Source organism: Haliotis cracherodii, unplaced genomic scaffold, assembly GCF_022045235.1.
Source record: "Haliotis cracherodii isolate W230 unplaced genomic scaffold, xgHalCrac1.p SCAF_21, whole genome shotgun sequence".
NCBI classification, from domain to species: Eukaryota; Metazoa; Mollusca; class Gastropoda; order Lepetellida; family Haliotidae; genus Haliotis; species Haliotis cracherodii.
In genome coordinates this window covers 5,754,474-5,826,562 of record NW_027266277.1, presented here as the reverse complement: position 1 = coordinate 5,826,562, position 72,089 = coordinate 5,754,474, and the positions used below count along the sequence as shown (strand labels likewise).

The window sequence follows — 72,089 nt, the reverse complement described above, 5'->3', positions numbered from 1 at the left end:
GATGTTTCTAGAAATATTTATGACCTTTCTAATTTACTCCGATATGGGCATGTTGAGATGAAGTGACCGCTTGTGTACATGTTATAATTGTATATGCCTTGCATGGTCGTGCAGGCTTGCTGGATGAAACGTCTCAATGACTGACAGCAGGAGCTGTGTATGAGATATATATGGCCAGTGTATGTATCACGACACCTTGACTACCTCAAAATGTACTTGAAAGAACAATTCCAAATGTAAAAGATAAATAATATATTCAGTTTGTTGCTGCAGTGTAAGTCTTGGTTGATTCATGTCATCGTATCCCAGTTGCGTGGATCGATGCCCATGATAACATTCACTTGATTGACTGGTTGATTATTGACAGACTGCCGTCATATAGCTGGAATATTGCTGAGTGCGGGGTTTTCCATATATCACAAAGTAGATACAACTTATGGATAACAACTTCTTTAAATACTGTAAAGGCTGTAAGTTGTTATCCATAAATTGTGTCCATTTTGTCATCCGCCAACTTCTAAGTAACTGCAGTTAAACAATTCAAGTTTTCCATATATGGTATTATGAACCGCATATATTATCTATATTTTGCATGTATAAACCGGATATTGTATCTATATGTTGTGTTTATGCATATATTATGTCTATATTGTATGTATGAACCGCATATATTATCCATATATGTTTTTGTGAACCGCATATATTATGTCTATATTGTATGATTGAACCGCATATATTATCCATATACGGTATTGTGAACCGCTTATATTATCCAGATAGGGTATTATGAATCGCATTTATTATCTATATATTGTATGTATGAACCGCATATATTATCTATATATGGTATGTATGAACCGCATATATTATCTATATATTGTATGTATGAACCGCATATATTATCTATATATGGTATGTATGAACCGCATTTATTATCTATATATGGTATGTATGAACAGCATATATTATCTATATATTGTATGTATGAACCGCATATATTTTATTTATAAATGGTTTTACGAACCGCATATATTATCTATATATGGTATGTATGAACCGCATATATTATCTATATATGGTATGTATGAACCGCATATATTATATATATGGTTTGTATGAACCGTGTCTACTACTTGTAAAGTGGGCGTCGGATGTTTGCATGTTCCGCCAAGCGGTAGTGTGGCACACCGCACGTACAGAAGGTTCCCGTAAGTTCCAGTGCTGGTATTGTTACACGGAACGTGTGCTGATGCGTATTTGCCGTATGTTCCTACGTTATGACAGTAAGAAGACATTTATATTATATCTACTCTTTCGTTAGACACACCAATAATAGGCTGATATTCCCCATTGAGCATGATTCCCGTTACCCGTCGTTTTGAGGACTTCCATGATAAGATGATGGACTTTGAAACGTGCACTAAAACGCCTTCTTTATTTTTACCTGTAGCTAATAATACTAGCACGGCCTCTTCAATCACCAGCGACGTGTTGGTATATTACAGATACACAATAGGCAGTGTTCTACTACTTTACCTGTCCCTCCTCTCACAGGGTTCCAGACAATCAAAGTCCATCTCCGGACACTGGTCAATCATGGATTTATCACGGACTAAAGTGCTACCGGTCAATGTTTTACCCCTAGTGGAGTTTTATGATACTATTTTCAACTTGACAATATCTGATTCTGATGAAGAAATGGGTCTTTTGTAGTTATTTACATCCAAATTCCTTGTTAAACGATCTACTTAACATCTTTCTGCCTGCCGCCAACTTGCTAATTGTCGTGGACATCTTGAAATAGACAACAGGTAAAAGCGGCGAGATCAAAGGTCGCGATAGCACAGGTGAGCAAAGTAAAATTTATGGCCGCTACCAGTCTCCTAAATTAAGATTGAACTGTTTTATTTAGACGCACCGTAGCACATGCGTCGAAGCAGGATTAATGCCGTTTAAGCTAATCTCACTTTCTGTAAGCCTCCCGGGATCGATATCTTCCACGCTTGGCCTCCAGGTGACCACACATCAACCTGGGTGCTTTTGCTTGATTTACGTTAAACACATTCCTTTAGAAGAGTCCGTTATTTCCTTTAGCTATGTCAGTAGGCCAGGGATAACACCAGATATTGGTTTGATCCACAGGCTCTGTCTAATGTGTAGCCTCTACGTCACGTGAATATATTCCGTTCCAGGATGGATCAAGCCACCATCTTTGAGAAAATGCATCTTTCACAGTTATGATGCAATTACCCCGAGGAGTCTATGAGATATTTTATTATACAATACATTTCTCTCCTCTTTACACAAATAATTTTCCTAAAGCTGATTTCATGTGGAATAGAGCTTGCTAGAACTGGCTAGACTTGCTTTTATATATATATATCTAGACATAGACTGTTGTGTCCTCGAGTAACCGTGTAGGTAGTATGTGTAGACTCTTGTGTCGGTCAGATCGATTATCCTCGATCTGTAATCGTTTCTTTAGTAGGATTCTGGGATTGTCTACACACAGTCTCATAAGTAATTCACGTGAACGTCAATAGAATGACAATGTAAACCTCTGGTAATTATTCGATAAGTTTACTGTGGGGAAAGATGTGAAATCTCCATTGTCAATAACCTACCCGTGAATTCTCGCGCTTGAGGTCACCCTTTCCGCTCCTTTGTAAGTAACATTAACACATGAACTAGTACTGCAGGTCTGGTCAAATTTAGAATACTAGTAGTTTTAAACATCTTAACGGCTCAATTTCATGCTTTGTTTCCATTTGTAAATATAACACAGAAACACAGTGAGGCGATGAATACCGCACGGAGATAACCGCTTCACCACTTGTCTCTCCTTAAAGCACTTTCCCACCCCATGTCCTGGCACAAAGGATATGTCACCTAGGTCAGATGTCCTCCCAAGGTGAACGTGACTTTGGTCAGTGTCACGTTGACCGCTACTATAAATGTTAATGTCACTGCACTGTCAGTTGCGCTCCCCCCCCACCCCCCCACCCCCCCACCCCCCCACCCCCATACACACACACACACACTACTGTTCACTGGTTCACGATACTACTGTTCACCTACTCCCCATCCTCCACAATAGGCCGAGTTGACTGGTACACGATGCTACTGTTCACCTACTCTCCATCCTCCACATTAGGCCGAGTTGACTGGTTCACGATACTACTGTTCACCTACTCCCCATCCTCCACAATAGGCCGAGTTGACTGGTTCACGATGCTACTGTTCACCTACTCCCCATACTCCACATTAGGCCGAATTGACTGGTTCACGATACTACTGTTCACCTACTCCCCATCCTCCACATTAGGCCGAGTTGACTGGTTCACGATGCTACTGTTCACCTACTCCCCATCCTCCACAATAGGCCGAGTTGACTGGTTCACGATGCTACTGTTCACCTACTCCCCATCCTCCACATTAGGCCGAGTTGACTGGTTCACGATACTACTGTTCACCTACTCTCCATCCTCCACATTAGGCCGAGTTGACTGGTTCACGATACTACTGTTCACCTACTCTCCATCCTCCACATTAGGCCGAGTTGACTGGTTCACGATACTACTGTTCACCTACTCTCCATCCTCCACATTAGGCCGAGTTGACTGGTTCACGATGCTACTGTTCACCTACTCCCCATCCTCCACATTAGGCCGAATTGACTGGTTCACGATGCTACTGTTCACCTACTCCCCATCCTCCACATTAGGCCAAGTTGACTGGTTCACGATGCTACTGTTCACCTACTCTCCATCCTCCACAATAGGCCGAGTTGACTGGTTCACGATACTACTGTTCACCTACTCTCCATCCTCCCCATTAGGCCGAGATGACTGGTTCACGATACTACTGTTCACCTACTCTCCATCCTCCACATTAGGCCGAGTTGACTGGTTCACGATGCTACTGTTCACCTACTCTCCATCCTCCACATTAGGCCGAGTTGACTGGTTCACGATGCTACTGTTCACCTACTCTCCATCCTCCACATTAGGCCGAGTTGACTGGTTCACGATGCTACTGTTCACCTACTCTCCATCCTCCACATTAGGCCGAGTTGACTGGTTCACGATGCTACTGTTCACCTACTCTCCATCCTCCACATTAGGCCGAGTTGACTGGTTCACGATGCTACTGTTCACCTACTCTCCATCCTCCACATTAGGCCGAGTTGACTGGTTCACGATGCTACTGTTCACCTACTCTCCATCCTCCACATTAGGCCGAGTTGACTGGTTCACGATGCTACTGTTCACCTACTCTCCATCCTCCACATTAGGCCGAGTTGACTGGTTCCTGCTATGACTACCGCCCCGTCAACCAGCCATTGTGTCACTCTGTGTGTGGAGAGTCTGTGAAAGTATAAAATCTTTAATCATTATTCCATGAATTGTACGCTGAAGCGGAGGATATTAGCATAGATGTGTCAACTGTTTGTAGAGGGAGTGTCAGCAAGGCCGGCGTTTGACAGCGGTGTCAGGTTAAACCTGAACAGACACGAGCGTGAAGAATATCTCTGTTCATTGTACGTTACAGTAGATAGTTGTGGTTGTAGTTGTATAGACAATCAACAAGTACAGAGGAGTCCAGGCTGTGGTGGGGTAACACACATAGTTACATATAGAACTATTAATATGCACACTGATACAATAAAACAATTGTAAAGTTGACGTACATAACGATATAATTCGTATTTTGCGCATAGCATGGCATTCACGAGGCTTTCGTGTTTACCACATCAGATCAACAGAGAGGTTCCTCCATCATAGGAGCAGCTTACTGCACTCCGTCTCCCAGACCTTAGAGAACAAAACTTAACCAGTCCAACTGACTTGGCAAGACTGGATTGCCTCGAAATTAATTAATGTTCTGGGTTCCATTTGGCTTTTTATATTTTGTAGATATATATTTGTAAATATAACTTTATTTGTGGCACGAAATGTCAGTCTCAGCTTACTGCTGCAGTAGTTGGAGGGGGGGGGGGGGGGGAGACACGGTGACACGGGCCAACTTGCAGAGTTACCAGGATATAGTTTACCTATGAAGGAACCACAAGCAAACAGTAAACACTGTCACTATGAGTTGTGGGATATACACATTACACTATGAAATCCTGGAAATTTATTGTGCATGGCTCAAAATAGAGCAAGATTATTGTCTCAGTTTGTTCCCGTTTGCTATTTTCTTTGATAGAACACTACTACACATACCTCACAACAACGTATACTAGTACAACCATTAGGAGAAGTGAGGATGCTTTCGGGGATCATGCAAGTATTAACATGAACATACCACGGTGACGATCATTTAGCGTCATTCACTACGATGGTGGTGAGCATTCAGCGTCATTCACTACGATGGTGGTGAGCATTTAGCGTCATTCACCACGATGGTGGTGAGCATTCAGCGTCATTCACTACGATGGTGGTGAGCATTTAGCGTCATTCACTACGATGATGGTGAGCATTTAGCGTCATTCACTACGATGGTGGTGAGCATTTAGCGTCATTCACCACGATGGCGGTGAGCATTCAGCGTCATTCACTACGATGGTGGTGAGCATTCAGCGTCATTCACTACGATGGTGGTGAGCATTCAGCGTCATTCACTACGATGGTGGTGAGCATTCAGCGTCATTCACTACGATGGTGGTGAGCATTCAGCGTCATTCACTACGATGATGGTGAGCATTCAGCGTCATTCACTACGATGATGGTGAGCATTCAGCGTCATTCACTACGATGATGGTGAGCATTCAGCGTCATTCACTACGATGGTGGTGAGCATTCAGCGTCATTCACCACGATGATGGTGAGCATTCAGCGTCATTTACTACGATGATGGTGAGCATTCAGCGTCATTCACTACGATGGTGGTGAGCATTCAGCGTCATTCACTACGATGATGGTGAGCATTCAGCGTCATTCACTACCATGATGGTGAGCATTCAGCGTCATTCACTACGATGATGGTGAGCATTCAGCGTCATTCACTACGATGATGGCGCGCATTCGGTGGCAACTCACAACTCACAACAACTACAAATATAAACTGACTAGATCACAAGTGATGTGTGCCTCGTCGACTCTCGTATTAATCCTTACTCTATGACGTTTAGATAAATAAATCTAATATGTCCTCATTCACTATCACTAGATTCTATTTTATCTGTCTGTTAGTATATATCTAGCTGATCCGTTCACTGGCCACAAGGCGTTGCAGTGTCCGAATCGGCTACATACTATAGGTGATGGCCATCACGAACTACAACCAGAGAAGCAGTCAGTCCTCTTCAATCACCTGTAAAACATCAGCAATCGCATGCCGCACAACGTAAGATTTTACACTACGCTATACGTCACACAGTTTACACACCTGCTGCATGCCTCGAGTTAAACTCATTATACATATACAAATATGTGTGAGATTTTGGCATGGTAATACAATTGTTATATAATTCAAGAACAATTTACGTTTAGTTTGCGTGTTGTTTTTGTAAACAATATATCACAAAATGAGTTACATCAATAAACCTGATAACCACCTTATAACACATTTGAGCCACCTATAAACAGGAACATCTGACGAGGCATGTTCTTGTCTGAAGGCTAGCTGCAAGACCGGAGATATAACCACACAAATCCAATGCTCATTTGTTGGTGTAACTGTCATTATCGTTGACCTTGTTTCCTGACCTTTCCGTATCAACAACCTGTTGCTGCGTGTCCCGCGTGCTGGCTACGGTAATATCTCACATCAATGTGCTATTTCCGACATGAGACAGAATGTCTCACAATGGCGGGGGGAGAAGGACCACGGGGATACTGACCAGTGCCCACACTGCTTTCACTACATATTGTTACAGCGGTCAGATCAAACACTGACCCCTGAACACACAAATCACCTGCAACAAGACCTTTTTTAAACTGACCTGTCGCTTAATTAAGTATTAACAGTAGGCAACGGCTCTCAATAGAGCGGCTAGAATATCGGTAATAATCACCCACGACAAGTATTGCATAAGCCAAAAGGCTGAAGCCTTTTCACGAGCGGTACCCGACTGGGGTCTTTTTGAAGGCCAACTTTCTCTTGTTCGCAGTGCATGGGTCTTGCCTGCCGATATTGTCAGTTGAGTCAACGAAGGCCGCGTGCAAGTCACCCGCGTCACATTATCAATCTCCTTCAATCAAACCTCAATCAGCTAATCTTAGAGAGGACATTGGGTGAACACTTGCCTAATTCCGAGACTTTACAGGTGGGTGGTGGAAGTAATAGCTCGCTGGTATATGACGTAACATTGGAAATGTTGTAAGCTCGACAAGCACAATGCTGTGTTTACTGGGAATCAGGCACCAGACTGACGCATCGTTGTCTGACTATATTGTCGTTTGTTTCATCATGGAAATGACAAATCTTGTTGTATATAGATATGTTTCGAGGCTGTTCTACCCCGAACAGGAAAACTATGCATTGATCTCGGTTAACCCACATACATACTGTCAGCACAAATACATAAATACATACCGTCATCACAAATACATTCTGTCAGTACACAAACATTTTAACAGCACACCTACACTCTGTCAGCACATCTACATTCTGTCAGCACAAATACATTCTGTCAGCACAAATACATTCTGTCAGCACAAACACATTCTGTCAGTACACAAACATTTTATTAGCACACCTACATTCTGTCAACACACATACATTCTGTCAGCACAAATACATTCTGTCAGCACAAACACATTCTGTCAGTACACAAACATTTTATTAGCAGACATACATTCTGTCAGCACACACACATTCTGTCAGCACAAATACATTCTGTCAGCACACATACATTCTGTCAGCACACATACATTCTGTCAGCACACATACATTCTGTCAGTACACAAACATTTTATTAGCACACATACATTCTGTCAGCACACACACATTCTGTCAACACAAACACAGTGTGTCGGGGGGCATGGGTGGCCCAGTCGTCTAAGGCGCCGCGATTCGCCTTGCAGAGTTGCGTCCCTTGGGCACGCCAGAAACCTATGATTGTGGGTTCGAATCCCGGTTCGCCCCGATTATGTATCTAGGTTTGTCAGCACCATACCCGTACTCGTGGGTTTCACCGAAGTGGTAAACGTCTGGGACCTGCATCACTTCGGGCTTTCCTCCCACATTAAGCTGACATGCCGTGATATAACTGGAATACTGTTAAAAGCGGCGTTAAACCCAACTCACTCACTCACTCACAGTCTGTCAGTACACAAACATTTTATTAGCACACATACATTCTGTCAGCACATATACATTCTGTCAACACACATACATTCTGTCAGCACACATACATTCTGTCAACACACATACATTCTGTCAGCACATATACATTCTGTCAAAACACATACATTCTGTCAACACTCATACATTATGTCAGCCAACAAACATTCTGTCAGCACACACACATTCTGTCATCACACATACATTCTGTCAGCACACATACATTCTGTCTGCACACATACATTCTGTCAGCACACATACATACTGTCAGCACACATACATTCTGTCAGCACACACACATTCTGTCAGCACACACACATTCTGTCAGCACACACACATTCTGTCAGCACACATACATACTGCCAGCACACATACATTCCGTCAGCACACATACATTCTGTCAGCACACATACATACTGTCAGCACACATACATTCTGTCAGCACACATACATTCTATCAGCACACACACATTCTGTCAGCACACATACATTCTGTCAGCACACATACATTCTGTCAGCACACATACATTCTGTCAGCACACATAAATTCTGTCAGTATACATACATACTGTCAGCACACATACATGCTGTCAGCACACATACATTCTGTCAGTATACATACATACTGTCAGCACACATAAAATCTGTCAGCCCACATTCATTCTGTCAGCACACACACATTCTGTCAGTATACATACATTCTGTCAGCACACACATATTCTGTCAGCACACATACATACTGTCAGCACACATACATTCTGTCAGCACACACACATTCTGTCAGCACACATACATTCTGTCAGCACACATACATTCTGTCAGCACACATACATTCTGTCAGCACACATACATTCTGTCAGCACACGCACATTCTGTCAGCACACATACATACCGTCAGCACACATACATTCTGTCAGCACACATGCATTCTGTCAGCACACATACATTCTGTCAGCCCACATACATTCTGTCAGCACACACACATTCTGTCAGCACACATACATTCTGTCAGTATACATACATTCTGTCAGCACACATGCATTCTGTCAGCACACATACATTCTGTCAGCACACATACATTCTGTCAGCACACATACATTCTGTCAGCACACATACATTCTGTCAGCACACACACATTCTGTCAGCACACATACATTCTGTCAGCCCACATACATTCTGTCAGCACACATACATTCTGTCAGCACACATACATTCTGTCAGCACACATACATTCTGTCAGCACACATACATGCGGTCAGCACACATACATTCTGTCAGCACACATGCATTCTGTCAGCACACATACATTCTGTCAGCCCACATACATTCTGTCAGCACACACACATTCTGTCAGCACACATACATACTGTCAGCACACATACATTCTGTCAGCACACACACATTCTGTCAGCACAAATACATTCTGTCAGCCCACATACATTCTGTCAGCACACATACATTCTGTCAGCACACATGCATTCTGTCAGCACACATACATTCTGTCAGCACACATACATTCTGTCAGCACACATACATTCTGTCAGCACACATGCATTCTGTCAGCACACATACATTCTGTCAGTATACATACATTCTGTCAGCACACATGCATTCTGTCAGCACACATACATTCTGTCAGCACACATACATTCTGTCAGCACACATACATTCTGTCAGCACACATGCATTCTGTCAGCACACATACATTCTGTCAGCACACATACATTCTGTCAGCCCACATTCATTCTGTCAGCACACATACATTCTGTCAGCACACATACATGCTGTCAGCCCACATTCATTCTGTCAGCACACATACATTCTGTCAGCACACATACATTCTGTCAACACACATACATTCTGTCAACACACATACATTCTGTCAGCACACATACATTCTGTCAGCACACACACATTCTGTCAGCACACATACATTCTGTCAGCACACACACATTCTCTCAGCACACATACATTCTGTCAGCCCACATTCATTCTGTCAGCACACACACATTCTGTCAACACACATACATTCTGTCAGCACACATATATTTTGTCAGCACACACACATTCTGTCAGCACACATACATTCTGTCAGCACACACACATTCTCTCAGCACACATACATTCTGTCAACACACATACATTCTGTCAGCACACATACATTCTGTCAGCACACACACATTCTGTCAGCACACATACATTCTGTCAGCACACATACTTTACGTGAGGACACATACATTCTGTCTGCACACATACATTCTGTCAGCACACATATATTCTGTCAGAACACATATATTCTGTCAGCACACATACATTCTGTCAGCACACACACATTCTGTCAGCACACATACATTCTGTCAGCACACATACATTCTGTCAGCGCACATAAATTCTGTCAGCACACACACATTCTCTCAGCACACATACATTCTGTCAACACACATACATTCTGTCAGCACACATACATTCTGTCAACACACATACATTCTGTCAGCACACACACATTCTGTCAACACACATACATTCTGTCAGCACACATACTTTACGTGAGGACACATACATTCTGTCTGCACACATACATTCTGTCAGCACACATATATTCTGTCAGCACACATATATTCTGTCAGCACACATACTTTACGCGAGGACACAAACATTCTGTCTGCACACATACATACTGTCAGCACACATACATTCTGTCAGCACACATGCATTCTGTCAGCACACATACATTCTGTCAGCCCACATACATTCTGTCAGCACACATACATTCTGTCAACACACATACATTCTGTCAGCACACACACATTCTGTCAACACACATACATTCTGTCAGCACACATACTTTACGTGAGGACACATACATTCTGTCTGCACACATACATTCTGTCAGCACACATATATTCTGTCAGCACACATACATTCTGTCAGCACACATACTTTACGCGAGGACACAAACATTCTGTCTGCACACATACATACTGTCAGCACACATACATTCTGTCAGCACACATGCATTCTGTCAGCACACATACATTCTGTCAGCCCACATACATTCTGTCAGCACACATACATTCTGTCAGCACTTACACATTCTGTCAGTATACCTCACATTCTGTCAGCACACATACATTCTGTCAGCACACATACATTCTGTCAGCACACATGCATTCTGTCAGCACACATACATTCTGTCAGCCCACATACATTCTGTCAGCACACATACATTCTGTCAGCACTTACACATTCTGTCAGTATACTTACATTCTGTCAGCACACATACATTCTGTCAGCACACATACATTCTGTCAGTACACATACATTCTGTCAGCACACATACATTCTGTCAGCACACATACATTCTGTCAGCACACATACATACTGTCAGCACACATACATTCTGTCAACACATATACATTCTGTCAGCACACATACATTCTGTCAGCACACATACATTCTGTCAGCACACATACATTCTGTCAGCACACATACATTCTGTCAGCACACATACATTCTGTCAGCACACATACATTCTGTCAACACATATACATTCTGTCAGCACACATACATTCTGTCAGCACACATACATTCTGTCAGCACACACACATTCTCTCAGCACACATACATTCTGTCAGCACACATACATTCTGTCAACACACATACATTCTGTCAACACACACACATTCTCTCAGCACACATACATTCTGTCAACACATATACATTCTGTCAGCACACACACATTCTGTCAACACACATACATAGTCAGCACACATACTTTACGTCAGGACACATACATTCTGTCTGCACACATACATTATGTCAGCACACATATATTCTGTCAGCACACATACATTCTGTCAGCACACATACATACTGTCAGCACACATACTTTACGTGAGGACACATACATTCTGTCTGCACACATACTTTCTGTCAGCACACATACATTCTGTAGGCACACATACATTCTGTCAACACACATATATACTGCCAGCACACACACATTCTGTCAGCACACATACATACTGTCAGCACACATACATTCTGTCAGCACACATGCATTCTGTCAGTATACATACATACTGTCAGCACACATACATTCTGTCAACACACATACATTCTGTCAACACACACACATTCTCTCAGCACACATACATTCTGTCAGCACATATACATTCTGTCAGCACACATACTTTACGTTAGGACACATACATTCTGTCTGCACACATACATTCTGTCAGCACACATATATTCTGTCAGCACACATATATTCTGTCAGCACACATACTTTACGCGAGGACACAAACATTCTGTCTGCACACATACATACTGTCAGCACACATACATTCTGTCAGCACACATGCATTCTGTCAGCACACATACATTCTGTCAGCCCACATACATTCTGTCAGCACACATACATTCTGTCAGCACTTACACATTCTGTCAGTATACCTCACATTCTGTCAGCACACATACCTTCTGTCAGCACACATACATTCTGTCAGCACACATGCATTCTGTCAGCACACATACATTCTGTCAGCCCACATACATTCTGTCAGCACACATACATTTTGTCAGCACTTACACATTCTGTCAGTATACTTACATTCTGTCAGCACACATACATTCTGTCAGCACACATACATTCTGTCAGCACACATACATTCTGTCAGCACACATACATTCTGTCAGCACACATACATTCTGTCAGCACACATACATACTGTCAGCACACATACATTCTGTCAACACATATACATTCTGTCAGCACACATACATTCTGTCAGCACACATACATTCTGTCAGCACACATACATTCTGTCAGCACACATACATTCTGTCAGCACACATACATTCTGTCAGCACACATACATTCTGTCAGCACACATACATTCTGTCAACACATATACATTCTGTCAGCACACATACATTCTGTCAGCACACATACATTCTGTCAGCACACACACATTCTCTCAGCACACATACATTCTGTCAGCACACATACATTCTGTCAACACACATACATTCTGTCAACACACACACATTCTCTCAGCACACATACATTCTGTCAACACATATACATTCTGTCAGCACACACACATTCTGTCAACACACATACATAGTCAGCACACATACTTTACGTCAGGACACATACATTCTGTCTGCACACATACATTATGTCAGCACACATATATTCTGTCAGCACACATACATTCTGTCAGCACACATACATACTGTCAGCACACATACTTTACGTGAGGACACATACATTCTGTCTGCACACATACTTTCTGTCAGCACACATACATTCTGTAGGCACACATACATTCTGTCAACACACATATATACTGCCAGCACACACACATTCTGTCAGCACACATACATACTGTCAGCACACATACATTCTGTCAGCACACATGCATTCTGTCAGTATACATACATACTGTCAGCACACATATATTCTGTCAGCCCACATTCATTCTGTCAGCACACACACATTCTGTCAGTATACATACATTCTGTCAGCACACACACATTCTGTCAGCACACATACATTCTGTCAGCACACATACATTCGTTGACATTTAAAACCATTCTGTTTAGGTACATCTGTAGATGCCTTTCAATGCTGTGCATAATTGTGCCACGACACGACATTTTAAAGTCATCCAAGTCATACAATATCCTGATTGTAATGATCAGACAGGGTTACACCTACTCATTTGGGTCTGTATGTGACTCTTTATGATAAAACATGAGGCAAGTGGCCTCTCAAACCACACTCTTGTATTGCTTCAGGTATCACCATACGTTTCTTCATGATTGAAAAAGATTGAGACATACACGTTGTTTATTTACAATAAAAATGTTACCAAAGGATTCTAGTTGTACTAAATGATCGACATCACGTCGATTTTTGCGGACGCCACATTGAATGTAGGTTTGCAAAAACCAAACTAAGCTAATATTTCGCACCATGTTTTTGCATTAGGTTTATAGATATAGGTCGATAATTAGAAGGATGAATGATCTCGTCCAGGTTGTGGTTTAGGGACAACAATGGTATATGTCACGAAGAAAGGAAATTAAATAAAGTACATATTTGATAGAATATATACATTTTTTATTATATAAATGTGTCTTGAGTGTGTTCGGGTCCATAAGGACACCCTTACATCTACTATTGTCCATTCCGCACTATTATTTATACGATCCCTTATTTACGTCTATTTATCAACTCATGAACATTCATACACTAAGGTGTCCTTCCATTGTGTCAATAAGGTAACCTGGACAGGGTATGCAACAGAAGTCTAGGGACAACAACAGCGCCCCATGTGTGTCAGATATATTGCTGTTTAGGTAACTTCATGTTAATACAGGCCGCCTCCGTGGCCGAGTGGATAGGGCGTATGTCCGTAGACCGGAAAATCAGTCGTTCGATCCCTGGCCACGTCATACCAAAGACGTCAGTGATGGTCATTGTTTTTACCCTACCTGGCGCTCGGTGTTATAATAATAAAAAAAGGACTGGTCGGCTCGGAGTGGATATTCTGTATTGAAGTTAAAACTGCGGCATGGTATCTAGGAGGAATTAGGCAGATAGACAGACAGACAGACATATATGCAGGCACAGGCGCACGTCGCTATATGAGTGCTTAAGTCTTGAAGACGGCGTTGAACCCCATTTCACAGCACCTTTAAATACATTATATGATGCGCGTGAATTCCCGGATCGAAAAATCATTATCCCATCTAGATTGTACATTTAACATTGTCTGTAACAGAATCACCAGAAGGTGTAGTTCTTATCTTAGCTTCTGTAAAATCTTTGTATTCATCTATCACTATCACGTCTATCAAGGTAACATAATCAATTATGGGCGTTCTCCCACGAGTAGTGTAACATTTCCGTGTTGAAGTGATCTACACACCAACCCACGTTGCTCGGGAAGGGAGGGGGACTATAGAAACTATATGACGACAGTTGTGTTTCTGATTTCGTCTTTACTACTTGATCCATCGTCCGTTCATCCGCTGGTTGATGCAGAAGACAGTTTGGTGGATTGTTTGTTTTTGGCGATGCAGTCACCATTAGTCCACCACTATTACGGCGGAATATAAAAACGAGTTGAACAAGCACTAATTGATGTTATGAGCATCTCCCCTGGATACGATGACCAACAATCAACCACGTCACTGACCCTGAAATACCCATCTATTTAGTCGGCTCTTACGACAAGCATAGATAGTCCTATAGTCTATCCAGAAATCCACCCTAAGATCATCTATATTACTATAACACAAAACCTGTCATACAGATCTTGAAACAAATATATCCAATATAGCTCATGCAAGTCTATAATGTGGGCAAGTCTAGATCACTGCATTTGAAAATGAAGAGAGTATTTGGGCTCCTTCTTATTATGTTTTATTAGGATAATTTAACAGTGTTTTTTCTGTAAAATATGTTAATTTCTGACACTATGGATATTGACCTAAATTACAAATTATGCATTATATATTATGCGAACCTGTGGTAAGTGGCAATGTAAGCTTAATTTTCTTGCAACACATGACTAGATAAAGCACACCAATATGTCTGGGCATATATGCAAGTTGCCTGACTAAGCGCTTTATTAGAACAACCATTGGTGTTGCTGTTTCGACGGATACTTCTGATGCTTTTAGTATCAGTAGGGCAGACACACACGGGTGTCACATGAAGTTGACCGTGTTCACCTGACCGTGACACGCCCCACAGAGCTGCAGGGTGCAGGCAGAGGTGGCCTGGGCAACGGAAATCCCCAATCCGATCATCCGATCTGGTGTTATTACCACATTTGTCAAATGGATGATGATTCTGTGAAGACTGAACTCTCTGGTTAGCAGAATGTGTAAACAAAAATGGAGCCTGCTCTGGAAAACGTTTATCAAACAGCAGATTTTCTTAAAGAGGCGTCTATTTCGCGCAAGTTAAAAAATACGTTGTTTTCTCCAAATTTGTGTTTCAGAAAAAAATGCGATGAATATCTAGAAATATATTCATACGCAGTGAAAAATTCAAAAGATTTCAAAGTTCAAATGCCATTAAACAACGTGTTTCAACCAATCAGATTTCAGCACACATCATTCAGGACTGGACATGTAGAGTGTAGGGGATGTGCAGCATCTTGTGTTAGTTGAGACGCGACACGTCACCTCCGACTTGTGAAGAATACAATAGCCATTATGCCTACACATAGCTAGCGTGTGCCTTTATGGTAGAACTCGGATATTATTCATATTATGTCGAGTGTGAGTGAATTAAAAGTTTAAGTCATATTGTGTACTATGACTACAGGTTCTGTAACCAGCTATACATACAGTGGTTCCTTGCACCCCGTGCCCGGCGTGAGATTGCACCCACCCGGGGAAGATACTGTCCCGGGACGATGACTGGATACGGGGGCGACTGTGTGACACATCGGTGGTAGTTTAACTGAACACGCGGTTATGAGACCCTTGGATTACCAGCTTGTCACGAAGTGTCTCCGCCTGACTTTACAGCGCGAGATCGGGCGTCATCAGAACCCCATAACTTCCTCTTGTAATCCGTCATAATAATTGGGGTAGCAGTTAGATGCTGATTTAATCTGCTATTCGAAATGAGGATCGTCATCAAGCATCAACAATTTCTTTTCGCAGAACACCCACGTTGGACAGAGTACAATGTCTACCTACAAGAAAGTGTGAACAAAGTTGCCTAGTACACATGTATTCACATAGATTTGTATATGACACATTCATATGTGTAGATGGAGAGCTATTAAACATAATGATGATGATATGTAAGTAACAAAACAAATTCCCATATTTTCTTAAATTATGTTCATGACAGTCAAACCAAAGTGTTACCAATTCATCCTGACTCCATGATGAATGACAAATTGGTGTCGATGATGCAACGGCGTGCCTCACCAACATTTTCCTCGATGCTGGTCAAGGAACAATCAAACTTGTGCAAGTAAGAAACCGAAGCCAAAGTAGAAAACATAAATGGTTCAAAACAAACTGCAAGGAGTTATACGAGGGCTGGCTGAACAGTTCTAAGCCTAAGTTGGATATCTCAATCCGATTGAATCAAACTTTTGCCACCAACAAGTACAATCATTTAATGAATCATAGACATAAGAACTGCAACTGTAGTGTTATTATTGTCTCTGTACCAGACCATCGGGTGAACCTACCCATTGAAATCACCAGAAGTGGACAAAACTGACTATAGGGCAGTCATCAAGTACCTGCAACTGAAAGTACCTCCAACACAGATACATGTTGACATGGTCTCCACTTTAGGGTATGATACCCCTTCCTTTGCCACTGTAAAGAAGTGGGCTGTGGAATTCAAGCGTCCAGGAAGGCCTTCAACAGCAACCATTCCGGAAAACATTACCCGGGTGCATGACATGGTGATGGCTGATTGACGATTGACCACTCGACATATTGCCAGTGTTGTGGGCATCTCTCATGAGATGGTTGAGCTCATTATCACCAACAAGTTGGGAATGACAAAGGTCTTGATGGGTGCCAAAACTCTTGACAGCGAATCAGAAACGTGTCAGATTCATGACGTCCTGTGACAATTTATGCCGTTTTGAAGCAGATCCCGAAGATCTTTTGGCCCGATTTGTGACCATGGATGAGACCTGAATTCATCACTTTCAACCAGAAACCAAAATTCAGTCTAAACAATGGAAGCATCCGGAAGCATCCCCCCAAAAAGCCAAGTCGGTTCCTTCTGCTGGAAAGGTGATGGCTTCGGTCTTTTGGGATTCCAAGGGTATTCTGCTGATTGACTATCTTGAAAAAGGCCAGACTATCAATGGAAGATATTATGCTGACCTACTGAGACAGTTGCGTGAAGCTATCAAAGCTAAGCGACGGGGAATGCTCACTAAAGGAGTCTTGTTCCACAAAGACAATGCTCCTGTTCACAAATCGGTGTCGCCATTTTCCCAGTAATGATGACGTCATTTCCTCTGTGAAGGACTTTTTTAGGGCGGCTGAAGAAAATTTCTTCTTGACCGGCATCCAGGCATTGCAGCATCGCTGGCAAAAGTGTGTGAAACTGGAAGGGGACTATGTGGAGAAATAAATGAAAACCATCGACTTGGTACGAGTCTTTCACAGTTAGGCTTAGAACGTTTCAGCCAGCCCTCGTATTATTCCATACACAGAGTATTCTTGAACGTCGCCAGGATTCACTAGGAAAAATATCATACAAAATGTCTACCAGGCCCATAGAAGCCACGAACGTAGAAAATTGGCGGAAAGACATTACACTGAAGAGTTGCAAATTAAAAGATTTTCCATCAAGGAATACTGGGAATACTGGGAACTTGTGATGGAACGAGATCTTGAGGTCATGGTATAACGTCAAATGTTCCCTTAAATCAACACCACAACTCCCACTGAAGCCACATTACGTTTATTCAACGTTCAATGTGTTCCCATTACAACGTGTAGAGGGGCTTTATTATTTTGTAGTATTCTCCTGAAGTATTCCAGAACTAGTTCAAATTTCTGTGAAACAAAATTTCAGATACAATTGCTAAACATAGGATTGACTTAAAGAACTATACATATTGGATGCCTAAGCGATTAGGCTTATACCCGTTATCTATATCAGCATATGTGGTCATGCACAAATACTCCAGGCGTTTAAAGGATATGGACTGCGACAGACTGGTATAAACTATGTACATCTCACGAAGATTGGTTGGTTGGTTGGTTTGTTGTTTAACGCCGCACTCAGCAATATTCCAGCTATATGATGGGGGTCTGTAAATAATCGAGTCTGGACCAGACAATCCAGTGATTAATATCATCAGCATCGATCCACACAATTGGGATCGATGACATGCATCAACCAAGTCAGCGAGCCTGACCACCCGATCCCGTTAGTCGCCTTTTACGACAAGTATAGTCACCTTTTACGGCAAACATGGGATGCTGAAGACCTATTCTACCCCGGAATCTTCACGGGTCTCTCACGAAGATGCCCATATTGGTTACATATCCCTAAAATTGTTTTAGGCATTATTGTCGTTCTTCCAGAGCTCGATTATAAGATTATACGAGCAATATATTTTGTACGGAGGGAGGTGGAAGATATAGAAGTGTTACTGATTGGTAAGTTAAGGTGGGAGGGTGGGGGGTATAGAAGTGTTACTGATTGGTAAGCTAAGGTGGGAGGGTGGAGGGTATAGACGTGTTACTGATTGGTAAGCTAAGGTGGGAGGGTGGAGGGTATAGACGTGTTACTGATTGGTAAGCTGAGGTGGGAGGGTGGAGGGTATAGACGTGTTACTGATTGGTAAGTTAAGGCGGGAGGGTGGAGGGTATAGACGTGTTGCTGATTGGAAAGTTAAGGTGGGAGGGTGGAGGGTATAGACGTGTTACTGATTGGTAAGTTAACGTGGGAGTGTGGAGGGTATAGAAGTGTTACTGATTGGTAAGTTAAGGCGGGAGGGTGGAGGGTATAGAAGTGTTACTGATTGGTAAGCTAAGGTGGGAGGGTGGAGTGTATAGACGTGTTACTGATTGGTAAGCTAAGGTGGGAGGGTGGGGGGTATAGACGTGTTACTGATTGGTAAGCTAAGGTGGGAGGGTGGGGGGTATAGACGTGTTACTGATTGGTAAGTTAAGGTGGGAGGGTGGAGGGTATAGAAGTGTTACTGATTGGTAAGCTAAGGTGGGAGGGTGGAGGGTATAGACGTGTTACTGATTGGTAAGCTAAGGTGGGAGGGTGGGGGGTATAGAAGTGTTACTGATTGGTAAGCTAAGGTGGGAGGGTGGAGGGTATAGACGTGTTACTGATTGGTAAGTTAAGGCGGGAGGGTGGAGGGTATAGACGTGTTACTGATTGGAAAGTTAAGGTGGGAGGGTGGAGGGTATAGACGTGTTACTGATTGGTAAGTTAAGGCGGGAGGGTGGAGGGTATAGACGTGTTACTGATTGGTAAGTTAAGGTGGGAGGGTGGAGGGTATAGACGTGTTACTGATTGGTAAGCTAAGGTGGGAGGGTGGAAGGTATAGACGTGTTACTGATTGGTAAGTTAAGGTGGGAGGGTGGAGGGTATAGAAGTGTTACTGATTGGTAAGTTAAGGTGGGAGGGTGGAGGGTATAGACGTGTTACTGATTGGTAAGTTAAGGTGGGAGGGTGGAGGGTATAGACGTGTTACTGATTGGTAAGCTAAGGCGGGAGGGTGGAGGGTATAGACGTGTTACTGATTGGTAAGTTAAGGTGGGAGGGTGGAGGGTATAGACGTGTTAGTGATTGGTAAGTTAAGGCGGGAGGGTGGAGGGTATAGAAGTGTTACTGATTGGTAAGTTAAGGTGGGAGGGTGGAGGGTATAGACGTGTTACTGATTGGTAAGCTAAGGTGGGAGGGTGGAGGGTATAGAAGTGTTAGTGATTGGTAAGCTAAGGTGGGAGGGTGAAAACATAGAAGTGTTAGTGAAGTGTTAGAGTTAGAATGTGTTAGAGATGGCTGTGTACGTTAAGGTGGGAGGGCGGAAGATAAAGAAGTGATAGTGATGGCCAAGTTAGAATGTGTTAGAGATGGTTGTGTAAGTAAAGGTGGGAGGGTGAAAACACAGAAGTGTTAGTGATGGGCAAGTTAGAATGTGTTAGAGGTGGATGTGTAAGTTAAGGTGGGAGGGTAGAAGATATAGAAGTGTTAGTGATGGGCAAGTTAGAATGTGTTAGAGGTGGATGTGTAAGTTAAGGTGGGAGGGTAGAAGATATAGAAGTGTTAGTGATGGGCAAGTTAGAATGTGTTAGAGATGGTTGTGTAAGTAAAGGTGGAAGGGTAGAAGATATAGAAGTGTTAGTGATAGGCACGTTAGAATGTGTCAGAGATGGATCGGTAAGTTAAGGTGGGAGGGTAGAAGATATAGAAGTGTTAATTGTGGGCAAGTTAAGGTGGGAGGATGAAAGATGTAGAGTTGTTAGTGTGGGTAAGTTAAGGTGGGAGGATGAAAGATGTAGAGTTGTTAGTGCGGGTAAGTTAAGGTGGGAGGATGGAAGATGTAGAAGTGTTAATTGTGGGCAAGTTAAGGTGGGAGGGTGGAAGATGTAGAGTTGTTAGTGCGGGTAAGTTAAGGTGGGAGGGTTGATGATGTAGAGTTGTTAGTGTGGGTCCAGTTAAGGTGGGAGGATTGAAGATGTAGAGTTGTTAGTGTGGGTAAGTTAAGGTGGGAGGATGGAAGATGTAGAGTTGTTAGTGTGGGTAAGTTAAGGTGGGAGGATGGAAGATGTAGAGTTGTTAGTGCGGGTAAGTTAAGGTGGGAGGATGGCAGATGTAGAGTTGTTAGTGCGGGTAAGTTAAGGTGGGAGGATGGAAGATGTAGAGTTGTTAGTGTGGGTACAGTTAAGGTGGGAGGATGGAAGATGTAGAGTTGTTAGTGCGGGTAAGTTAAGGTGGGAGGATGGCAGATGTAGAGTTGTTAGTGTGGGTAAGTTAAGGTGGGAGGTTGGAAGATATAGAAGTGTTAATTGTGGGCAAGTAAAGGTGGGAGGTTGGCAGATATAGAGTTGTTAGTGCGGGTAAGTTAAGGTGGGAGGATGGAAGATGTAGAGTTGTTAGTGTGGATACAGTTAAGGTGGGAGGATGGAAGATGTAGAGTTGTTAGTGTGGGTAAGTTAAGGTGGGAGGATGGAAGATGTAGAGTTGTTAGTGTGGGTACAGTTAAGGTGGGAGGATGGAAGATGTAGAGTTGTTAGTGTGGGTAAGTTAAGGTGGGAGGTTGGCAGATGTAGAGTTGTTAGTGTGGATAAGTTAATACTAGATCTGGTTAATACCAGATCATCAACAAGTTTGATCGTAAACTAGAATACTGATATCAGTAATTTCCCGTTATCCAACACCAGTCAGCAGAGGTAGACTAATTGCTCTAAAAGTCGGTTTGTTGCATTAATCATTTTGAACCTTCCATACATACAAATTGATCAGTAACGGTATGATGGAAGATCCTTTAACGTAACAACCACTAGGCTACCCCACCACCCCATATTCGGCATTTACTTCAATTTAGTCATGATCAACTTGTAAACTAGCTTTGAATGTCACAGCATGTGTTACATCGCACCAGACCGACATAAGACACAGTCTCCATACATGTTAACAGTTTCATCTCCTGTATCTTGGCGACCACCAGAGTACCAACATAGTACAGGAAGTCACTGAACTATGCACACGTTTCAGAAACATCTCATTGCCTGTCAAAACCTTCTCTCGTCACTGACAAGCTCTCTGTGGTCGCCTGCGTCACACAGGCTGTACATGGTATATTTTAGAAGCGCTTCATACAATTACACGCTGTATTCACGAACACTCTATCCTCCGCGTCGGAGCTCTCATCTCACTCATACCAGTGAGCACCAGCTATCTCACAGCGATATGTATTATTTTGGTAAAGGTCGACAAATTGGTAATTATATTTACATATCGATATTCATATTGGTTTATAATCGTGTATCGTGATAAATAATAGCGACAAAACCATTTCCATAATAATAAGAAATCCGCTTAAAGAAGTGTCCATTGTACGAATCCGACTACAGCACATGCGTGTGTTTATGAATCAACTACCGAATACTGATGATACCCGGTGTTCGCGAAAAGGTTAGCGTATCCTGCTCCAAGGGTGGCACCCGTCACAAACACATACAAAGGCAAGGCACTTGTTCAGTTGAAAAACCCGGGAAGCTCGTGAATATAGGGAATTGCATCGGGTATTATTTGTGATATTTTGGAGTCAAATTTGGAAAGTGTCTTCCACATATCTACCAGAAAACGTTTGAAAGCTGAACTATGGTCCTGCATCTGAATCTTCACCACACAACGTTTTCAGACCAAGCGTCGTTAGACTGTCTTTAAAATATTCATGGAACGAGTATGCTCGAATGTATCTCAACAGCTGTTCAAAATTTGAAACCAAACGCTGGACTTGTTGGACAAATGCTTCTGGAATTGTGAAGTCATACCTCATGTCGTACAGTCTTGTGGATTCTGTTTTGTCACACTTGTGTATTTCTAGCCTAGGTGGGTAAATCAATGTAAGGGAATGGGCTGTTTGCCGTTATTGAACGTTGTCAGATCATCACTATACCTGAAGCTACATCTTGGCAAAATTCCCTTGTTTTGACTTTGCCAATTCCGACTCGTATGCAGGAGGGGATGCCTACTTCTTGTCTGTAAATGTCATGTCACAAAGATTTGTATCTATGAGGAAGTCCAACATCTCACACATTGTTTTCTCATTTAACTTCAAGATGCCTACATTTTCAACAGATTGTTCTGAACCCTTCGACAAGAGAGATGTAACACCAACTCTTACCGTTGGTGACCTCGTTTAGAGAAAATAATTCATTGATCAAGGAACAACGTTTTCCCTTTAGTTTGTGGGGTGGGATAGCGGTGTATAAAGTTGAAAAATAAAATGTTTTTACATTCTTGAACTCTCAAAAGGGCAAGCATATCCTCTTTGTGTTTGAGAATCCGCATGGTATCTTAAATTCCACTTGTCTCAAATACTTTCCGCGAATACAGGAAAGGTTCTTCTGCTTGTATTAAGGATGATGGTTAATCGTGGAGAAAGGGATTTGGTCTTCATGGCACCCGAGTAACACCTTGTTATATATTTTCTTGCAGTCACTCCGTGATTGTAGCGTCTTCATGGCACCGGAGTAACACCTTGATATATATTTTCTTGCAGTCACTCCGTGGTTGTAGCGACTTCATGGCACCCGAGTAACACCTTGTTATATATTTTCTTGCAGTCACTCCGTGGTTGTAGCGACTTCATGGCACCCGAGTAACACCTTGTTATATTTATTCTTGCAGTCACTCCGTGGTTGTAGCGACTTCATGGCACCGGAGTAACACCTTGTTATATATATTCTTGCAGTCACTCCGTGATTGTAGTGTCTTCATGGCAAGCGCGTATCGCTTGAAACAATTGTTTTCTTCAACCGGTAGACAGGATTATGACATGATCAATGGCATTTGAGATATGATAGAAGCTGTATACTAATGATATAGACAAAGAGTGTAAACCTCACGCTCTCTGGATCAGTACATATGTCAGATGGTCGCACTGACACAGTAAGATGTATCCGGATGAAATATATGAAGGCAAAATTGATCGTTGACTGTAGTAAGGGAGGTAACTCTGATGACCTTGTCCAGCGCCATGCACCGTGGATCGCCTTCTCCACAGCTGCTGCTGGTATAAGCAGTCATCACGGCACACAGCAGTGGAGGTGTGCCTGAAACTGGGCGGGAACCATACTACTATAATTTGACTTTGACTAATATGTTGAAGTTATGTAAAATGCGGAATCTCGGAAATATTGAAGAGCCTATAACATAATAAACACGTCGTGTCATACGATAAGTCATCATACAAGTCAGCTTGTTCAGGTGTAAGTAGTAGAGAGGGTCTTATCGTGTGGCAGTTTCTCTACTATAAAAAAAATCAATATTTGCTTCCAGATATTTAGGAAAATTGTATGACGTCTAGTATAATTAATTGTATTAATTGTACATTTAAAAACAATTACAGGCCAGTCATTCAATCAAGTGTGTGATCATGTCTCCGTCCACAATGCAGAGATAAGGTGTTAGGCTCTGACTGTTTCCCATTCTGCGTGATAACACCGTCACGAAGACGTACCTCTTCCCACGTGACCTACCTACCTACCCATGCACTACCCATGCACGAGCAGACTACCTGTACTGAACCAAACTCCCTCTTCCGAGCTGACATTCATGGCGTCCCCGACACACCAGCTCACCCAGCCTCTGGTAATTTAACGTAAATCTCAATGCTATAACAGAATTTACAAAGTGTAAAATAATTCCTGAATGTACCTTGATGTAGAGAATATCTCCATCCACGAACATGTATACAGCTAACCTCTGACCAATTCAACTGTAATAAAGCAAAATAAATATAACGTATTATGTTATGACAAAAGTCTCGCGTGTAAGCCTTTACAATTGTGTCTGTGAATTTAGAATAACTCTTGGCAAAAGCAGTTTAAACATACTGCTTAATGATATCGCACAAAGTAGGTTTTGAGATTTGGAAGAAATCTGACACTAAATCTCGCCGTTTTGTCAATAGTGTTTTAATACGCGCTGTGCCAATGACGTACTGTTCTTTATTCATGAACGTGACGTCACATGCATATAGTCAACATCACATTCCGTTTTATAATCAAGTTGTATATCCATAAAACTATGTCCCTTGTTCATTACATTCCAGGTTTCACAAACAGATACAAACTGTATGATGTATGTATTAAACATAGCGATGCTTACTCTTACATAACCAATTTAACGTCTAATATTTTTCTTTCGAAATTTCTTTTTCTCTTGTCAATATTATATTTAGTGCATGTAGCAATTTTGTTTATTGGGATTCCATTAGAACTTGAAATAGGCAGATTAAATTAAAAGGGTGACATCTCTCAACGCAGGACAAACTAAGAAGACATGGAATTCGTGATTGATAACATCATAACCACATTTATGCCAATACTCTCTGTGAAAGTATTCAATGTTTCTCTCCCTCTCGACATTCTGTTCTAAAAGATCTATTTAGATCCATTTAGATAGTTTTGTTCCAGCTCGAATTTATTTGTTTTCATGTGAGTTCATGTTCATGCTCTACAACGTTGAAAAACATATGACTGGAATTATATAAGTTTTATGCCCCTAGTTTTACATCACTGGTGAAATAGGTCGATAAATGTATTGTCAATTAGTACCAAATCCTGTATGAAATTGGCGATGTCTAACAAAAGAAGCCCATATCCTACACTCAGACGTTAACACCAATAGTTGACACCGGTACATACCAGCGAACTACATGGTACTTCCTCCCACACTTTTCCAACACGCGAGAAGTAGATGTAAATGTATTTACTCATAGAAATATTTTAAAATAATGTGCTTGTTCTGTTTGTCCTGTTTTAAATCTCTGAATACTGTAATGCTGGGAGCATCGAAGAGTCGGGTATCCGCATAGCGGTTATGAAAAGACAAATTTGAATATATAAGAAAAACAGGTTGGGAAACATCGCATTTCTTGCCTGTATAACGATGTTTATACAAACCAAATCATTCCCGATGACAAGTGTAAAGGTGCAATATATAACCTTGAAATTGTCCCCGAATCAGAAAGATGATTAGAGATACAATGTTCGTATGATATTCCTAGACGGACCCTGTTGACAGCCCCAATGTCACAGCAGGTGTGGACTCTCACGGGACTAATACTCTAACAGTATTCATCTTGGAATGTCATACTTGCCAAGGTTCATGTCAATTATACGAGCAAACATCCTGTTTTAGATAAACCAAAGCATTGGCTTTAAAATGCCAAATAGGTAAATATGTGAATGTATTTATTTATGTTCACTGTTGATGAAGTACATGTTTTTATGAAGTAGCAGACACAAACTGTTCTGTTCATATAACTGAAATAGGAATTTGAGTACAGCAATATGGATGGGCGTGGTCCATGTTCATGCAAACTAAAATGTCGGAACACCGCCAAAATGTTTTATAACCTCTTTTTGTTTCACCTGGAGTACGAGAAGCAGCCAAAACAATGAGTTGTTCCACATCCCCTGGCGGCATAGATAACCACGTGACTACATGAGTACTGTGTAGTCTGTATGTCTGTCTATCGACATGTGCCATTTGAGTGTCAGCACAAAATGGTCTGAGACCAGAGGGGAGGGGCTTCCTGCGACTGCCACCCAGGGATTGTCTTCAGGGTTGTGCTCGTGAACATCATTGTCAAGATACAGGAGTATCGGACACTTTGTAAACTGTGGTAGCCAAAGTCGCTGTTCTTGTCTACTCCATTATCTTTAACCTCAAGCCCACCCGAACTGACCCTCGACCAACAAAGTGATAACTCACATCGCCTCTATCACCAAGCTTTGCGTGCTGTCGTCCACGCTCTATGACAGTTGCGACGTCACGTGATATCGTAGCCCGGCGCGTGCGCCGCAATGGTTTCTATCGAACGGACCACCCATTTCGGCCGTGATCACTCGAGCTTAGGTCTGCTTTCTTCGATGAAAGATTCTTGTTTGAGTTCAAGTCGGTAGTTCTTAGATTCGGTGATTAGCAGCCTATACTGTTGTACATAGTCGACTGCAGTTCGGATTGCGGGTTACGTCAAGGGTGACCGCTGTCCGTGGCCGCCATTATGTCTCACGAGATTGAACACGAGATTACGAAACACGTTGTTAACACTAAAGGTAACCTGAGATCCACTGACTTACCCGCGCGTCTTCTCAAGTTTCCTGGACGTGAAGTGTACAATGAAATCTACCTATTGTATGAAGATCTGCCCTTCAAAGTAAACTTATGCAAGATTAAAAGCTACTTTTAGAATACACCCATAAGCCTTATTTAATTGGCTGTTGATTAAACGTTGAGTTTCTCTATCGTATACAGATCTGTATTGATTTCTACTACAGGGCACCGCCTATTATTCGCTTACCTAATCGGTTCTAACGCGTGCTTAAACTAAGATGCTATACTCCTGAAGACAATGCTGAAGTCGGAGGCGCGAGCAAAGGCGATATCCTCTTGAACAAAGTCCTATTTGTTGAAACAGATTCCTGCAGCACCTTAAGACTTCTTCATAAATACTCGAGGGAATTTGGTCATCATGAGGGTTTTAAGCGCACCATGTCAAACTCATTAGCAGTAAGGTAAATACTAGAGTGTCACTTTCGTCCCCCCAGGTCTGCACGCAAGAGGGCTTGTTAGAGTAGATTAGGTCATCGCTGTTGACAAATTAGGTTATGTAAATTATAGGATAACACAGAGTTGGCGAGACAACTCAGGAAACGTCTACACATATTGACACTGAGTCGAGCATATAGTCAGTCTGATGTTTTAATGATGGTTCTATCTGAAACATGGTGTTAAGTACGGATTTCCCCCTTGTACCACGGAGAGGCCTAATGCGGAATGTTCCGTCATATAGTGCAATAGCCAAAGGAAACTTGGATTTCTTAATCATAGAAAACGCGTAGAATCAAATTATTTACTTTTGTCGATCTAAATATTGCAAAACTTAGACCAGTAAATTTCCAAGCAGATACATACTGTTAGATATTTCACTAAAGCAGTCATCTTTCTGAACTAGTATATTGATAACGTTGTACAACTACTAATATGTGCATCCATGTATCATTTGTGTTGCTTAGAGTATCTCAGTCTGCGGTTGTATGGAATTTATATTTAAAAAACAATAACAGGCAGAGAGTGTTTTTGGTTAATATCCAACTTGAACGAATGCCACTATTTTGAGGCTGAACGGATATTGACTGTAGGGGTAACGTAAGTGAACGAGTCAATCGACGGGATAGGTCTGAAGGATAGCTACTTCCTTACCGTTTGTAACGACGATTCAGTGCCACATTTTGTCCCTTCTTCAGATGAATACCGTGTTTACACAAAACAGGATTAATGTACAAAGGTAACGAGGAAGGCAACGGGATGAACGGGAGAAAATCGGATAGAGCACAGTGGAAGTAGAGTGATGGGTCTGGCGTTATGAAGAGCTGACGATGGTGACAATATAGCAAGAAGATGATAAAGGAGTCTATGCAGTAATGATTTTGTTAATGCACAATGTAGTTGAAAGTACATACTGGGCAGGCACGTGTCCTGTACTCCGTTAGTGGCTGGCCTGATTCTTTGGATTTTTATAATTTTTTAAATATTCCTCGTTTTCCCATTGATTAATATTGGTATGGAGAATCTTGATTTGGTGGCAGGAACTAGTGTAGTCAAGACTGCTGATGAGGTATTCTTAAGGAAAGATTTCACCTGAGGTCTTGTGAATTAGTTCTGATGACTATGGGGCGCGACGTCTCTCCAATACATCTGTCAGCGCTGTGATCTCACAAACACATACACCTGGTGTTCGGGGTGGTCCGAGGGGCACCGGTACCTCGGGCACGTAGGATATTTCTAAGTGTCGTGTCGGTGGTGAAGAAAAACAAACATTTATTACCCAATTATACAAGAATTCTTATTCTTCTCGATCTCTTTCAAATAATTTCATTCATTCATGTCAGTGTAGTTAGATACATTAATACTCCCAATATTTTGAAGCCACAGACAAAAAATATACTTGCCCTTCGATACATCACACACTACAGCAAATATCATCAGACTCTTCTCACAACTTGAATGCAGTGGTATTACAAGCAACTTAAACTAAAGCTTGATTTCACATGCTCAACAAGAGCCAACATAGGTCAACAGAGTAGGTAACATTCAACACCACAGTCTTCATCTTCAGCTGCCCTGACAGATACCTCTGAACAACCATTGGCCACAACTTCAGACGTTGTACATATGCTCATGAGATCCCTCTTTACAATGTCAAGGTACTTATTAGGGTAGCCTAGTGGTTAAATCGTTCGCTCGTCATGCCGAAGGCCCGGATTGGTTCCCACATGAGTACAATGCCTACTTTTACCGCCGGTACACACTTATACTGGGACATTTTACGATGATGTCCACACTTTCGTGCCATGTCCTGTCATCTAAATAACAGTTTCAACGATACATTCATGCTGCTGAATTAACTTTCAAATAGGTTCTGACAGTTTCCTCTTTTATAGTTATATAGTCTTTCCTATTACATGTGTATAGACTAACAACGATCAGAGATGGAGGTTAGAGTATGTTCCAAAACGAACGACAATGATCCTTTACATGAGTGAGTGAGTAACTATTGCTTAACGCCGCATTAGCTATCACGAGTCTATACGCGGCGATCTGGTACGTGACTACCTAAGTAGATCAACCATGTCCTGTTATAAATAACCATACTATAAATAAACAAATCTGCATATCCGAAGGGTCGCATTAATCGATAGATAAGAATAAATGTTTCCTGTGTCCCTTATCTTAAACTTACTTGATATGCATAAATACATTTCTTGATTCAGAGGGAAGGAAAAAACATATTCAAATTTTGGGAATTTTTCGACGCATCCATAGACCTAGCTAATAATTATATAAACACGCAATGAGGCGTGTGTACTGTGGCGTCTCGACATTGATGAAGGCATCAAACCTGTTCCAACACGAATACAGAACCGATTTGGGGAGAAACATTCCTCAAATGCAACTGTAAAGGGGTCCCTGTAGGGAAGAGTAGAGGTCAGCACGGGTCCGCCTGCACATAGGAGGAAGCCATACACCTCCATGACGGGGGCGGCAGACAACAGACTTGACATGTGTTATTGTTATTGTTATTGTTATTGTCACTGTGCTTCGAATGTATTATAGTAGTCAGAGAGGTTTCAGGAGGAATGTCAAGAGTTAGCGCGTTGCTAGGGTATTTGCGTGGGATTTATTGCTTCGGAATGAAGCTGAACTGGCAAAAAGCACGCAACAAATCTCACGTAGATGTAAATATCTGATGCATCATCCCTTTCATCATTCAGGGGGAAATTGCTTCTCATCATCAAGTATACTGAATGGAATGCACATGGAAACTGCACCAGCAGTGCATCAACGCATCAATGTAAGAATCATGCATTATAAACTAAGCGGCAAAAGAAAGTATAGGTTCAACTTGGCAATTTGTAATTTTCCTAAAAACAGCGATAACTAGTGGAAAGTGGGTATTGGGAATATGACTGCCCAGGAACAGGTACCAAAAACACCTCACCCAAAAAAATGGTGAAAGAGGTTTCCCGCCTATGGCATAAACTGCACGTGCATGTTAGCTGTATAAATGCGTTCGTCTGCAGGGTGAAAGCACACAAAAGAAATGCCACGACTGTCACAGGAGCAGAGAGAGAGAGAGCCATCGGTATGGACGAAATGGGGGCAACACAAGTCCAAATTGCCAGAAGGTTTGGTTGTTCACCATTGACAGTAGCCAGGCTGATTCAACGGTACAGGCAGACGGGGAGGACACAGGTCAGGCCTAGAACCGGACGACCCCGAGTGACCACTGGAAGACGGTCAGATACGGCTCATTCACATGCGAAACAGATTCGTAACGGCGACAGCGACGGCAGCAACAGCGTTGGGACATTAGCCAACGTACACTACTACGACGACTTCGTGCTGCTGGAATCCGAGCGTATCGTCCTTTCCGAGGAATGGTACTGACTGCTCAACATAGACGCCTGAGACTGAGATGGGCTAGGCAGGTTCGACGCTGGCAAGTGAGAAATTGGCGTCGAGTGCTGTTTACTAATGAAAGTCGGTTTAACTTGTTTCGAAATGACGGCAGAGAACGAGTTTATCGGCGCAGAGGGGAACGTTTGGCTCCGGCTTGTATTCGAGAGGTCCATCCATTCGGCGGGGGAGGTTTTAAGGTGTGGGGCGGTATTTGTGGAGATCAGAAGACTGATTTGGTGATTATACAGGGAAACATGAACGCAGTGCAGTACAGAGACCAAGTGTTGCAGCCAATGGTGCTTCCGTTCTTACAAAACCAACAGCAGGGGACATTGTTTCAACACGACAATGTCAGGCCCCATACTGCAAGACTGACTCGGAATTTTCTAAACCAGCAGAACGTTGACGTTTTGCCCTGGCCTGCCCACTCACCCGATATGAATCCTATTGAACATCCGTGGGACGACCAACTCGACAGACAGATTAGAGCACGCCATCTGCCTCCCGTCAACAGACAAGAATTGCAGCAGGCCCTGAGAGACGAGTGGCAACGGGTTCCAGTCCAAGTCATCAGAAGACTGACGTCATCGATGAGGCGGCGTATCACAGCATGCATTGATGCGGCTGGAGGTCATACACGCTATTGAAGGCAACTGTGTCTGACAATGTTTTAGTGACATTTCAGACAACTTTCGAAAATGAAATTTTGGATTGCACAATTTCTTTTAAACTGTGGTTGATCACTCGTTTGTTACCCCTCCCTAGATTATATTTTAATTTACAACAAAACCTCTTCTTGTTATTTTTTATCGATCATGGAACTCGACATATACTTTCTTTTGCCGCCCAGTTTATTATACAGACCTGATAGGCCAACATGGAACAATCATGCATTATACTAGACAGACGTGATAGGCCAACATGGAACAATCATGCATTATACTATACAGACTTAATAGGCCAACATGGAACAATCATGCATTATACTATACAGACGTGATAGGCCAATATGGAACAATCATGCATTATACTATACAGACGTGATAGGCAAAAATGGAACAATCATGCATTATACTATACAGACGTGATAGGCCAACATGGACCAATCATGCATTATACTATACAGACGAGATAGGCCAACGTGGAACAATCGTGCATAATACTATACAGACGTGATAGACCAACATGGACGAATGATGTATTATAGTATACATACGTGATAGATCAACATGGAAGAATGATGTATTATACTATACATACGTGATAGACCAACATCGAAGAATCATGCATTTACCATACAGACGTGACAGACCAACATGGACGAATGATGTATTATAGTATACATACATGATAGGCCAACATTGAACAATCATGCATTATACTACACAGACTTGATAGACCAACATGGAAGTATGGTGTATTATTCTATACACGGGTAATAGACCAGCATGGAACAATCATGCATTATAATATACAGACGTGATAGACCAACATGGAAGAATGATGTATTATAGTATACATACGTGATAGATCAACATGGAAGAATGATGTATGATACTATACAGACTTGACAGACCAACATGGAAGAATGATGTATTATACTATACAGACTTGATAGACCAACATGGAAGAATGATGTATCATACTATACAGACGTGATAGATCAAAATGGAAGAATGATGTATTGGAGTATACAGACGTGATAGACCAACATGGAAGAATGATGTATTTTACTATACAGACGTGATAGACCAACCTGGAAGAATGATGTATTATACTATACAGACTTGATAGACCAACATGGAAGAATGATGTATTATACTAAACAGACGTGATAGACCAACATCGAAGAATGATGTATTGGAGTATACAGACTTGATAGACCAACCTGGAAGAATGATGCATTATACTATACAGACGTGATAGACCAATATGGTAGAATGATGTATTATACTATACAGACTTGATAGACCAACATGAGAGAATGATGTATTATACTATACAGACTTGATAGGCAAACATGGAAGAATAATGTATTATACATAACAGACTTGATAGGCCAACATGGAAGAATGATGTATTATAATATACAGACGTGATAGACCAACATGGTAGAATGATGTATTATACTATACAGACTTGATAGACCAACATGGAAGAATGATGTATTATACTAAACAGACGTGATAGACCAACATCGAAGAATGATGTATTGGAGTATACAGACTTGATAGACCAACCTGGAAGAATGATGCATTATACTATACAGACGTGATAGACCAATATGGTAGAATGATGTATTATACTATACAGACTTGATAGACCAACATGAGAGAATGATGTATTATACTATACAGACTTGATAGGCAAACATGGAAGAATAATGTATTATACATAACAGACTTGATAGGCCAACATGGAAGAATGATGTATTATAATATACAGACGTGATAGACCAACCTGGAAGAATGATGTATTATACTATACAGACTTGATAGACCAACATGGAAGAATGATGTATTATACTATACAGACTTGATAGACCAACATGGAACAATCATGCATTATACTATACAGACGTGATAGACCAACATGGAAGAATGATGTATTATACTATACAGACTTGATAGACCAACCTGGAAGAATTATATATTATACTATACAGACCTGATAGACAAACATGGAAGAATTATGTATTATACTATATAGACGTGACAGACCAACATGAAAGAATGATGTATTATAGAATACAGACTTAACATACCAACATGGTAGAAAGATGTATTATAGTATACAGACGCCAAAGACCAACATGGAAGAAAGAAGTATTTTACTGTACAGACTTGATAGACCCACATCGAAGAATGATGCTTGAACAGTTCATACTTGAAAAGTACACACTTAATACATACTTTTGTTTGTTCTGCTTGTGTGTTTGTCTCATCTTACCGACACGTTGAATATATGGCGGTATATATGTAATGCAAGTTTGGGTCAGTCTTTTCAGGTGTATAATTGTAAGGAGTAGTAAATCTCTCGAAGTATGTCTAGGATAAGTGTTCCCAGAACAGAACAGGTCGTTGGTGTCACCAATTGCCAAAGCTACATGTTGCGTTCCGCTCCTCTCTACCCTGGCCTATCGCAAGACTAATCAGTATTTCCTCAAGGTAAATGTGAAATCCTATCTACGTTTTCATTGCATATCTTACGAAGAATTTACATATTTGTAGGATGAAGTCACATGTCGCGATAAACGGGCATTGTTCGAAAAACACGGGACGCCTGGAGGGTGCCCAATCTGTCACGTGACTCCCCCACGCTGCGGGCTACTTCTGTTTGTCACGTGAACACTCTATCAAATCAGCATTAAAATCGTTACAAATATCGTGTTCAATTCCTGGAGACAGGTCGGCGCTGGGGGCACTGTTAATGTAGTCATGACTCACTTTCCTTTTAGGGTTTACGTTCGCCATTAGATCCTGATTTAAATCTATCACGAACTCTATAAGCATTGATACTGTGGTGTGGAAACTTTCTTCATGCACCAAACCACTGTCGTTGCTTCATGTCAAGTCTAACTGGCTTTCAAACGTTGCATGTTTGTATTGAACCCTAAAATACACGAAGTCGGTTTGGTTTTAAACTGCCGGGCAAAAGAAAGTATACAGCCACGTTTGATGGTGGGAAATAATTAAACAAACAAGAAATGGTCATTCGATGGTGATGTATTAGAGACGGGTATCACAGCTGTGTTTTGGACCTCAAGTTTGCAGTGTTTCGGCGACTGCTTTCAGCCTTGTAACGTGTTAACCTTTGTGAATGTTGTAACGTTTTTTAGTCAATCAGGACACTAGGATTACAACCAGTGGAATTGTTAAATTGTCCCAGATATTACATACTATTTGAAATGAACATCAACCATATTAAAACAAATGGCTGTTTTCGTGGCGTATTGATTTGTTTTGTGATTCATTGAAAGAGGAACATGGTCATCTTGATGACAACAATAACTGATGCAAGATACATCTCTGGCAGGGTCAACACATTGTTCATCATTGAATTCCACCCATGTAGCTGGTGGGCGGAATGACATGGGCCAGCCAGTGTCCACATCCTTACATATTCCCCTGCTGAAATGTGGTATGATGTCGTACTCAGCACGTACCTCACTAATGGTAACAAAATTGCCTTTTCACAGGAAACGATTCCCGCAATCTTTATCAAGATCGCATGGATGCTATTATTTACTTTTGACATTCCCCGACACTCCCATGAAGGCATATACGCTTTTCATGACCATTTAAAAAACTACCATTCAGAAACGTTAAATTGAAAACTAGCCATGTCAATTCTTTCTCTACAACCAATCGTGACCCCACCCAGCGCCCCGGCACAATGAAACACGTGAAATGTACACCGGGGCAGGAAGAATGTTAATCTAAAGGGTTAACATTATGTACCACTTGCTATCATAACGTTGTTAATTGAATATCCTGGTTTGTGAGTGGAAAGTGTAAGTTTATGTTTTGACGTGACAATATCGGTGGTGATGTGCCGTGCCTGCGATGAATATACTTGTGTTTGACGTCCAGCCAAGTCGTATGGTGAAATAAGCAATTTGGCTACATCGTCGCCCCCGCAAGAGATATTGACACGTCGGTGTCAATTTCATGACGGCAATCTTTGAGGAATGCCACTTCTTAACCGCCGCTGCCTTCATGGTCCCCATGCATTGTGTACACACGGTGATGATTATCACATCCGTGGTAGTTTGGGGTGGAATTCACACTGATAGTGAATCAAATCACGCAACAAACTCTCACAGTGAAACACAAACTTTCATAAATACGTCCCTCGTTCAAATCACACATACATCTGCATAAGAGTGTACGCGAGTGTATTAGAGTGTACAACAGTGTACTAGAGTGTATCAGAATGCATAATAGTGCACTAAAGAATATCAGAGCGTACAACAGTGTTCTAGAGTGTATCAGAATGCATAATAGTGCACTAACGAATATCAGAGCGTACAACAGTGTTCTTGTGTGTAGAGAGTATCAGAGCGTACAACAGTGTACCTGTGTGTAGAGTGTATCAGAGTGTACAGCAATGTCCCAGAGTGATGAGTTTATCAGAGCGTACCACAGTGTGCCTGTGTGCACAGAGTATCAGAGCGTAAAACAAAGTACTTGTGTGTAGAGAGTATCAGAGGGTACAACATTGTGCCTGTGTGAAGAGTGTATCAGAGTATACAACAGTGTACTTGTGTGTAGAGAGTATCAGAGCGTACAGCAGTGTACTTGTGTGTAGAGAGTATCAGAGCGTACAGCAGTGTACTTGTGTGTAGAGAGTATCAGAGTATACAACAGTGTACTTGTGTGTAGAGAGTATCAGAGCGTACAACAGTGTACTTGTGTGTAGAGAGTATCAGAGCGTACAACAGTGTACTTGTGTGTAGAGAGTATCAGAGGGTACAACAGTGTACTTGTGTGTAGAGAGTATCAGAGTATACAACAGTGTACTTGTGTGTAGAGAGTATCAGAGTATACAACAGTGTACTTGTGTGTAGAGAGTATCAGAGCGTACAACAGTGTACTTGTGTGTAGAGAGTATCAGAGTATACAACAGTGTATTTGTGTGTAGAGAGTATCAGAGTATACAACTGTGTACTTGTGTGTAGAGAGTATCAGAGTATACAACAGTGTACTTGTGTGTAGAGAGTATCAGAGTATACAACAGTGCACTTGTGTGTAGAGAGTATCAGAGTATACAACTGTGTACTTGTGTGTAGAGAGTATCAGAGTATACAACAGTGTACTTGTGTGTAGAGAGTATCAGAGTATACAACTGTGTATTTGTGTGAAGAGAGTATCAGAGTATACAACTGTGTACTTGTGTGTAGAGAGTATCAGAGTATACAACTGTGTACTTGTGTGTAGAGAGTATCAGAGTATACAACAGCGTACTTGTCTGTAGAGAGTATCAGAGTATACAACAGTGTACTTGTGTGTAGAGTGTATCAGAGTGTACAACAGTGTACTTGTGTGTAGAGAGTATCAGAGTATACAACTGTGTACTTGTGTGTAGAGAGTATCAGAGTATACAACTATGTACTTGTGTGTAGAGAGTATCAGAGCGTACAACAGTGTACTTGTGTGCAGTGAGTATCAGAACGTACAACAGTGAGTTTTGAGCGTATCAGGACGTACAGCAATGTCCCAGAGTGATGAGTGTATCAGAGTGTACTACAGTGACCAAGACTAGAGAGTATCTACAAAAGCGTACTTGAGCACATGAGTCATAGAAGGAACAAGGTTCATCTAGTCCGATGTCGCATATATTGCAAACAATAATCTTGCATCTATCGATACATAAGGAAAATATCACTTGTGCAACAAGGACGCTTAAGTGGAGAATTAATTCTTCAGCACTCTACATGAGTTCAATGCCAGTTAGACGGATGCAGCAGCAGGAGATGCCTCGGCAATAGGGATGTCCTAGTTCAGGGGTTCCGACTAGTCTGACCTACTTAGCCCACATAACATAGGACATGGATTCTTTCATGATAGTATATTTATTAATATATTTACAAAACATAATCTGCTTAGGAACACACTGTACACGTTTAGCCACGTTTCATGGAATAGCAGAGGTGAATGTCATCACATGCATGTCTTGTGGGGAAGGAAGGAAGCGCATGGGTCCGACAGAACATAGTATATGTTGGGATAGAACATGGTATCTTTTAGAACAGAGCATGTTATCTTATATAGATAAATAAATAGCACAAAGTAGCCTAAAGAATAGATCATGAAATCTTAACAATAAGAGTGTGTTATCTTAAAGGATAAAACACGGTACCTCAAGGGATAGAACATGGTATATTGTTGTTTTAATCCTAGACATATCGATGTGAAGGCATGCCATCAGCCATATGTTGCAAGCAATGGTATCGTCAACACAACACCACAAAGTTAACACTCCCTTCCCATGACGGTCTATGTTGGAATCCCAAAGTAGTCTTAAATGCACTTGTATTACACAGCCCATCTCACCCTCTTGAACATATACACGTACACACCCACAAACAAACAACCTCTGTAAACCCACTTTAACATACTCTGCATTGATATATAGAAATATTATACACAAATTAAAGCTGCTGATTTCGTATTTGCCTTATCGTCGCACGAAGGTATTTAGTTGGTCACCATGGTCTCCACATTGACGCTGCTGTCTGCTGACCAGCCACGTGACAGTTCTCAGCCACAGGCTGGCCGTTAGTAATGATGTTCCCAAGAGGAAGTTGGAGTTTGTTCTGAGTATGACTGTGAACTTGGATTGGCTGCATGCAGGTGGGAATGGCGCTCGCAAAAGGGATTCCTGCAACTGGAATATTGGAGAGTCTATATACAGGGTACGGAATGGTTGCTGGAGCAACACTTCCGCTCGTCATGTTTACATTACATGCCTGGTACGCTTCCGGAAGCGGTTGGACTGATGATGGCTGACCGAAGTGTATTTTTGGAATGGTGGGTGGATTCATAATGTTTGGTGTCGACGCAGAATCCAGAAGAATTAGAATGTCGCCTCCACACACAAGTTTGATTGGGCCGGACACCTGCTCGAGAGTTGCCTGCTTCACCGGGGATGTCTCGGGGCTGGGCTGTTGCAGTAAAGGCGTCACGTAGGCCGTATTCTGGACCGGAAGTCGTTCTTCCTGTTTAATGACATCAACAGGGGTCGTTGATTTTGCAATATCAGGCGACGACGATTCACTGGCTGATTGGTGATCACTCTCGTCGTCAGACTTCTCCCACTTGATGCCCTCCATTGGTTCAGCAGTCTGGGCCTTCTCCTGTAGCTTGTCCTGACAATGAGTGGTAATTTTGGCGCGGATGTCATGGGTGATGTTGTTGTGTGTCTCCAGGAACTGCATGACTTCCTTGACACACTTCTCGTAACCCGCCACATACTGCTGCTGGAACCCGGGGCTTGGCACACGGGAAGGAGCATCTGCACAAAGAAAGTTAGAAGTAAAATAACAACCGAGAACAGTACATCAAAATATAAAACACGTACACCCTATATGTAACGCTTTATCGCCCCCCCCCCCTACCCCCCCCCCTCCCCACACACACATACTTATACACACTCACACTCACATACGCACACACACACAAAACACATACACACTCTCACACCCTATATGACCAGTTAGAGTACTTGCTTCAGCATCATACGCTTCCTTTTTTTACTAACTAGAAACATTCAATAAGACATATTTTTTCAACGATTGCCCTGTCATCTCATTTTCTCAGGTTGAAGTACCTTCATGGCATTACCCCAAACCTTTCAAACATACAACACCGGGCAGTATAGCATTATCAAATGCAATTCTGTGGAGTATCTTGCATGACATCACTGTTTGTGAGCAAGTTCAACACAGTTGTGGAGTTTTTATCTTGTCGCTCTAATCCATGTCAAACTCCCCATCAACTCCTTTGTACTCAGCAAGATAAGCACAATACACATTGTATGCAAGGTAACACTTGAGCCCTTGAACATATCTTGGCCGTGTCAGGTTAAGGCCATTAGGTATTCTTAAGGTGACCATTATGTGGTTTATCCTGTGTCCACCATCTTGGTCAATGCCTTGGTTAAGCCAGGGATTACCTGTTGGCAGGTGGTTTCACCATGTCGGGAGATTAATAACACCGAGGTGAATGGCAAGTTTAACTACTGATAATAAGATGTATACACATTCTTTTGTATTACTGTGGCGATCTATATGTATGTATGTATGCATGTGTGCGTGCGTGCGTGCGTGCGTGCGTGCGCGCGCGGTTGGTGGGCTGCTTGATCTCATTGTTCGCACTAATAGGCATGTGGCGTTCTTACAAAACTGAATTAACGCTGTATTCCGTTGCATACCCATACAGTTTGGGTCCCCACTTCCTACTACACAGCTACATTTCACATTCGTCGTGAACACTGTCGAGTATCACTAATGTAACATCAGCGATACCTGGGGTTCTACACGCACCACAACAGACCCGTATCCAGGTCTCTACATTCCTTCAAACACCAAGTGACACTAGATCAACATCACATCCCATAACGTGTTGTAATGTCAGATCAATACAAATCTCCTTTCTTGCATTTTTGTCAAATATATCTTATCAATCGATTGTTCATTTCCGTCTGTTAATCACTTAAAACCAAAATTTAAAATTCAAATTCCTTTACGCTCTTCTCTAAATCTTCGGCGAGGTTTACAAGTCCCATATGGCCTTGCCGTGGCTTCCATAGAGTATGAGGTCAGTATAGTTCGCTATTCATCCCTTTTCTCAAAGCCAACACTGACGGGCGCCAATCGCTTCCAGATCCTCGGAGATTAATTCCTAGTTGTAAATATCTCACACTGGGGTAGCTTCTCGTTGGCTTGGTATCTACGTTTTCAAATATACCCTCAACCGCCTTGCCCTTTCCTGGCTGCCATTGCGAGTTGCTAAGACGCTATCGAGTGAGGATTTACTAGTATTACCCGTTAATCCGCCTACCCCTAAACCGGCGTTCGGAGGAGGAGGCTAATGATTTAATTTTACTTTATCGCAGATAATTTGTTGAAGGCTTGGCGTCGTTTTTCACTGGTATAAGTGTTCTCTCTTTGGTCAGAAGGATCATGTCGCTTTGGCCATGTCTCAATCGAAGTCTTTACAAGGAGGAAAACAGGATAGGTAGACAACAGAAGGCTTTCTAGGATCTACTGTTGTCCAGTGTTCTTATCATGGACGGATGTAATGAGAACATCACATGAATTCGCTACTTGCCGCGAAAAGGACAACCACAAGAATGTCGAAATGTGTAAAGTCGACCCTATTCAAAATACACAAGGACGCCAATATCGCTCTTACCAGATGCTCAACGTAATACACAAGACACGCGTTCTATAGGCGAGCATGACAATACATCGAGCGGACATAATATCATTTTTTGTCTTCATACACTTTCATATTTTTTTCCAAACCGCCAAACAAAGAATTTGACCCGTATTTTATAAAGAACATATGAAATGCGATCCAACAAAGTATGTTTATTGTCCAATCTCACATTGAGCTACAAATGATCATAAATCATATCGCCTAAGTATTCAATTGTATGTTTGAACTCTGTTAATGACAATATATTGAAATGGCCCCGCGAAACGCCCATCGCCAGCTGAAAGCATCCTGAAGCCGTCCACTTGTGGGTTCACTGCAGAATAGATTTTCCATCACAGCAAGTGGTAATATCGCATCCATAAGTAAGGGATAAGGGTGATAGTTCGAAAAGTGATGAAGTACCATTTTGTTGACAGTTAGTTGATTGATACTGACAAAGTGTTATCTATCAAACAACAAATACCTTGACGAGTGCGTATTTCAAAACCGTGTGAAAAACATGTAGCAAATGAAGGAATCGATGCGTGAAATAGCACAGGGACCGGCATGTATTGACGCAGCAGGGGTTAAGCAAAATGGAAATTTACATGCTTTTGACAGTGATCAATTTCTGTTGACCTGTTTTCTGAGGCATGTTTGACAGATAACGTTACACATAATTTGATCGATTTGGGTTTCGCTAAGCAATAGGGGTTTTGTTCCATGGCGTGATATGGATGCCAGATAAGCGAGTATTACTCGGCGAAGCATGTATCGGAACTGTGTATCTCCAGATTTCTTATTAACCGAATTATTTAGATGAACAGACTCGTGGGAAAAAGAGGTTCCTGTGAAATACCTGACCTTAAAGTACGTAGTACAACGCAGATTTATTGTTGAACGGTTTCTGGAAATGTATTATGTATTATATTTTTATTTAACTGATTGACTCATATCATCTATTGCTTTCCGTATCATTCAAAATGGCATAATCAAATATACGTTTTTATTTGTCATTGAAAATATCTCGTTTTATGTTAAAGCTATACATGAATAGGTCTTGCCCTACGCTGGCGACTACGGGGAGTTCTTAGTGTGAGGTGATTAGAGTGAGCGTGTGGCGACGTGTGGGTGAGAGTCAAGCTGCTGTCCCCGTGCCTCCACACGACCTGTATACGACCACTGAACATTCCTACGTCCGCAGCAACAGGTTAAACATCGCCACTCTACGATTAATCGCGTCTCTCGACATCCATGTAGGAGAGCTTGGTTAGGTTAATTTACATGAGGACAAACCTGCCTGGACAGGGAGCTGTCCATACAACAGTTGTGCTTTGACTGGAGGCTTACACTCACCTGGTTGTAATCCGTTTCCCCTGATCTCATTAAATACAGATCCAGGAGGAAGCTTCCCCACTGTGGCCATATCTCGCATTAATGGAATGTCGAAAGCGCATCGAATCCTTTTGGTTTTTCGTAAGAACTAAAATGGAATATATTGAGAGAACATCTATTGTGTTCTTTTGAATAGAATAATTCCAGTTACGAGTAATTCTGATGCCAGATCGTATGAAGCGAAGTTTGCAAGCATGGGTATTCATCCTTTGTACTCGTTTGCTCATCACGTTCAAATAGCTGCTAGGCATCATTTGATCAGATTGTTTGACAGACACCTCAAATAAGCATAAGACCGATATAAACAGTTAAGTCAGTTAAGTTTATCATGTGCTTTATTGTCACTTGAAAATATCTTAAGTTATCAATATTATATACTGCAGTGTAGTCAGCACTGACAGAACACTTCTACATGGTTATAGGTTTTAAAACATAATTTGATTTAAAACGCCAATAGTTGTCCTGTTTATTCCTTAACGTGAGAGTGTAGCGGTGTATGTAGGTGTGGGCTGGGGCTGGGTGGGGTTAGACAAACGTCCCCGGGATGTCTTGTTGTGTCCCGGCATGCACTGTCGTCTCGATGTCGGCACGGTGGTAGATCAAAGGACACATCTTGTCAGAGATGGACATGACAAATTAGGCTTTGAGTGCAACCGAAGGTTATGCCTACTCCAACCAGAGTATTACAGTCTCTCAGATAACAGTAGTTATGTGGTTGTTACACCTGATGTAGGACGACATCCTGCCTCACCGCGATGCCCGTGGGGAGATCAGGGCGAGTTCTTACCCAAGTCAAAGGCCAGCCCCTACCCAAAAGGGTCACTGAACACACGGGAACATCCTTTGATTTGAATATATTTCAAGATAAAAAGGTGAAAAAGGATTGCGAACAAGTTAGAGAATCTTTACATACTGCATCAACGCATTTCACTGAGAAATTAGTTATTAATTTCCTTGTCCACTCAGACACTAACACGTTAGTAGACCTTACTAATCAGTAAGTATGTTCTTTACTCGGTTGCCTATCGTCACTAACTCAAGAAAGCATAAGTTGTGATCAGATTTATTTTCATTGTCAGCTTACTATATCTCTGCACAAACTGTGTGTCTGTATGGAGTCATGTATGACTTTATCTCTGCACATACTGGGTATCTGTATGGAGCCATGTATGACTTTATCTCTGCACATACTGTGTGTCTGTATGGAGTCATGTATGACTTTATCTCTGCACATACTGGGTGTCTGTATGGAGTCAAGTATGACTTTATCTCTGCACATACTGGGTATCTGTATGGAGCCATGTATGACTTTATCTCTGCACATACTGGGTATCTGTGTGGAGCCATGTATGGCTTTATCTCTGCACCCACTGCGTGTCTGTATGGAGCCATGTATGACTTTATCTCTGCACCCACTGCGTGTCTGTATGGAGCCATGTATGACATTATGTCTACACAAACTGTGTGTCTGTATGGAGTCATGTATGACATTATGTGTACACAAACTGTGTGTCTGTATGGAGTCATGTATGACTTTATCTCTACACACACTGCGTGTCTGTATGGAGTCATGTATGACTTTATCTCTACACACACTGCGTGTCTGTATGGAGTCATGTATGACTTTATCTCTGCACCCATTGCGTGTCTGTATGGAGTCATGTATGACTTTATCTCTGCATCCACTGCGTGTCTGTATGGAGTCATGTATGACTTTATCTCTACACACACTGCGTGTCTGTATGGAGTCATGTATGACTTTATCTCTGCACCCATTGCGTGTCTGTATGGAGTCATGTATGACTTTATCTCTGCATCCACTGCGTGTCTGTATGGAGTCATGTATGACTTTATCTCTACACACACCGTGTGTCTGTATAGGGTCATGTATGACTTTATCTCTGCACACACTGCGTGTTTGTTTGGAGTCATGTATGACTTTATCTCTGCACACACTGCGTGTTTGTTTGGAGTCATGTATGACTTTATCTCTGCACACACTGCGTGTCTGTATGGAGTCAAGTACGGCATTATCTCTGCACACACTGCGTGTTTGTTTGGAGTCATGTATGACATTATCTCTGCACACACTGCGTGTTTGTTTGGAGTCATGTATGACTTTATCTCTGCACACACTGCGTGTCTGTATGGAGTCATGTACGGCATTATCTCTGCACACACTGTTGTTTTGTAAGCTGTATAGAGTAGTTGATGTGAATCAGGTACTCATGTTATCTCTGCACGCACTGTTGTTTTGTAATCTGTATAGAGTAGTGGATGTGAATCAGGTACTCATGTTTTATAGAGTGGTGGATGTGAATCAGGTACTCATGTTATCTCTGCACACACTGTTGTTTTGTAATCTGTATAGAGTAGTGGATGTGAATCAGGTACTCATGTTTTATAGAGTAGTGGATGTGAATCAGGTACTCATGTTATCTCTGCACGCACTGTTGTTTTGTAATCTGTATAGAGTAGTGGATGTGAATCAGGTACTCATGTTATCTCTGCACGCACTGTTGTTATGTAAGCTGTATAGAGTGGTGAATGTGAACCAGGTACTCATGTTATCTCTGCACACACTGTTGTTTTGTAAGCTGTATAGAGTAGTGGATGTGAATCAGGTACTCATGTTATCTCTGCACACACTGCAGTTATGTAAGCTGTATAGAGTAGTGGATGTGAATCAGGTACTCATGTTATCTCTGCACGCACTGCTGTTATGTAAGCTGTATAGAGTAGTGGATGTGAATCAGGTACTCATGTTATCTCTGCACACACTGTTGTTTTGTAAGCTGTATAGAATAGTGGATGTGAATCAGGAATCAGTGAAAGAACCAGGTGTAGGCTCCATGGACATTGATAGCTGACACATGAACAAACATAATTTATAATTTATAAGCCTCCGTGAAATCAAACTACTCCAACACGGTGCTGGTGTAAAGGATAGCAGTTAGGGTATGTTTCCCAATGAAAGTATGTTCTTACAGATGCCAGTCAAGAGACGTAACTCCAGTGTGTGGTGTATAGCATAGGATTCAGTCTTTTCTGTGGGCCGAAGAACACAACACTGTATAAACATCTCAAAATTTCGGTATGACATTCCACACGGGGTAAACGTCAGGGAAGGCGGCAGTTACTTCATCTCATCGTCAACTGTATCGCAGTTGATATTCCACATTGCGAAATCCCCCTGACATTTGATAAATCAGTTTGAAATATTATACCATGGTTATTTTCTTTAAGCGCTGGGAAAATGTATAAAAGTCAGGATTCATGGTGATATATTTATATCCAACAAAGTGGCTGTTACTGTGGCTACGAAAGTAAATACGTTACCCCGCGGGTGGTACTTTGGGACATACAAGGGTCATCGTGGGAGACAGAAGCCAATCACCTATGTCACGGGTCACGTGAATTAATCTCCGGGTGCTGTGATATACGCGTAAGATGATGTACATGGCATGGAGGGCGTCTTCATCACTGTGGGGGTGCGGCATCACAACAAAGCTTACTCCGCACACTAACGACCCAGAGGTCTCCTGTGTCACGTGATCTGGTGTAGGTTATGTCGGGGGTTGGCAGCTCCAAGCTCGATTCACTGTTCAGGACAGCATTACAATTATATATGTCATAGTACTCGTTCGTTCCTTCGTTCGTTCGTTCGTTCGTTCGTTCGTTCGTTCGTTCGTTCGTTCGTTCGGAAACGTAATTTACGATTAATTTTGAAATATACAGCTCATCGGATCAAAGCTAATCGCTGTTGTTTTTTTCAGATTTCGGTTGTAATTCACATAAAAAAAACCCAGAAATGTTCAATGACCACCAGAAATCCAAAATCCCGCTTTTCACTGTACATATGTAGTTGCCTCGTGTCAGCAGGTATCATACCAGCGTAACACTAGAAGCACCCGAACTTAAATTATTAGTTTACTGAGGGTACATACACGACCTAAAACAACAAACATCTATGAAAAGAAGGATTCCACTAAATCTTGGATTAGCAACTCAACACGGATCGATGTCAAACAGCGAAAGCGGTAATCCTTGTTGGAGACTCGCGAGTGTGTTAGCCTGTCCGTCTAGACGGACTACTGTCCGGTCCGAGTCAAATGGACCGTGGTCTATACCTTATACGTTCCAATATACTATGTGTATATGGTCAGCTCCGTGGGGATATCTAGCCTGCAGTCAGTGTACGTACAGCAGAACACATTATTGTACTGCTTGTGTACAGCTTACCATTCACGTTCTTGTGTGCTGTATGTTCGCTTACAGATGAATTACCTCTCTACCTATATGCTTGCCAGGCCTAACCCTGACCGAGGCAGTGTTGGTATGGGCATCTACACTTGACGTGGGGCGTTAATCAGTTGTTTTTGTACATAACTAAACTCACTGCTGATACTATTTAACCTACTGATCTATCGCTTTCAAATCAAAATCTCAATTGTAAGGGGTAACATTGGCAATGATAAGCAATATATGTATGTAGACTGATAAATTAAATCATGAGGGTAGTCTTTGGAACGCGACGGGAACAACCGACAGCTGCATCTGATGCAGACATGTTGACTGTGCACGTGAAACGACATCCTCATCACCTCGTCAACTATGACCGGCCAATTACTGTTATCTGTCACTGGAGCAGAGGTATATATGTAATACTGATATGTAACCTAAGTATTTATCTGAACAGCGCCAACGCATTTGCCTGTGAACAGATATCCACTCTATGGTGCATTGTAAATGTTTTTATCCCCCCAACCCGGACACCACAGTGATCACCCTATCTTAATCAAGAGTCATTTTGTTATAGAGATGTATGTCATCTGGCATATTCAGCTACAGGCGAGTGTTACAGCCATGTTAGCCCGGTGAGACGCCTCTACTCATTGATGTGAATCTAGGAGCGTCATTATTTCCAGCATCTGTCATGACTGTATGGGTCTAGACGAGGCTGCACATACCATAAATAGCATGCCCAGAGAACTTACTCAAGTGTATGTATATTACAATAGTGTTGTTTACAGCGACACGCAGGTCAACATACTAAGCTGAATTGATAGGCGACCCATGAAATTAACAAACCTGTATGTTATTATTCCGATGTTTCTCGGTGTTGGTTGTGACAAGGATGTACATCATTAGGTAGATGATTGCAGGGCCCCTCCACCAGGGTACGTGCGTGAAAGCACTGTACAGCGCAGGGTGCAGGTGGAGGGTAACCACACGCTTCATAGATTAGAACCATAGCCGCCTGCTGCCCATCAGTGTGGAGAGAGACGGCTAATGTACGTTTTAATGAAAGTCCACACATTCACATTGATTAACTACTGTTTCGCATGGTCAATTATGTTAAATATAATTCTGTCAGTATTATATATCATTATTTCAGGTAGTCCATGTTTTAAGGTAATCTTGAAACCGTACAAAGATTTGACTGCTCTCCTAATATTTATGATCTTACAAGCTTAACCTTTTTCATTCCTGATTTGAAATTACGTACATGTTTGAAATGAGGTTGAGGTGGTGACGGAATTACTGAAATACTATTATCTGCTATAATTCTGCCTATCTTTGCTGATAACAAGGCGGAGATTGCCGAGGAGAACGTTTCACGCTTCAGTCGGTAATAATTCCGATATGTCACGACTGTGTGTAAATATCGACCCAGTGGTTGATAGCATGAACAAGGTCTTATGATAGCGGTTGGCGATCTGACCCCCCAAAAAATAAAATAAAACTGTCTGATCACGAAAGCATGTTTCGGTGTTTACATTGTAACAGAACAACACTTGTAAGCTGGTGTGGGACAAAAGTAAAATATCCCAGATACCCAACTTAACAAACCCTATCTGAGCCCTAATATTTGATAAACCGACCGTGCATTGTGAGGTCGCTCGCTGTTCCAGCGTTACACCAACACTATGAGCAAACAGGAGATCGTATAACGGCGTTCGAGTTTCGTGTTATATATATACTTGGTATCAGCTTTCATCAAACACAATTTACTGTTTCAACATTGGTGATCGAGTGGACATCATTACTGGACACTGTCATCCTCGTCGGTATTTTCCCACGGCCAACATGACACAGCCAGTCTGCAAACAGGGAACGCCCTCTCTGGATATGTACAAAGAGGAATGTGGAGAAGCTGTCTTCTTGACCACTACGTATTGTTTATTGCTATCAGGTGAAGGGTTAAGCCATCGGGCACACGCGAATATTCGAATTAATGTGGTCAGTGCTGACCTGAGCACCTGTACAAGTGACCATTGATGGTTGGTCAGTTGGATACGAACAAAAGCAGGTCCGTAGCATAGGCCAGGGGTTAAATGACTGGCATCTTGGATAAATCGCCACGAAGAGACGTGTAATCCATTCTCTTAAATCAAACTAGCACTACAGTGCAACCGTGTCTCGTCCACGTAGTCCAAAGCCATTTCGCGTGATTTAAGAACTATTTTGTTCTACCAAATACCAAATGACAATTGATGTCAGAAAAACATTATCTCCCGCCACCTAATCTCTAAAACCCCAGGGGCGTGAACACATTGCCCTTCTTGAAGCACATGGTATAGCGTGGACACGCGTTCTTTAACAGATGGAACATACTGGCAGTGCCAGTGCGGTGGTCCGCGTCATTGTGCTCTTGCAGACATCAAACCTTTCACAATAATATCTGCGTCAGGAACTGCAGTTACATATGTATCAGGTTATTATCTTGGTCAAAAAGTAGAGTTTGACAAACACTTGACTACCGTTATTACATGTCTATCTGTTTTGTTAACAACACACAAGGGATTATCCAGTATCAATTTACTACGCATGCATGAAGATTAGGGAAAGTTTGAAAATAACAAATAAACCAAAACGTAAGCAGCCAATACATGGCCGTAAGCAGGAAACACCGGTACCGCGACACAGGTGGGTGGCAAGCATCATTGGACCATACAACACATCTTGTCCGACCGCAGTTGTCCTTACGCCTGCCCCTGACCCTGTTAACCCCAATTAAATGACCCTCAGACCGTCAATAATGACTTTAATCCAACATATTACATTAAATCTGTGAGTAATACAACCATTGCTGTCATTTAAAAACAAGACAAAGGTGTCAAAATAAACCCATTACGTTGTGGAGTGGGTCTCGACTCGTGTCGGGGTGGGTTAAGTGTGACAGGCTCTGTTATCTTGCCCGGGGGTCATAGATTAGCCCGGGGGTCGGGTGTTCTAAACAATGGCTGGAATGGTGCATGTACCTGTATGGGTGATTTAGTGGACATCACACTGGACAATATGAAACTTACAGCACACTCATGGACGAAATATGTCCTCCACAACGGCCAGTTCTCCAGAAGTAGCCACACGCTATATACAGGGGACGGGTAATTGCCATCTTCCAATCAGTACAACTCTACGCTGATTCGTCTTGTCATTTGAATAAGTGGCATATTCCCCCACAAAACGATACACTGAATGTAGTCCTTGGACAGGTTAACGATGAATACATACAGTTACGCTGAAACAGCTCTGCACAATGTTTGTAACACAAATACATAACGGCATTATGTATTCCGACACCAATAACCAACAGTAGACATATTGTCTGAGCGTATGTTTATAGAGGCCTCTTGAGAATTACGTACAAATGATTATAAGTATTTGCCCCCCTCCTCATAGATAGTAGGATAGTTCTTGAGATATATAAGTATTAGTAGGGGGTCACGTCCTCCCCTAAACGCCCATCTTGATGCCGCATCTGTGAGAGCTGTGAGTGATGAGGCTTCCAGACAGATCGCATCTAAATGTAAATGATGGACGGTAGGTACGTAGTGTCCCAAACAACAGGATGCTGCATATACCCGTCTTGGAGAAAGAGGGGCAGAACAGGAGAGGGTGTGTGTGTCAGGGTGGGGTATGGTGGCGGGTGGTTATTGGGGTGGGATGTGTTGGATGAGAATCGAGCAAGACATACATGGCACACTTGACTTGTGTTGTGTTGTGTTCACCAGCTCTACTTACCGTCGGGGACAGAGCGGGTCTTCTTGATGTAATCCACTGTCATTTCCAAAATGTCCGCCTTTTCAAGCTTACTGGGTCTTGGACCCTGCAAATAATAAAAAAAAAAATACATTTTCTCTCGACCATTGTGTTTCACCGTAGAGATCTAGTGTTCCAAACTTTCAAAATGAAAGCAGATGCTTATTATATATGTCTTTGCACCTGATAAGATTGAACCAAGCTACCACTAACTTGTGAAGAAACACGTCTACTTTCCCTGTCACACTGTTGTATAGGGATGCTAATGGTGGGCGGTGGTGAAAATGTCGAAAACAGATTTCGTATAATAATAAACAAATAAAACACTTGTATGATACACTTTCAACTAAACTCCTGCAACCTGAGTCAATACTGTCAGTAAAGTTGGCAGTGTACTGCACTTGCTGTACTGTGCAGCGTGGTGTATATGAACGCGTCCTCAACATCACACCCAACCCCACTCCCAACAACACCCCCAACCCCACACCCAACCCCAACAACACCCCCAACCCCACCCCCAACCCCACCCCCAACAACACTCCCAACAACACTCCCAACAACACCCCCAACCCTACTCCCAACAACACTCCCAACCCCACCCCCAACAACACTACCAACCCCACCCCCAACAACTTCCCCAACCCCATCCCCAGCAACACTCCTAACCCCACTCCCAACAACACCCCCAACAACACTCTCAACCCCACCCCCAACAACACTCCCAACAACACCCCCAACAACACTCCCAACCCCACCCCCAACAACACCCCCAACCCCACTCCCAACAACACTCCCAACAACACCCCCAACTCTACTCCCAACAACACTCCCACCCCCACCCCCAACAACACTACCAACCCCACCCCCAACAACACCCCCAACCCCACCCCCAACAACACCCCCAACCCCACCCCCAACAACACTCCCAACCCCACCCCCAACAACGATCCCAACCCCAGCCCCAACAACACTCCCAACCCCATCCCCAACAACACCCCCAACCCCACTCCCAACAACACTCCTAACCCCACCCCTAACATCATTCCTAACCCCACCCCAACAACACCCCAACCCCACTCCCAACAACACTCCCAACCCCACTCCCAACCCCAACCCCAACAACACTCCCAACCCCACTCCCAACAACACTCCCAACCCCACTCCCAACAACACCCCCAACCCCACTCCCAACAACACTCCTAACATCACTCCTAACCCCACCCCAACAACACCCCAACCCCACTCCCAACAACACTCCCAACCCCACTCCCAACCCACCCCAACAACACCCCAACCCCACTCCCAACAACACTCCCAACAACACTCCCAACAACACTCCCAACCCCACTCCCAACAACACCCCCAACCCCACTCCCAACAACACCCCCAACCCCACTCCCAACAACACTCCCAACCCCATTCCCAACAACCCCCCCCAGCCCCACTCCCAACAACACTCCCAACCCCACCCCCAACAACACCCTTAACCCCACCCCAACAACACCCCCAACCCCATCCCCAACAACACTCCCAACCCCACCCCCAACAACGCTCCCAACCCCACCCCCAACAACACCCCAACCACACTCCCAACAACACTCCCACCCCCACCCCCAACCCCACCCCCAACAACACACCCAACCCCAACCCCAACAACACACCCAACCCCACCCCCAACAACACACCCAACCCCGTCCACCACCCCAATCAATGTGTAATGTGGAACACAAACAAAAGAAACAGTCGAAATGAAAATGTGGTAATATTTCGGACATTCTCAATATCATGTGGGTCATTCGACTGAGATGTATCATTTAGTGGCCGTTGAAATATTGGAAAACTGCATCAATATTAACATTCACTCTGTGTCATTTCCAAGGTGCACATAGACCCCAATTTGTCTGACGTTGTGGTGGAGAACTGAGAATACCCTGCAAAGGGCATGAGTAGGACGGGCTGGTGCCACACAGTTGTTATGTGACTTCATCTTCTTCGAGACGACTTTAAGGGGAAGAGCTTGCACGGTGTGGTTTTAAAACAGCTTATGGTATTGTTTCCTCTAGCAATCCCCGGCACTTATCTGGAACCCCTGGAACATGACCGCTTCACTTACACCACGAAAACGTTCTCAGCAGACATTTGTAAGCTCTTTCAATTGATTTAGTGGAACAGTTACATTGGAAATATTCTGTACTGAAATCAAAGATGGCGGATTAATTTTCATTAGACGAGTTATCTTTCTATGTTGCCCCTCGTTTTCTCCTATAAATGTCTGTCGTGACACGTCCAAGCGCTTCTCGTCTTGAAATAAGCCATTAATTTAACCTAACGTATTGTTGATTTCTGTCTTGGCATGATTGGGATTCTGCTGTGTTTGGCGATGTATGTTTTGACGGATGACAGAAAACATTTACCTACCACAACAAGCAACAATTAAACGATTGGGGTGCTACAAACAGACTTTACAACAGACTGTTAAACTTGCTTCCTCCTGCGACACGGCGGCTCCGACACTTGGAAAAGGACAGCTTAGTATATACATGCAACTTTAGTAACAATAGAATCTTTACCAAACGGGAATGAGTTTGATCGAAATGCTTTATATCAGGGTACAAAGTTTCAGATTGTCAGATTGGCAGCTGACTTGATATCATGTAAATTTTGAGAAGGGATGACAATTTTATTATTTATTCTAAACACCTGCAATTTAAAAAAAATACGTATCCTTGATGGACAGACAAGCTGTTTCCTGAGTCTGAGTGTGCACAAAGCACCAGGGGCACTAAATAATAACCATAATTACAAGGTGGGGTCTTCTCTACTTCCAATAAGTGAAAACATTTCTTCTTTAAGTCTCCTTTATGTGAGATATGATAAGCATGGTCCATTATAGTACCTTTCATCTGTCGTGCTTATTGTGATGTACGGCAGATACAGCATGTACGTGCTCTTTGACATGTTCTAAAACCTCGGACAAGCTTTTGGCTGGGTCACGAAACCCCAAACACTGCTCGACACTTTAACATTTCTTCAACATATTGAAAGACGATGACTCCACGGCTTGAAGGCATATGAATTCCTTACTATTGAAGCGACCAAGCAATACATGAATTAATATGATGATATATGTAAATGGATTTTACATCAATTAATATACCCATTCGCATGTTGTTCAACCCTTGGTTACGTACTTGCTCCTGATCAAAGTTCAAGTAGCTCATTAAAGCATTTCTGAGAAAAAAAACATACAAAGAGTAGGGAATCCGTTTTTTAAACGGTTAAGGGATCCTCGAAACGTAAGAACGTGAAAGAGACACACTCAGGTAATGGCTAGGTGTACGTCGTGATGTCAGGATATTTCGAAATAAAATTGTGATCTTAAGCTATAACGCAGATTGACGATGTATTTATGTAGCCCAAGGGTCGCGGAGGTCATCCACAGGACAAGACAAGTTTCCTCCAGTGCTGGCTGACGTCATGACCCCCCCCCCCCCCCCCCCTACCCCACCCCCACCAGCCCGGGGCCATGATATCAACGTATAGCACAGTCTGTCACAAACACTAACCCTGTTTAGGGCAACGGATGCTATTTTAATGACTATTATTCACAACGTAAATGTCGTTTCAAGAAGGGTGTCGTAATTCTATGGCAGCGATGAATCCTGAAGGTTAAAACAATGAATCGGGGCGGTCGGGTAGCCTAGTGGTTAAAGCGTTCGCTCGTCACGCCGAAGACCCGGGTTAGATTCCCGACATGGGTACAATGTGTGAAGCCCATTTCTGTGATATTGCTGGAATATTGCTAAAAGCGGCGTAAAACCATACTCACTCACTCACTAAAACAATGAATCTGCGGAGTATTAACGCATCAGGTTAAAACAAAACCACAATTATTGATAGAACAAACGGTTCCCGTTTTAGAAACACTGCAGATTTTCTGCAACGAACATACATCGTTAATAACAGTTTCATATTGGACCATGTAACAATTCATTAACACCATACCTCGATCTATGTACCATATGCTAACACCCATACCTCGATCTATGTACCATATGCTAACACCCTGGCCTTGATCTGTGTACCCATAATATTTATGGAGTCATACGTTAACATCCAGATCTCGATTAATGTAGTCTCTCTTCTTATATATATAAAACCTGTTAACATCAAGTCCTAGGTCTGTGTACCCATATGTTAACCTCCATAGATAGGTCTGTACATAAACCTGTTAACATCAAGTCCTAGGTCTGTGTACCCATATGTTAACCTCCATAGATAGGTCTGTACATAAATCTATTTCCATCAACTCCTAGGTCTGTGTACCCATATGTTAACCTCCATAGATAGGTCTGTACATAAACCTGTTAACATCAAGTCCTAGGTCTGTGTACCCATATGTTAACCTCCATAGATAGGTCTGTACATAAACCTGTTAACATCAAGTCCTAGGTCTGTGTACACATATGTTAACCTCCATAGATAGGTCTGTACATAAACCTGTTTACATCAAGTCCTAGGTCTGTGTACCCATATTTTAACATCCATAGATGAGTCTGTACATAAACTTGTTAACATTCAATCCTTGTGCTGTGTACACAGATGCTAACATCCTGTGCTTAAATGTTAGACAAACTTGTGCGTTTCACCTGTACTCAAGATATTAGCCCTGTATCCATCCGGCAGTAGAAGCTATGCATCCACACCACGTATTGAACTACAAATAAACTATTTACCTCCAGATTGTATTACCAGTTAAATCCTCAACTCTCCTTCAGGTTGGACAAGTCACATAGATAACCATGGCCCTAGTAAGTGGAGCGATCAGGGCAATAATCTATGTCATTTCACAGCCTCAGAATTTCCAATAAAACACCATTTCGGATTAGTAGTTGATCCCTTGTATTTTATATTAGCCCTATCCGTCATCTCTATCATTTAAATTGCTTGAAAAAAATTCCAAAAAGTATAATAAAATCCCTGCTCTTATCACGATGGCGGGAAACTGCACGCGATAGGCAAACTTGTGTGTAATTCTCGAGCCCTCTCGATAGAAATTGGTGCCCTTTATCGCTGACCCATGTGCCCTTCGATTCAAACAGTCACCAATTGACACATAGGCCAATTAATATATTTTATATTGGCCCATTGGGTATGTCAAAATGTGAACCAGGCTTTCAAGCTGAGTAACAGATGTGGCCGCACGCTATGGTGGATTTAAATAAGGCTTCGTTCCTTTAACTAGTCGCTCACGACCCCGTAACTTGTCTCAAAGGTGCAAGAACTTGCACGAAAGCCTAGAAAATACCTAAGATTTAGAAGAGACGGGTGATAAATTTACTCAAGGATTGGACTTTTTCTTTAAGGCCACCTGGGCATGTGTGACCAGACAGGGGGTTTCTTTAAGGGGATGGTTGCTTTGACGGACCCTTCGCTTTAATTAAAGAGAGACATTTTTCTGCAGCTTGCACGTGCTTGTTTTCCTTTGGCACACGAAGACCTTCAACCTTTTCGCTGTCGACGCACCCTCTAATTAATGGTGAAAATCTGCTATCAACTCGTGCTGTGTACCTACGCCTGAACTGATATGAAGAAGCGAGGCTCTCGTCATCAAATAAAACTCATTACCAACATAACCTCAACATATTTCTAACTCTCGGGACTGTAAACTGTGTACGAGACAACCGGGAAACGACAAGTTCAGTTCGAGTTAAACCACTGTTTGCAGGGACCGGGCTGTGCCTACAACACGACCGGGGATTCGGCAAATCTGAATTCGACACAACGGGCTTCGACTTTATAAGCTGTGTCTGTATGCCTCGTAATTCAGAAGGTTGACACATAGGTAGCAAAGTCACGATTCCTTGTCATGTGAATCCAGATCTGATTTTATCATATAGTCCCTTAATTAGTAAACGTCATGCAGAAGTTTTCTTTGCTTCGGGGATTTTTTGAGAAAAACATGGCTTTATTCCCACGGAATTCACTTCCGTCCACAATATCAATACAGCTTGAGACATCTGACAGTAGATGTAATCTGTCGTGACTATTTGAAATACTTTCAACCATTAATTATCAATCTGCTCTTCGTGGTTTCTTCTTTTCAATGATAACTGACAGCTGAGCAGACGACAGTTGTTTACTGGACTAGCGGAACTAACAACAAATAGTGCGGAACAATACGTCAATTAATCGCATCTCCAGGGGATTTTTTCGCTACATGACAGTTACATGCTACACCGAAACCTACAAAACCGGTATATCACTCTGGCATCGCAACACAATTTACCCCCAAGGAAGCAGACGACTTTGGCGGAGTGATACAAAAGATTGATATCGACATGTGACAAGTGAAATCCATCCGCCGATGGCGATGACAATTTAGTACGATTAGATAGGCGGGGCTTCATTGTGTTCGGTATTGTTAAACAAATATTTGCAAATGTTTTGAGACCAGTGTATCTGACATTCTATTTTGACAGTGACACGAGATGTAGACGATACGGACGTGAAGACATCCTTCGTCCTAAGAAAGCATCGTGAGGCTTTGCGTATATCCTATGTTATCTAATGGCGCTCAGACAGCTTGGGGAGGACCCCGATCAGGCTTTGGCATTGCCCCGGGTTGTAAGGAGGTTGATCTTACTCTGATACAAATCTTAAAAGTTGGTGGGTCTATATATCGCCTGAATCTGTCAGTTGTGGCTGTTGCCTATTATATTTGAATTCTCTAACATCGTGTAGAGATGTTTATTGAAATAGTTTCTAATGTTCAAAGTGAATATAAGTCTTAGTTAAGTATCTCCTTACAACATGACGTACACATAAATATGCTGGACCCATGATCGTTGGTATCCACACAACAATTAGAGAGATACTTATAAAACTGTGAGCAAGACACAAGGGCATAAACCGTTTGGGATTCTATATGTTTTAAGACATGCCAATTGGTAGACACGTGAGATTAGTTTGCTCATGAGGAGACATTACGTCCGACTGAACTGTAGGATCAGTTGGGTGACGAGTCATCTCAGAGACAACCAGGCTGCGTTCCTACGTATGTACGTATCAGTGTAACTGCAGATCGACATTACCACGTTACGTAGCGACGTGACCCATCCCCTGGACGCCTTCAAAAGCATAGACGTAATAGAGTGAACTGGCTCTACCATGGGCCGCGATATAGGCCTATACAGGGGGAGAAGGATTACGTCAGAGATTACCGACTTAACGCAGGTAGTGAAATTGTATTATTTCCCCCTTAAAACGAGCCGCTGTCTCTGATGTAGAGGTGTGGAGACGCTGTACTGTTATCTTCAAGATTCTCTCGATTTATTCGCGGCCGCATAAAATGCTGGAATGGCATATCCGTTACTAAAACGAAATACTAAGGGAATTTTGCGAATTTTGTCATAATAATTATCAACAAGACTGCGCGCCACAACGTTTGAAGTAGAACGTAAATATATGCAGCTATCTCATAACAAATGTACCGATGTGTGTCATTCGACTTTAATCTTACTTTTATTGCAAGGTGATAACTGTTATGTTCAATCAGTCCAATCTGCAAGTCAAAACGGGGGCTGTGTGTTAAATTGTAATCAAGGACATTACCTGTAGTAAACAGCTGCATACATGGTAAGCCCTTAAGTGAATAATGAATAATGATTTTTGTTTTTACAATCGTTTACTTACAGGCGAAATTTGTGTGTGAGACTGCTACCTCTGGGAAAAAATGTTTAAGCTATGAAATATGGACTTTAAAAAGGAACCCTTGGATCTTTAGAAACAATTAGTACATTTGGAAAATACTAGTACCCCACTAATCTAATCTATTGGTAAAAATATTATTTATATCCATACATAAATGTAAAAACTGTTTGTCACAGAACAGGTATTTATGACTTGTATTTTCGTTCGTTCTTGCGGAGACCAGCGTGCTAAATGTCACATGTGACTTAACGGGGATAGTAGGGGCGGACGTACCTCGGTGGTAGTAGCTTTCAACACCAGCGACTGAAGTTGGGAAAGACATTCGTTGATCCGGGCTCTTCGTCGCTTCTCGATCAAAGGCTTGTTATGCTGAAACAGAAAGCATGCACTAGAACGACACCGTCACATCAGGAACACGGAGCAGATGCTGTCGATAAGTATAGGAAAAGTCTACCTAAGAAATGCCAATGTTAAAACGCAAAATACATACCATTCTGTCTTATATTAGAGACAAGTGAAATACACGGGATCTAAACGTGTCATCGAACACCCGGTGTCGTCTTATGCCTGGAGTCCACTTCTCTCCTACCTTACATTGCACATCCACCCACCCCCAACTCATGCATACACACGCACACACACACACGCCCCCCCCCCCCCCCCCCCACCCCCCTCTCCCATCATTCCTTCCCTTACCCAGATATTTTGCTCTTTAGTTAATTTAGATTGAAATAGCTGATATCATGATATTTGATCCCTATGTCAGTCGTCCGTCATCTGGCGTGACACCGTATTTCCCCAGGTAATCATAGTCATGTGATTGAAGGAGATGACACATGAATCACCGCACCTATCATGGGAGAAATACAACATCAGAGGCATGGCATAATGACAGGTGACAAATTGACATGTACATCAGTCGCTTGTAGATTATCGGAGACAGTAGATATCCCTGCTAAGTGACGACCATATAACTATAGTCAGGACTGGGACTCTTTGCCCTGTGGCTGGGAACTTTACATCTTATGTTTAAAACATTCGTCATTTCCAGCAGGTATACCATGAATGTCACCAGGGGGAACTGTTCGGTTGTCAACCCAGGTCAAACACGATGGTATCTTACTGCGCAGTGAGAGTTTGTTACTACAATCTCCGACTACAGGTGAGGTATTCAGGCAGATATATGTATATACTTTGGAATGGACGGTATCGTTTTATGTATTAGTAAAGGTGTCTTAGACATCAAGGTTAAGATTGCTTTTATCCAATGACCTTAAAATGCATACAAGTGATAACTATAAAACTAGACGAATCATGCATACAAGTGATCACTATGAAACTAGACTCTTCACGCATACAAAGGATCGCAATGAGACCATGTAAATCACGCATACAAGGGATCACTATGAAACTAGACTCATCACACATACAGGGGATCACAATAAGACCATGTAAATCACACATACAAGGGATCACAATAAGACCCTGTAAATCACAAATACAAGGGATCACTATGAAACTAGACTCATCACGCATACAAGGGATCACAATACGACCCTGTAAATCACGCATACAAGGGATAACAATAAGACCCTGTAAGTCATGCATACAAGTGATCACTATGAAACTAGACACATCACGCATACAAGGGATCACAATAAGACCATGTAAGTCACGCATACAAGTGATCACTATGAAATTATACACATCACGCATACAAGGGATCACAATAAGACCATGTAAATCACGCACAGAAGGGATCACAATAAGACCATGTAAATCACGCATACAAAGGGATCACAATGAGGCCATGTAAATCACGCATACAAGGGATCACACTGAGACCATGTAAATCACGCATACAAGGGATCACAATAAGACCATGTAAATCACGCATACAAAGGGATCACAATGAGGCCATGTAAATTACGCATACAAGGGATCACAATGAGACCATGTAAATCACGCATACAAAGGGATCACATTGAGGCCATGTAAATCACGCATACAAGGGATCACAATAAGACCATGTAAATCACGCATACAAGGGATCACAATGAGGTCATGTAAATCACGCATACAAGGGATCACAATATGAAACTAGACAAAAAAAAACCAAGTGATCACTATGACACTAGACAAAATCATAGACACGTTACCACATGAAACTACACAAATCTCGCATACAAGTGATCACTGTGAACAGGACAAACACTCAAGGCACCATCAAAACGGCACTTCCCATTTACCCGTCTATCTCAAAACATGCGTTCGTCATACATTTGCCTCTGTTTTCTATACTCACACTTTTATAATAGCATAACATTTCTATTTTAACAGTTTCACCAACTGACACGGTATGTCATCATTTGAACACATTAAACACTACTGACGCATAATACTGTGACATCAGCTTGTGTGTGTCAGATTCACAACCTGAAGTGACGAGGCTGTGCACGGGTTACACGACCACAGTTCGTCCACAAATAATAATTGTTACTGGTATACAAACAAGCCAATGTCGCAAGGTCTGCTGTGACATTGGAGTTGACACCAGCACCGAGTCCCCGATGTACACGGGACCGGAGTTGTCAAACGATGTTCCCCCTGACTGAGTTGTCAGCCCAGGTGCGAAATGTCAGGTACAGGGAGATCATGGCTATTAATATGTGGAGGCGAATATCTGAAATAAGAAATCTGTCAATCATATATGACATTATTTGCAGATTCAGTAAACAGACACGCGTTCATCAAATTCGACGACATTCGTTTCTTCATTCAGTTCTTTTGAGTGGGTGTTAGTTTGAACTTATAATGTAAACTTTTGTATTTTAACCTAGTCGTAAAAATGTTAATGAAATGAATTCAACATAATTTAAATTCTCTTGTGAAATAATAATTTTAGATCGTTTTAATTGATTTCAAATATATCCATTTCTACATATATTTAAACAAATGTTTATTTACTCAATAATATACAAGGGGAATTTCTGTGACACGTCCAACATCAACGAATCAGAAATACTGACGTCATATACAATAAAAAGTACATATAGGTTTATTTTACGCAAAACTAACCAATAACTTTCCAAGGTATGCCTGTTTGACGTCATGCTTACACTGTCACTCAATACACCAGTGACAACATGAAGTGCTCTTTGCTATTTTGATAGTGAGTACTACTGACACCCGACATGTCGGGGCAGAGGGGGCGAGCTACCTTGTGGAGCTGCTGGGGTGTATCCGCGGAACAAAGCAGGTATTAAGCTGATACTGTAACACATTAGTGCTTCTATTGCAGGCTACTGTGACGTGAAGAAGTGCTTTCTATTGGTATGTCTACATGTACTTATACTATCAAGTGCACATTTCCACGTGTCCATTTCAGACTTTACATTACATATGACGGGATGTCACGGACAAGGGAATTTTACACTGAAAGTGAACTTGACATGGGACCCTTTATTTGAGTGGCTAGTGAACTCTTAAACTTGATACATCTCAAATGTTAATTTAGAACTTACAAGAAACAGCAGTTTGAAGCCACAACATAATTAGCTGGTCTTTGTGCTGTCGTCCCACCTGAAACGTAGACCCACTAGCTCGACATACGTCGTATCAATACTCAACAACACGGAGACTGCATAAAGCTGAAACTGTAGGTTGTTTTACGATATTATTATTAGTTGATAGGCGTGGTGTTGCCAGGAACGTTCGTGTTTACAAACAGTTCACTGTTGCAAGAGAAAGGTATGTGAGAATTATTTGACTGGTACGTTGCCAATTCGTAGTAAGATGCGCGGGACATTGACACTAACTGTAATAGGCTGTAATTTGTGCTTTATAATTACTTTGCGGGATTCATCTGAACATTCTGTCCCTCGGATACCGCATGTAGCATTGTAACCCTCCGCATCCTTGCACCCCTACCCTATCCATACCCATATCCCCACCCATATTGTAGCCCCCATCCAAGTAACCTCTTTCATATCTGTAGGAGAGAGAACGGAAGTCTTCGGACCAGTGAAACAATGTGTCCACTCCGGCCACGTACCGCTACAGATAACAGCCATGCCGACACAGGTGTATATGAACATGCAATACCAGAAAATCCGGATTGGTCACGGGCGCCCTGTTTGAACTCTTTCAGGCACGTGCTGTGTTCCTGATTTTCAACAATTTATTATCCTTCCACGGAAGATTGAACTTGATTTGGACAATCAAGTATCCTTCCTCTGACGTAGTGTGACGTATAGGACGACCCTTGTGGGGACGGGGGACGCGGGGTGCATAGTCAGGGGACGTCTTACTGATCGCAAGTTACGGTACCCTATCTCACATCTGAAACTGGATATTTCCTTGAACCATGTAATCAAGTTAACACAGTGTGCAATTTTTATCGCAAATAAAAATTAAGTAACATCGCCAAGGTAACTAATTGCACAATATTATAAAGAAATGCTTCTCAAGTGTCCGTGCTATCGGAATGACGAAGGAGATTGCATCAGGGTATATATCTCTTTACACATCAATATCTCTGATCTACAAATAATTACAAGTTTTGGTACCACACTAAATCTGTGTTACGAGTAGCTGTTAATCTCTGTCGTTTGATCACTTGCCCGGATGAATTTATATGGCATGATCTAGCGACGCGATACTTGACGCCGGACAGATACCCGACCTCCCCGGTACACCACAGGCAATCACAGGGTGTTAGTTTATCTAAAAGGCGGCACATTATGTCAGAGTGGTGGTTTAATGTATGATATCGCTTAACATTTGTGAAAAAAACATAAGATAAAATTAGTGTCACTCAAGATTGTTTATCACTGAGCAGGAATCTCTCAACCGAGACGTGTTGGGGGAGAGAACGAATGTGTAGGGGACATTCTGTCGTGTGGGGGAACAGGTCGGGAGAAAAGGCGGTGGTGGCTATTCTGTACGTATGGGGGACGTCGCGACCAGGATGTGGAGAATGAGTGAGTGAGTGCGATTCACAAGTCAGTGTTTGCGTACAAGTGTTTTTATCACACGATACATCATTTTTTTGTTGATGGTAAAAAGGGTTATCCTTAATGAGAGGGAAGCAAACAGCCAAGAGATGGCAATGAAGATTATTGGTTAATCTGTCACATAAGAATTGCATATTGGCCTTTTAGCCATCTTTAGTGTATCATAACACAAATTACTGAACCAGATAGTTTCAGTTCTGAAAAACTTATCCATAGCTATAGTTAAATTGATATAAAATGGCATCCACACGAGCTATTAGCCAACACGCATTGTTATATAACGCAATGAGGCACACACTTCCCTTCACACACTTGCTTTAGCCCGTGATGGCACAACATGCATTCAGGGTTACCTCAACACACTACATTCCAGGAGAGTACTGCCAAGTTCAAGTTTGACATGCCCATGTATTGTCTGCTGGACGAAGCCCATTGTTGCAGGGTGTCCGGCCTTGACAATAGCTGTGCTGTCACCAGGGTGTGGGTAGTGCATGTGCACATATTTACTTCTTGCATGTAGATGCGCTCAATACAACAACGTGGGCCTGACAAGCATAGATGTATGAAACTCACGTGGCAGTCCCACAAAGGCACAAGTCAAGCGCGACGCCATAAATGATTATTGACTTTTAATTAGTTGGGTCCGTTCACACGGTTTGGAGAATTGTAAACGTTGCTGGGGTAGCTGACGTGGCAGAGGAGGTCGCGGGCTTGGTGACAGCTTGATCGGCTTTAGTGATATATGATATATGAAATGTATATGTATATGCAGGTTACATTCACATTATAATCCTTAATCAATGAAGTGTTATCAGTTTTATAACACCAGAATCTCGGTGACATGTGCACACATTAACCTAATCAAGTAAATATGAAACAGAAGGGGAAATATATAAGGATGTATGAAAATCAGTGATGACACCGGGTGTTCATGAGAAGGGAAAGCATGTCCTGTCCTACCTGTCACACCCTGCACTTACACAAGTTGGTAAAAAAGTGAAGCATGACATTTTCACTAATATCAACTTAATAGATACGAAACTAATATATTGTTGTTTTTTTCAAAAAGAAACACAGACAAACATATATATTAAACATATTTATATATATAAATATATTATAAATAGATAAATAAATAACATATATAACAGTAAAATTGGAAACTTTACTGTGCTTTCTCTCTCTCTCTCTCTCACTCTCTCTCTCTCTCTCTCTATGTGTGTATATATATATATATATATATACATATATATAAAATATATATATATATATATATATATATATATATATATATATATATTCAAAAGATGCGCAAGAGTGAATATTATTCTGTATATTTCGGTATATAAAACTAGCAACCATGTACGAGTGCAGCAGTATCCTAGTTAAACAGGGCTTGTCTGTGAGTATCTGTCAAGACCTGTTGCGGGTTGGCTGGAGACGCACTACCTAATACATATAGAACATACGGAATAAGTTTTAACATACCCTTCTCTGGGTGCCGTTAGCCGGCCGCTTCCTGGGCGAATCTTCAGTCGCCATGTCTAAACTATTCCACGCGAATCCAGCACGATTATAAAATGTGAAACGTCCAGTGGCACGCGAATCCTAAACTCTGCTGTTTGTAGTCAACTTGCATGGACGAGGGCACGAGCCTGGCCCAATGCCAAACTTTCAACCAATCAGCTTAGCCGTCAGAGCTCGCGAGGGCGTGTGCACAATCTCGCTATACTCTCTGCCCCAACCTAAGGGTGACACGCGAAAACTACGGCCACATCTTACTCATAATTCAAACACTGAAAAGCAGACATATCTAGCTTGAAAGTGACACTGGCAGAAATCTATCTACTAATCTAGTCTACGTGGAATATAATTCGTTATCTTTAATCCTCATAAGTGAGTTTCCTATCAAACAGTGGTGTAACGCAAGGCGACCGCTCTGTTCAGACTTGTTCTGTTTGAGGCGGTGAACTGGGGAAATCTTCAAGTATTTCCTTTGTCAACACATGTAGATGGGAACGTGTTTTCAAGTAGGAAAAAGTCTTGAACCAAGCCAGTAGTACGTTTATAAAACACAACAAGCGGTGCCCGCCCTATTATAGTGTGATGGCGTGACGTGGTGTGGTCCCTGCATACAGGAGTATGAATTAAAGATATAAAGAAACACCACCAATATAATGTAATCTGTAAATCTTTGGTGACTTTTACGTACATCCAGTAGCATTTTGTGTTTGATATTAACAGTACAGATACAGGTTTGTTATATAAAATGGGTTTGATGACAACTTGTTTAACAATTTGTTCTGAAATAACGGTATTATGTGTAGTGAGGGTGGCGGCAAACACTAATCTTCATCTGAAACAAATATCAACGGGAATAATTTCATCTGATGACTTGCAAGTGGACACGTGGTTTCATTGTGTACAGCAATTAACAATTTCAATTGATTAATACAAAAATCATATTTCAAAATAAGGAACGGAAAATTGACAGTTTTTGAATATCCTTCAGATGAAATAAAAACTCAGTAGACACCAATTTTACATATGCGTTTATTGACATTATTGAGAGGACGCCTTAAAGCTGAATGTAAGTAACAATGAACTGAAACATAAGGTAAACTCATCAATACAACTATCTTGGCATGTATCAGTATTTACAAGTCCAGTACAGTATACATGTATGTCACGAAAATATGACAATGTCTGCATTATTTGTCTTCTGTGAGACGATGAAAATATTAAGGAAATACTTTTCAAAGCGGCGTTAATCCCAACTCACTCAATATTCTGAGACGAGCACACACCACGAAAACTTAGCATTTTAAGGACATGTTAAGACACGCTTCATATTGCATACATATTCGCTCGTACACTTGTACTCTTACTTGCACATGTGTTTTCTTTATATAATTGTAACGTATACACATATCTCTACTTAGGTTTTGTACCACAATATGAATATGATATTTCAACAACACTGTTACTGATCAACACCATTGATAAAATATAATTTGTTGATATTATTTTTATTCAGCTCAAATTAAAATAAACCAATCAATTTAGATTTTTTAATAGCATGAACACATTGGGCACACGATGCAGGTAGAAGAATGGACATACTTAAACACATGGTGATTAATAATAGCTTTTCAAAACTAATTGATTTGACAAATTACTATCATGCTTGAAAGCGTTCCAAATAAATCTAAATAGCCGTTAATGTTGTGTTGTTCATTTCGCAAAGATACATCCATCCTGCTTTTGTGTCGAGAAGGTAAAGTGTGTTCCTGATCTGGCTGTAAGAGGAAGTTGACGGAGTCGCAGTTAGGATCTGAATTCTTGGAGCGACTTCACTTCTCTGTGAAGTGTCCGCGGGGCGAGGAATCCTCGCTATCTGTATGGCAAACAACCAGCGTTGATAGGGAATGTGATAGGGGTAAATGAAGCTGCCCTCTTCAAATCCCGTCTTTGTACAATCGCTTAAGAAAACACAATTTGTATGAAAATACACATCCACTGCAAGTGGATAAAACGCAAAGTGAAATATTTGATCGTCTTAAGGGTCGTAGATAGTGATTACCTGACAACTTCTTTGCACCTTTGACATGTTAGTACTATTTTCCTACGCGTGCTCTTGCATCTATTTCAACTGAAATAGATTGAAACGTGAACAGAAAAAGCAAGGACCTAAGCGATCTCCCTGCCCAATCCCAATTTTGAAACAGCTCGCGTTAAAATCTCTCTGTGTTACAAGGCGCAAAGGTTACAGCTGGGATCGTACCGACATATGAAGATGAAATTAGGTATGAATCGGTGGGGTACTGGAGTGGGATTACCTCCCCACGGCTGCAGCTACAGGTGGGCGCGCCGTGTGAACGGTCTACATAACTCCCAGATCGTAACCAACAAGGCGACTGTAACACAACACGGACACATTGGGCGCGTATAGTTACAGCCCTAGTAATTGCCCCTTTTTGATCCGACAAATTACATTATTTACTCAAGTGTTTGTCTTACCAAATATAAGAGAAAATGTGTGAAGTATGAATTTGTTATTAGTTCTTCTTTCTTATCCCAAAACTGTCACTATAGTTCACGCAATGGACCTCGGAATATGACTACCATGTTGAACGTGATCCCTGACAAGATACAGTATCATTACATGTATATACACGAATACATTACTGGTAGATAAACCCCTAGGTAATATAGCTAAATGAAATCGGTGAGTGGCGATCTTACAACATTCCGATGCATCTTTAAATGTTTCATGAATGTCATCTTCACCCGCCAGTTAGACTGTTTGGTTAGCCACTGAAACCAATGTCACGACACCGAGTGAACGATACTTAAAAAGTTTGACTTGTCCACAGTGTGAAAAAGAAAGTTCATATTTACAGTTATAAAGCTAAGCGACTGAGACATTGGACAGAATTCTGAACGTTTGAAGCAGGTTTGACAGGATTACAGACAGTGGATAGACCCCCAGAGATAATGTCTATAATGGACAGTGGGCATTCCCAGACTGTAAACACAGACAGGGACTACTACCAGATATTAGACAACACCAAGAAGGTAGCCCTTCCAATTGCAATAAACTATGAATCAGGGCAATGTAGGCAGATGAAGGCGCCAGACGCCCGTCAATATAATATTCCTGTAGGTTTAGTTTACTCTGTGTCGGGGTGCTCCGTTTTACGATAAGCCATTATATTCCTTAGCTTTTGTTACGCTGTGACTTCTAGAGAGGGTCTTAGTGTGGAGTTGATACTTGATAAGATGGACACAATATACAGAGTAATTAGCTGCCAGACTCTGACTGGTCTCGTATTGCGGGATAACACCGCCATGGTGGGCGTACCCCGTCCCAGCTGACCGTGCAGCGTGTACCTACCTACCCATGCACGACTTACTGTAAAATGACATTCAACCAACCTCACATACTCACTTTTAATTTAAGGTTAATCCGAATTTTGTACCCGTTATATTATATCATTTACAACGTGACATGATTTCGGTATGTTAAGTCAATTGATGGCTCACCTCCAAATTGGAAAAAAACACCTACTGAAAATCAGGCAAATATGATTATATTTATATACTGATCCAGTGTGGATATATGGCATATTTGGGGGGATATATTCTTAAAAAGAAAGGAAAGATAACAGTTTTCAACTGTTGTGTATGGAAATTTGACATTATATTTTGACTGGTGGTGATGGGCAGATACGGGAGGATGGGTGTTCAAGAGAAGATGGGCGGCGGATGGGAGTGTCGCAGGATTACTGAACAGTTATTCGGCTTATTTTCCATAAGTGAACGCCGAAGGGCTGGAGTGAATGATCAATTCGTCACGCCTGGGTATCCATGTACCATCGGAGAAAACTGATAACCAATGTTGAAAAAATGTTGATACAAATATTGAGTGGAACAAAAGACTGACCACACACTTAGTACAGCGGGTTGCTCGAGTCGGGGTAGCTTTCTTAACAATAGACCCTTGATGTGGAGAGCTTTGCCTTGGCGTGTGATGGCTCAATTTCGGTGGGACTGTTTTACGAGCGGATTATGTCCAATGGCAAGACTGAAATAGACGATCTTTGACTCAGAAAACAACACTAAATCAGAAACATTATGCCGGAACCGTCTCGACTGTACATGAGACTTGTAACATACGCCGATGCAAAATATACAGCGCTGTAATCCTGTCCTTTATACCTGAAGAAACCGAGGTTTTCCCAGGCCACCAAGCCACCCCCAAAGCTGTAACTGTCGTGTTAATGCTGTCTTATATCGTCGAGGTCAGCAAATCTGCAATTTGGGTTGTTTAATCCTCTTGCGCCGATTTCGCTGTCAAAGATACGTTGAAAATGAATGTGAAGCAGAATACAAATCCACGGGGGATAATACTCATGGAATACTTAGAAGTTATATAAGAGCAGGAAGCAAACACATCTGATGGTATTAGTAGGTATCTTGAACGTCATCATTTCAACGCTTCGTGATAGTTAGTTTGATATTAAGAAACATCCATGTACATGGGCCACCTATCCTGGCACTTCCATCACAATTTGCCTGGACCGTCAACATGTTATAACATTTCTAAATCATTTGCAAGACCCATGTAAGTACATAAGTATAGGCCAGTGTCTATGTTATCTTCCATCATTTTATCGATCTGGACACAATGACACAATGTGTTTCCTATGCCCACGTCCCCAGTGAATCACTCAGGGCAAGAGACATTACTTTATTTACATCCGGACAGAGAACTGCTGCAAATGAAACTGTTGGCGGAAACACGGGACGTCGTCATGTTTCCTCCTTTCACGCCTCTCTTTCTTCCCGTCACCGAGCAGGTATCACAGGTTCACCTTTAACCCACGCCGAAAATTTAAACAGAAAGTAATCAGGAGGCGTCACGTGATCAGAATAACACGCCGAAATGTCCGACTTGCTAAGAGGCGGATATTTAAACAGCCTCTGGTCTGCCTGATGTGTAGAGTTTGGCTCCCATAACAGAGTTGCAGCACACTAGCGATTTAGGTAGACATTTAAAGCTACTTTCCTTGCTGTGACACTCATCACGTGATTGAAGCACTAAAGCCGTGTAGGTTTTTAAAGGCGCTTTTCATAAAAGTAGACTCATACCTGTTTTGCAACATATAGCGACGAAACAGTTTAAAGGAGCTGGTAGAATTATACCATGCTTGAACCTTTTATCCACGAAAATATTTAAAGGCACACTTCCTGTAAGCAGACGCAGGCTGTGTTTGCGACAAATATGTACCTTGCATGGAAATACATGTCAGTAGCTTATCTTGTCATACTTTTTGAAACTGACGGAACCACATTGGGGTCTCACCCCATTTGTCATACACCCCTATATAATTAACCCTAAACCAAAGAGCTGTACATTGAACCCTACAGATCCCTTATCGTATAGAGGGTTAACCCTCACGAATTCAATTTATAAGATTACTGTAATGTTCTTAATCAAAGATTACAATCTTAGGTAGAATCTACCGGTGTTTTGAATGATGCCAAAATGGTTTTAGAAAAAAGAGGTCCACTATGGACCATATTCACACGGTACGTTCAATTATAGAAACTAGAAAACGTATGAAAAAAATCAACGTTTACTGCTTTCACAGATTGTAAAAAAGCCTATGATTGTGTTAACAGAAATCTGCTATGGCATAAACTTCAGGATGTTGGAGTAAATGGATACATGCTAGTAGCGCTTCAGTCACTTTATCTCAATGTTAAATGGGGTGTGCGAGTAAATGGTATGTTTACATCCTGGTTTGATGTTAATCGTGGCTTGAAACAAGGGTGTGCACCAAAGTCCAACTGAACAATTTTGTCTGCTTTTTCGATTTTCTTAATGATCTCGATGAAAATGTTTGGGTGTCGGCGGGACAGGCTGGCATTCAAACGACTGCTATAACCTTCAAGGCTGTTGTTGGTTCCAGGACTGAACGTCTCATGGTGGTTCCACATTGGAATAGTGTAGAGTGGCCTACAATGCGCTGAATATGCGACTTGGGGTGCACCAGGAGACGATGATAGGCAGCAATGGTACGGCTGGACTCCAGGGCATACACAAGAGGATAACATGATGATCCTACTCTGGCATGAATGATATAAAGTTGATTCCACATGTCAGGACTGGCAAAAGGGAAGAGGGACATGTCAGCCGAATCTCTAAGACATTAACCTCTTTAGCACTTAAGACAACGCCATGATCAAATGGCTCATAAGTTAAATCTATACCGGTAGAAAAGTCATCAATATTCCTTTGTCAATCGACTGGGGTGTCTGACAAATCGGGTATGACCTCTGAGGTGCAGAAGTTCTGCCAAACTCGGCCGCACGGAGATGGTAACACATCTCAGCTGGCGTAGCCTGGTCAGAACCGTTCTAGCGCTTCCCATCATGTAATCTTGGACTTGACCAAAGTGGCACCCATCCACGCATGTCTTATTTTGAGAAAATACATTCTCCCTACCGTGTTATGATTACGAAACTATGAATGTCACAGCCACTAGCACTCACACGGTCGGCAATTGTTAAGTGTTTATGATCCCTATCCCGTTGGAATTCCGGGATGGAATTGGCCCTCAGCAACCTGTGCTTGTCGTATGTTGTATTAGGCGACTTAATGGTTCGAGTGGTCAGTCTCGGTGACTTGGTTGACTGCGCGGATGGTTATCTCGCGTATATAGTTGCATCTATCCTGGATTATCTCCTCTTGTGAGTGAAATTATTATTACAATGATATGTGTTTGAAGCATGTCCATTAAGCTTCCCCATTTAATGTTGGAGCTACTTATTACTGGCTCTTACAGCCAACCAATAAACATATTTTGGTCAACATCCTTCAGAACAATGGAGATAGCTCTATGTGACCACTTGCTTGATGACGGTGTTAGTATCAAACGTCGCATTCATTGTAATAAA

At 42.0% G+C, this 72,089-nt stretch overlaps 1 protein-coding gene across 2 annotated transcripts; it reads right to left on the bottom strand.

Annotated features, from left to right (window-relative positions):
- Nucleotides 1–38,165: 38,165 nt before the first annotated feature.
- Nucleotides 38,166–65,232, bottom strand: LOC139470714 (transcription factor HES-1-B-like). 2 transcript variants are annotated; one of them, XM_071252979.1, is made up of 4 exons: nt 65,112–65,232; nt 58,882–58,977; nt 50,878–50,962; nt 38,166–39,547 (listed from the first exon to the last, which is right to left on the bottom strand). In XM_071252979.1, the coding sequence occupies exons 1-4, from the start codon at nt 65,163–65,165 to the stop codon at nt 38,739–38,741; spliced, it is 1,044 nt and encodes a 347-aa protein (XP_071109080.1). In that variant the 5' UTR covers nt 65,166–65,232; the 3' UTR covers nt 38,166–38,738. The 2 variants fall into 2 exon arrangements, with proteins under 2 accessions (XP_071109080.1, XP_071109081.1); XM_071252980.1 differs by lacking the exon at nt 65,112–65,232 and adding an exon at nt 59,099–59,169.
- Between the last annotated feature and the right edge of the window lie 6,857 nt (nt 65,233–72,089).

Coding starts and splice junctions, on each gene's coding strand:
- LOC139470714 (XM_071252979.1), bottom strand. CDS start 65,165: ATGGCGACTGAAGATTCGCCCAGGAAGCGGCCGGCTAACGGCACCCAG. Junction 58,978..65,111: donor CTAACGGCACCCAGAGAAGG/GTATGTTAAAAC, acceptor TTTCTGTTTCAG/CATAACAAGCCTTTGATCGA. Junction 50,963..58,881: donor TGAAAGCTACTACCACCGAG/GTACGTCCGCCC, acceptor TATTATTTGCAG/GGTCCAAGACCCAGTAAGCT.